General features: G+C 39.5%; 1 protein-coding gene and 1 pseudogene across 2 annotated transcripts; both read right to left on the reverse strand.

The window, feature by feature from the left end:
* Window positions 1-670: 670 nt before the first annotated feature.
* Window positions 671-46,996, reverse strand: C4H1orf100 (chromosome 4 C1orf100 homolog). Of its 2 annotated transcripts, none has more exons than XM_036753182.1 (6): window positions 32,197-32,353; window positions 18,957-19,045; window positions 18,801-18,869; window positions 9,503-9,598; window positions 7,336-7,508; window positions 671-913 (listed from the first exon to the last, which is right to left on the reverse strand). In XM_036753182.1, exons 3-6 carry the CDS (start codon window positions 18,854-18,856, stop codon window positions 843-845), a joined length of 396 nt encoding a protein of 131 aa, XP_036609077.1. In that variant the 5' UTR covers window positions 18,857-18,869; window positions 18,957-19,045; window positions 32,197-32,353; the 3' UTR covers window positions 671-842. The 2 variants fall into 2 exon arrangements, with proteins under 2 accessions (XP_036609077.1, XP_036609078.1); XM_036753183.1 differs by lacking the exon at window positions 32,197-32,353 and adding an exon at window positions 46,845-46,996 and having other exon boundaries at window positions 677-913.
* Window positions 16,016-18,219, reverse strand: LOC118845927 (annotated as a pseudogene).
* Window positions 46,997-72,089: the final 25,093 nt, after the last annotated feature.

Raw genomic sequence — 72,089 nt, forward strand, 5'->3', positions numbered from 1 at the left:
TAGGGGTGCTGGTCAGTGAGCATCAGTTTGGGGGTTTGGGTTTTTTAACATTTGGATTCTGGGTGTCCTGGACCATGGAAAAGCTGAAATTGCTTTATTTTGGTATATAATTTCTGTTTTGTAGAGGTTTGAAAGGTCATGAGGGTCAGAGAAAATCTCTAGTTCACCATCTTGTTGCTTACAAGAAGGTGTAATTTAGTTATAATCCAGAAGGCTCATTTAGTTATAATAGATATTATCACTATTATCAAATCTACTTAAAAAACATAGATTAGAATATTTCGGATCAGTACATTGAGTTTCCTTCCCTAGCAGATAGATATTTCAGTAAACCAGTGGGAGGGTTAGCCCAGAGTCTTCTTTCACCCCTAATACCATCCATTTATAATGTACACCTGTATTTTACTTTAATTCAACCTATTGTTCAAAATGTCTTGCTTTCCAAAATGGCGCATGCTGATCCACTAGCCCACAACCACACAAGTATCCCTTGGATTGCTTCCCATCCATCCATACTCTTCTTCATTTGGCTGCCTTCATAACCAATAGCAGAATGTCTGCCAGCAGTACATTGACCTGACTGTAAGATAGAGGAGAATTAGCTGGTATCCTTGGGATAGAATCCTGATCTCAGCCTAATGGCTTCAGGATAGATTCTAATTAGCCGTTGAAATTTAAATGTTTTAGGATTTATTTTAGTATTTAATGTAAATGTTTTAGAATTCAATTTGCTACTATTGTCTTTAGTCAGAAAATCAATTGAGAATAACAATTATTACTCTGCCTGCCTGGGGAATTATTGTTGGAGTTCAGATCCATTTCTTTCAAAAGCTTTCTTCTCATCAGAAAAGCTTTGGTAGGGAGTTAAGTGGTCTCGGATCAAGTACCGGTGTGGCTAAAATCTGGGCCGACTCTGTAATAAAAAAAAGGAATTAAACTTTATTTTATGAATTGTGGATATAATTAATATGCAAGTGTTAAATATTACTTAAAATGAATATGTTTTAAATAATAGCACTGTTACTTCAAGAACATCTATACAAAGAGAAAGGACCTTTTTGGCTAGTGTGAAGGCCTCTTAAATGCTTGGAGTTAGTTCTTTTGACAACCAAATTTATACTAAAAGGAATATTTAGATTTTTAACATCTGCATTGGTAGATAAGTTTAGGAGACTGGGCAAGGTGATGTAGAGGCAACAGAAAAAGCCTCTAATTTCATTGGTACAGGGAATTTCTGTAAAGAAACTCTTTCTAAAAATGCATTGTAATCTTAGGGCCTCAGGCCCTAGAAGAGTAACTAACTTGCCAGGGTCTTACAGCCAGTTTGTCAGAGGTATTTGAACCCTGGTCTTCTTGACTCTGAAGCTAGTTCTTTTCCCAGTACACTCTGGTGCCGCTCTGACTCTATTTGACCTTTTTACTAACACATTTGAGCCCCCAAAGCAAATTGTTTACAGGTAGGTTCCTTGGACAGCTAGGCAGTACATTGGATAGAGTGCTAGGCCTGGAGTCAGGAAGCCTGAGTTCAAATCTAGCCTTAGACACTTATTTGCTATGTGACCCTGGCAAGTCACTTAACTTCTGTTTCCCTCGGTTTCCTCATCGGTAAAATGGGGATAACAGCTTCTACCTCTCAGGTTTGTTGTGAGGATCAAGTGAGATATTTGTAAAAAGTGCTTAGCAAAAGCACTTCAAGGGGATGCCATCAATTGGGGAGTGGCTGAACAAGCTGTGGTGTATGGTTGTGGTGGAATCTTATTGTGCTATAAGAAATGACAAGCAGGATGATTTCAGAAAACCCTGGAAAGACTTACATGAACTGATGCAAAGTGAAGTGAGCAGAACCAGGAGAATGTTGTACACAGTAACAGCAATATTGTATGATGATGAAGCGTGAATGACTTAGCTATTCTCAGCAATACCAAAAGACTCATGATGAAACATGTTATCCACCTCCAGAGAAAGAACTGATGCTACCCGAATACAGACTAAAGTAGATTATTTTCCACTTTTTTTCTTTCTTTTTTGTTTGCGTCTTCTTGTACAAAATGAATAATATGGAAATGTTTTATATGATTACATATGTATATTCAATAGCTTGCTGTCTCAGGGAATGGGGAGCGAAGGGGAGGGGAAAGAATAGAATTTTAACTCAAAGCTTAAAAAAAAAACCCAAATGTTCAAAGTTGTTTTAATATGTAATTGGGGGAAAATAAAATGTTATTTAAAAAAATAAAGTTAACCCCCAAACCACTCCATTTTTTTCTTTAAGGTTATATTTCATCATTCTGTTTTCATTTGATCTCCATTTTACTATACCCTGTGGTATAGTTCAGTTGAAAAAAAATTCTGATTATGGACTAATGAAAAAAAAAACAGTGCTTAGCACAGTGCCTAGCTCATAGTAGATGCCATATAAACGTTAGCAATTATTATTTTAGTGTGAAGAAGTGGTTTTATATTTATATTTATACTACATGAAGTTACAATTATGTAAAATATGGTAATTGGTTCCAGCCCAATGGAAATATACAGCACAATTCAAATAATGTGATTACTTCATAGGCTTCATTATTTTCACTAATCTGGACTCAGTGTAGTTGTGCTATCTATAAATCAAAGTTGCATGTATTTATTTAGACTGCGACTGCCACGATGGACAGCTGTCACAATTGTGATTAACTTCAACATGAACGTGGCAGCAGCAAGGGCTGAAATAACGAACACTAAATACTAATGATTATTGGGTAGGTTTTGACAGGCTTTAAGTGATCTGAATTGAAGCCAGCCTTATTTTTCTAGAATATGACCTGAGCTCTGGGAAGACAAATATGTGCGAAACTTTATCATAACTATCTCAGTCCAGGCAATGATTTTAAAGGACCATAGACTTCTTAGAAGTCAGTGAATCGATGAACCTTAATTAAGCACCTCCTATGAGCCAACCATTGTGCAAGGCAGGAGGTATACAGATAATACTGAAACAGTAGCAGTGAAGACTTATATGAACTGATGCAAAACAAAGTGGGAAGAACCGAGAGAACATTGTGCACAATAATAGCGATATTGTAGTGATGATCAACTGGGAAAGACAGCTACGTTAATTAATACAGTGATCCAAGATAATTCCAAAGGATTCATGATGAAAAATACTAACCACCTTTAGAGAGAGAACTGATGGACTGAGTTTAGGTTGAAGCATATTTGTTTTACTTTCTCTATTTTTCTTGTTGGTTTTTTTTGGCAACATGGCAAATATGGAAATGTGTTTTACGTGACTTCACATGTATCATTGATATATTGCATACCTTCTCAATGGGTGGGGGAGGGACTGGAAGAAGTGAGAGAAATTGAAACTAAAAAAATTTTTAAAAATTGAAGGTTGAAAATAAATAGTAAATAACTTTTTTTTTTTTTAGAAAAAGAAAGATTCACAGACTCAGAAAGTTTACATTCTATCATTTTCAGGCAAAACCACACTTAAATAATGTTAAATTTATTCAACAAATATTGAGTGCCTACTGTGCACAAAGCACTTATCTGTGGATAATACAAAGCAGAGTACAATATGATTCCTGATTAAAATTAATCCATTCTGCATATTCTTTCCAAACTAAGCTCTCTAAAGCACTTCTTCCACCACATCACTCGCTGGCTTAAGAAATTTGCTCCATTTGTAAGCTGTGGCTTCACTGATAGAGTCCAAAGCTCAAGTACCCCTCCTCCATGACTCCTACCCAAACCATTGGTGACTGCACTGATGTATCCTCTGAATTTATATTGTACTTATCAGCAATACTACACAGTTTAGCACTTGTTATTTTTCGGTGTATGTGAGCTCCTGGAGGATAGATGCCATTTTGTATTTCATTTATATCTTTCACAGGCCTAGTAGAGAGCTGAGCATGTAAGGGGGAGGAGTGCATAGTCTTTTGCTTATTAAGTTACTATGCTTCACCATAGCCCTCTTTAAGTTGAAGAAAAAAATTGAGTGGCAGAGAAAAGGGAATATGAATTGCTTTCTAAAATGAAGATGTTGTTAATTGGGCAGGGGTGGGGGTGGTGCAAGATGAAGTAGAAAAACACTCAGCTGAGCTCTTCCAATGTTCCCCTCCAAACAACTCTAAAATAATGCCTTGAATTGAGTTCTGGAGTGGCAGAGCCAACAAAAGGTCAGAATGAAACACTTTTCCAGACCAAGACAACATAGGAGATTGGAAAGAGGGATTTGGGACATGGGGGAGGAAGCAGACCTGGAGCCCATGTGCATGAAACCTTAGTGGTGGGACTCAGTGGTGATGACAGAGGCAATATTAGCTTCAGGAGCTCTCCAGTTAAGGGGACCTGGCAACTAATCAGAAAGATTACAAGGTACCCTGTGTGAGTGCTGGATGCAGGACCAGACACTATTTGACAGCTCCATTGCCTATACCTGCTTCTGGATCATAGTTCAAGGGTAGAGAGGAGCACTTTCAATCAAGAGGGAGTGGAAACTGAGTGGATATTGAAGGGCAGTATCACTTCCACCCCTGAGGGATCAGGGACCCAAAGGAATAGTATTGTTTTTGCTCCCAAGAGAGGAGGGGTCCTTAAGAACAGTAGTGATTGCAATCCCAAGGATATGGGGAACTTCCTGGATAAGGACCAGAGTGCAGACCAAGAGAGCAGTGAACACACCTCTGCCCAGACCACACCACCTTGGAAGTACCAAAAATTTCCAAAACCCCAGAACTAGCTCTGAAAACAGTGTGAAAAAGCCTGAAACTTGAGACAGCACTTTCCCCTACCCTTTATTCCACTATGGGAACAGGGCCCAACATTAACATAAAGTTCCAAACCCAGAAAGAGGGTGGGAAAATGAGCAAACCACAAAAAAAGAACTGGACCATAAAAGCTACCATAGTGACAGGGAAGATCAGGACACAAACTCAGAAGACGATAAAGTCAAAACAGCTACAAGCAAAGCCTCAAAGAAAAATGTGAATTGGACATAAGCACAACAAGCATTCCTGAAGAAGCTAAAAATGATTTCAAAATTAAATAAGAGTGGTAGAGGAAAAAATAGGTAAAGAAATGAAAGCAAAGGAAGAAAATTATGAAGACAATTAACAGCTTGGCAAAAGAGGTACCAAAAATTACTAAAGAAAATAATGCCTTAAAAATAGAATTGGCCATATGAAAAAAAGGTATAACAGCTCAATGAAGAAAATTGTTCCTTAAAAATTTGAATGGGGCAAATGGAAGCTAATGACTCCACAGGACATCAAGAAATAATAAAACCAAGTCAAAAGAATGCAAAAAAAGAGAAGAAATTAGAAGAAAAATTAGAATGTATGATCAGCGACTCACTTAACCTCAGTCTGCCTCAGTTTCCTCAACTGTAAAATAGGGATAACAATAGCACCTATCTCCCATGACCTCTGTGAGGATCAAATGAGATGACATTTGTAAAGCACTTAGCCCATTGCCTGACACATAGCAGGCACTGTATAAATGCTGATTCTTCTCTTTCTCCTTGCCCCACTCCTGCAGTGTTCTCCTTTCTTGCTTTCTTGCTTGTGCTTTCTAGATTCCCTGGCATCCTTCTAGACTTAGTTCAAATGCTACCTACTGCAGGAATACCCAGAACTACTAGTGTCTTCCCTCCAAGATTAGTTTCTATTTACACCGTAAATAACCAATATCAACACTGTTTGCATGTTCTTTCTCCCATTACAAGGTATGCTTCTTGAGGGCAGGATCTTTGCATTCACCTGTCTATGTATTCCCAGTTCTTACAGTGTCTGGCCTGTAGAAAGTCTTTAATAAATGCATGTTGACTGACTGGCAAATGCATAAATCACCTGACAAAGACACCAATCTTTTTTTTGGGGTGGGGCAGGGTACTTGGGGTTAGGTGACTTGCCCAAGGTCACACAGCTAGTACATGTGTCAAGTGTCTGAGGCCGGATTTGAACTCAGGTCATCCTGACTCCAGAGCTGGTGCTCTACTCACTGCACCACCTAGCTGCCCCCAAAGCTACCAATCTTGATAATGATAATCGACATTTATATTATACTTCAAAGTTTATGAAGAAGTAGCATGCTGGTAGTGAATAGAGTGCCAATATTGGAACTAGGAAAATTTGGGGTCAAAGTCCATCCCTGGTATTTATTAGCTGAGGCAGTCCAGAAGACCTGCCCCAGATTTTTACTAGCTTTATGACTCTAGGAGGGTTACAACCTTCCTCAGCCTCAGTTTTCTCGTCTGTAAAAAGAGAACAATTATCGCGCTTACCTCATAGGGCTGTTGTGAAGATCAAATATGACAGCTATGTAAAATGCCTTGCATTAAAGCACTCAAAATGCTAGTTAATATCATTATTATAACCCTGGACAAGTCACTTAATTCCTGGTTGTAATCTGACTTTTTGAGTGCAATTCCCACATTAAGAATTCCCTACGTGGATGAAATTGCAGATTCTTTGTGCATTCAGATTTGCAAAGTGTTCTAAGGTACATTATTTCATCTTATCTTTCCAATAACTCTTTCAGATAAGTACTACTGATATTTCTGTCTGCATTCTATAGATGAGGAGGGTGAGGGTCAGAAAACATAAATGACTTTCTCATGCTTACATGGCTAATGAGTGTCAGAGATGTGATTTGAACCACTGTGTAAAGTGGGCCCCTCCCTCATTCTCAACTTGGATTAAATGCATTAGTCTGTCCCAGGAGTCTACAAGAACAATTATAGTTGTAGGCTATCAAACGGAGGAATACTGGTAAGTGCCTTTTGGGAAAATGGATTCTAACTCAAAATTTATATTGCCCAAAATATATATTCAAATATTAAATAGCATGCTCTTCTGATGTCCTTTTTCTGTAACAGATTCTTTAATTAGTTTAGTTGGATAAACGGTAATGAAGCTCTCAGCAGAGCAATCAGACACAAGGAACATTCATATGAACCTGGGTAAATTCCTCCCTGAGATATTGGGAGAGAGATGTTAGGTGTTCTTCTCTAGCCATTGGCCATTTTCTTTCTTTCTTTTTTTGGGGGGGGCGGGGAAGGCAGGGCAATTGAGGTTTAAGTGACTTGCCCAAGGTCACAGAACTAGTAAGTGTGTCAAGTGTCTGAGGTTGGATTTGAACTCAGGTCCTCCTGACTCCAGGGCCAGTGTTTTACTCACTGAGCCACCTACCTATTTCAAACAACTGCTTTCTATTCTGAATACTTCACACATTGCAAGGTGCTAATCTATGACCTAGTCTTTAAGTTAAGAAAGGACCAGTTTGCCCAAAGGGAGATTAAGATATATTTCAGAAGAATTCTGAGCACTTGACTTAACTTACCAAATTTGTAAAATGGCAAAGAGAAGGCTCTTTGGTAAGTGGTTTCATTGTACCACCCCTTGAATGGTTGTTGATCCTTCCTTCGATGACAGATGTAGTTGGCAAGGGTTATTTGGTCAAATTCAGCTTGATAACTTTTTGGCTGGTAATAAGGTCTCCAGTCTTCAGGATGCCTTAAAGAAAGTAGGAAGAGCTTGTTGAACACACACCATAAGTAAGCCATTCCATTTGTCTAAGACTGATTCTGACAAGCTTTCATTCTTCCCAGAAGCAGTTGTTGGGTCTATCACTTTTAGTAAGGTATCAAGTCTGTGAAGATTTAATGTTTTCAGTGGCTCAATTAAATTCAGTTCTGTTTCATTCAACAAACTTTATGTGCTCCTACGTACATAGATCTATGCTAGGCATGCCCAATTCTGGCATACATACATATGCACATAAATACATATATTTATATACATGCATATATGAACACAAAACAATGAGTGGTGGTGGTGGTGATGGTAGTAGTAGTAGTGAGGGAACAGTGAGGGGATCAATAAAAGCTATGGAGCTTAGGAAACATCTTTGAGTGAGTTGGGGCTTGATGTGAGTCTCAAAAGGAGCTAGTGATTCTATGAGATGATTGTTGTTGTTGTTTGTTCTTCGTTCTCAAAGAGGTGCATGACATCAGGAAGATGAGGCCATGACTTGCAAGCGAATTGGATTTAAGTGCAGTTATCAGCTTCACTCTCTTCTCTGGAGCCATCTGGGTGCAGTGGCCAGATATAGGTCAGGATGACTGGAGATGGCCACTCTAAGAGATGAAGGTGAGGAGGGTATGCATCCTCAGCATGGGGGGCATCTTGTGCAAAGACATGGAGGTGGGAGATGAAATATCATGTATGGGGAGCAGCCTCTCTGTTAGTTTGGCTGGAACATAGAGGGTATGAAAGGGATTCAATATGAAATTCATCTGGAAAGATAGACTGGATCCAAAATGTGAAGAATTTTAAATGCCAAACACAGGAGTTTGCATTTAATACTAGAGGCAATCAGTAGCCACTGAAGTTTCTTGAGCCAGGGAGAAATGTGATTAGATCAGGGCTTGAGAAATATCAGATTATATCTCGAGTTGAAAGGGACCTTAGAGCCATCTAGTACAAACACTTCATTTTTATAGATGAACAAACTGAGGGCATGAGAAGGAAATTACTTGCCCAAGGTGACATAGGTAGTAAGTGGTAGGATTTGAATTTTGGTCTCACAACTCTCAATTCATTTCTTTTTCCACTGTACCATGTGGCAACTGTGTGGATGAAAGAATGTTGATGGGATAAATTGGAGATAAGAAGGCCAATGAGGAGACTGTTGCAACAAACCAAGTGAGAGATAATGAAAGTCTGAATGAATGTGCTGGCCAAGTGAGTGGAGAAGAGATTGTGGAGGTAAGTCTACAAGACTTGGCAACTGATTCGATGTGGGGGTTGATGGTAGAAGAGAGTAAAACAATTGAGGATCAATCTGAGGTTGTGAAACTGGAAAACTGGAAGGATGGTAGTATCCTGGACAGAAATTTAGAAAAAATTTGGAGGAAGATTGAGTTTAAAGTAAAAAAAAGTAATGAGTTCCACTTTGAACATGCTGAGTTTGAGAAGCTGATGCAGGTAGCTAAAGGCTAGATATATAGATTTGGGGGTCATTTGCAGAGACTGTAATTGAACTTACAGAAGTTACTAAGGTCAGCAAGAAAACATAAAGAAAGAAGAGAGTGCGGGACAGTGTCTGAGGGTACACTCATGAATACGGAGTAGGATATATATATATATATTGTCCATGAAAAGGAGACTAACAGGCGGACAGGAAGAGAACCAGCAGAGAGTTATGTAAGGAAAATGCAGGGACAAGAGAATGTCTAGGAGGAGAGGAAAGTCAGTAATGTCAAATGCTTCAGAAGGGACCTTACATGACAGATAGCCTTTGCTCTTGATACCAAAGATCATTACGGCTAGGAGGGTCTTAGAGTAATGTAGTAATAAACCCACATTGACAGATGAAGATACTCAGACCCAGAGAAGGGAAGTGATTTGCCCAAGACAAAATTAGGCCATTCTAAACCTGCACTAAACTAATTCTTGCATTTCTTTCATGGAATTCTTTGAAATTATAAACTAGGAACTTGTCTCACCCAGGAGGTCTCTGAAGTTCCTTGGCATAATGGATTTTTGCCAATTGCCCAGTATAATATCCATTGATATACTTTCCTTGATGAAGAATACACAATCTAGGGGAGAAAACACAGAATTAGCAGAGAAACAATAGATGGTCATCATTTTGAGGAATGTCATATAAATCGTTTAAGAAATGAGTCCCATTTTTAGCACAAAGAACTTTGGGAAAGAATAAGAATAACTGGCAGTTATATAGAGTGTACCAAAAGTCCTAGTGAGGTTTTAAGCTTTAATAGCTTTAAGTTATTACCTCAGAGCTGTTTGTGAATCAAAACCTAAACCTGGATGAAGACTTTTGGGACACTCTGTATGTCACTTTACACACATCATCTCATTTGATCCTCACCACAGCACTAAGGTAAGTGCTACCATTATTATTATCCCCATTTTACAGATGGGAAAACAGGCTGATAGTGAATAAGTGACTTGCCCAGGGTTGCACAGCAAATAAATGTTATAGACAAGATTTGAGCTCAGGTATTCCTGAACCTAAGGCTAATCTTCTATCCAAATGCTATGCTGTCAAGGGAAAGGATCAACATGAAAAGCTAGTGAGAAAAATGAAAAATTAGAAAGGATTACCTATTCATGCCAAAGATACACTTTTTAAAAGCTTTTTTTTTCAAATATTTTTTGGATTTCTGTTTTATTTAAAATAAAATTTGGAAAGAAGTCATTATAACTATTGAATAAATGTGACTTGAAGTGGTGTGAAAGCTGACTAGTTTCAGATGTAAATTGGTCAGTCAACCACCACTTTTAGATGCAAGTGAATTGATTTAAGTGACGGAGGCCTATGCAAAGTCGCCAGCCTCACTCTCTCCTCTGGAGCCATCTGGGTCCAGTGGCCAGATATAGATCAGGATGACTGGAGATGGCCACTCTAAGAGATGAAGGTGAGTTTTTAGTGACTTCATGGTGTTTACAATTTCATTAGAGAGGCATGAATACAAAAAAAAACCAGGTTGCAAACTCCTTACTAAAGTGTAGATCCCTATTGGATGGTAAAGCTACTTGAAGGCAAGGACTAACCTCTCATAATCAAGTGTCTGATAAACCTGAGAACACAAATTATTTAAAGAAGATTCTCCCTATTTGACAACAACTCCTGGGAAACCAAAAAGTATATTCTTTACAGAAATGAAAAAAACTTGAGTAATTAGAGAGATATTAATTGCTGCTAATAAAAATGCCATTTCTACCTAAATTAGTTTATAAATTCAGTGTCATACCAACCAAACTACCAATGGATTATTCTATAGCACACAACTGTATAAAAATTGTACCTTCTTCTGATCCCCCTGATCACTTCCTTCCTCCCCACCTCTTCTAGTTGGTATAATGAGTTACACATAGTATAAAGTAAAAGCAGTAGAAATTAAGATTGCAGGGGGAACCTAGAAGTCACTAGCAGACTGTCCCATAAATTAAGGGAGTGTAACAAACTGCAAACTGTCTCATAGATTAGGGGAGCATAGGGACCATTGGAAACTCTCATACATTAACTAAGGCTGTTGAGGGTTGGGGAGATGAGGTCCAGGAACCCCAAAACTGGAGTTCCCAGACAGGGTAGTTGAGGGGGAGTACCCATCAAGGACCCGAGTACTGGAGCGGGTTGGGGCCATCTGAAATGAATTCATGGACTCAAGCATTCTTTAAGTCAAGGTGGCAAAGATTTATTACACTTTTTCAGCAGGCAAGAGTTCTTAGGGAATCTGCAATCTAAAAGTGGATACAGGTATATCTTATAGAGGACATTTTGGGGTGAAACATGTGCCAACTATGCCAATTAGTTGTTTTGGGGTGGGATTAGGGAGTGGTTAAGGGGTGGCCAGTTCTTAAAGGAACATGCACTTTTTGTATCTACTGCGCAGGTATCTTACCCAGAGTTCACTGGGAAACAGCCCAAGGTGGGGCTACATGGAGGTGTGTTTTTAGGCCTGCAATGTCACTAAATCAACTAATGGTCAGGGTTGACTGGACATACCCAGGGTGCTTCCATCAATGTCTTGTTAGACAAGATAAATGTAAGAGAGTATACATATGTCTAGGTCTAAGATACATGTGATAGGTCAGTAAGTAGTAAATATCTCTATGACCCAGTACATAGCCAGTTCAGCATGTATACAGGGAGTCCAAACTAATAAATTCTGTAGGTACAGCTGGCTGCAGTATTAGGAGGAGAGATAAGGGCATGCTGTCCTACTTTGCTAGAGAGAAACTGCTAGGGCCAATGTTTTGAAGCTAGAGAGAGATGTGATTTTCAAAGTGGATGTGATTTTGGAACATGGGTCCAAGCACAGGCACCCAAGCACCCCATCAAGGCTACATCCCCTGTGAAATCAGGGGAAACCAGTTAGACTTTACTGTAATGGACCCTCAATCCTGCCAATTGCCTATGGTTAATAAGCTTCAGATAAGCCCTAGTAAGACCAGCAGAACACCAGCAAATATTATGCTAATGAATTAACCCTAAGGTGTTGCAGGTAACTTTGAAATGATGTGTATATGTTAATGAACTAACCTTAAGGTGGCATGGATAGTCGCTTCACCACCAAAATCCTAGAAAAAGAAGACCCCAAACTGCTCCTTTGAGTACTCTTCCATTTGCTACAGGTCCATGCTTCCTAAGTGCTCCCAACTATGATCCATAGTTATTTGACTATCTGTGCCCTTCCTCATTCCCATTCTCTTCTCCATGCTGCCTGACTACCTGTACCATCCCATCCCCATTCCCATGCTGTCTACTTCTGCACCCCTGTGCTGTTTGCCTCTGTACATTACTCCCCAGTTGCTGCCATTACGGTTTTTCCTGGAGCGTATACAAAGAACTTAGCTTGCCTGTTCCCTACTTGACCCAGAGGGATCCCCTTGTAGTTGCATTCCCTCAGTCACAATTATTAATTCCATAAATTAATTGGCAATTTCAGAACCACATTATAACAAAATTCATCTGGAGGAATAAAAGGTCAAGAATTTCATGGAAAATAATGAAAAAAGTGGGTTAAGTAGTGAGACTACAGTATGAAATCTTAAACAATATTACAAAGCAATAATCATAAAAACTATTTGGTACTGGTTTAAAAAATAGAAAAGTTTAGTAGTGGAACAGAGAGGTACACAAGATTCATAAGCAACCAAACAGTAACTTAGTGTTTGATAAATTCAAAGACACCAACTATTGCAGAAAGACTTATCATTTGATAAAAACTGCTGGAAAAAACTGGAAAGTAATCTAGCAAAAATCAAGTTTAAACCAACATCTGACACCACATACCACAATAAGCTCCAAATAGATACACAACTTAAATATAAAAAGTCACATCACAAACAAATTCAAGGGGCAGGAAGGAGATACCTTTCACAACTGTGGGAAGGAGATAGTTTTTGACCAAGCAAGTCAGAGATGATCACAGAAGAAAATGAGCAATTTTGAGTACATAGAATTAAGGCAATTTAGCAAAACAATATGAAAAAATACCACAAGTCATTAATAAGAGAAATGCAGATGAAAATAACCCTGAGGTTCTCAGATCGGCAAATATTTGCAAGGATAAAAAACGGAAAAGGTTCACAAAAATCATAATGACAAGCTGTTTTCTCCCTCAAGGCTAGTAGAATCATTGTACTTGGACTCTACCCTCACAGTCCCTAACGTGCTTATAGAAGATGTGCAACAAAGTTACTTTAGATCAAGTATATGTAGAGGAGATCCATGCTGGAAGCAATACAATTGTAAAGGGATTAAGGGACCAAAATACAAGAAGGAAGGGAAGGAAGGGAAGATGCCAAAGGTGGGGAACAAATCTTGGGCCCTCCAAAAAGGTGACCAAAAGAACATAAGTAACTACTATAATAAGTGAATTTCTGGATCAAGTTTTGCTACTGTGCTAAGAAAAAGTCAGCCCCAGAATCTATCTACAGCTTCCTGATGTTGTTTGCTTGAAGCAGGCAGGTCATTTCTCCTACTGAAGTTTGCAAAAAATCAAGCTTGAGACATAAATAAGAGCTCCAGGTTTTACCAGCTAGTTCCCCCTTCTGTTGTTTGTTTCCTGATGTGTAAACCTCTCCCTTTCCCTTCTACTCTTTGTAAAATTCCATGGGATCCATTCTGCTTAATGTACTCACGTTCTATAGTGTATAACATACTATATATACATAATTCCATAATGTACTCACATTCTATATAAGGTTGCTGAAACTGATATCTAGACTCACAGAATGCTGGGTAAATTTTCTGTGCATCCGATGGCCCTGAGCATAATCAAACTGCACTTCTTTCTCTCCTCCTCTCTTTGCAGTGTTGATTTTCAATTGGCTATAGGATTTGTCAGCAGGCTCTTGGAACAATTTTTTCACACTACCAAACCTATATACCCACTCTCCCATTTTCTTTATGAGAGTCATATCATAAGAATATCCTTAATGAAGCAATTAGTACAGAAAAAGCAGGCTTTTTCAGGAGACATTCAACAATGGATCACGTCAACATCCAACAACTGAAAGATGTAGAGATTATAAATCCCATTATGCTTATTGTTTGTTGATTACGAAAAAGCATTTGATTCAGTAGAACAAAATCCCACCATATGGACTCTTTTACAACAAGATCTTTCCTGTCCATAATCAAGACCATTCAGGATTCCTTGGAATATTTAACAACAGAAATAACCTCTTCAATAACTCTGACAATAAACACTGGGTAAAACATAAAGAAAGAAATGAATATTCACCAAAGTAATTTGCCCCTGAGACAGAGCAGATCTAGAGCAGAGTCCTGGTCAAAGAAGGATTCCCTATGGATGCTGAGTTCCTTAAGATGCTATTGTGAGCGTGTGCTACTGCTGATTTCATAAAGCTCTCAGACATTGCAAAGCCTTTTGGGAGAGAACTTTGATCACTAAAAGGACTTTGGCTTGACCATTCATGGAAGAAAAATTCAGTGGAGAAGATGTCTATTGCCTGAATTTCAATACACATTTGGATGGACACCTTGGAGAACTTGTTGAGTAGTATATAGATTTGGGACAGGCAGTATAGATAAACAATGAATGGGCACAGAATTTTTAAAAAAAGGACTAGTTGATTTTGAAAAACTACACAGTTCTTTTAGAGACCTACCCACCTACCTGACCCATTTTTCAATACTTTTACCATTATGGTCACATGGCAGCAAGAAATGGAACATGAGTATCTGCGAAAAGCTATAGATGAATATCACACAAAGAACAACGAAGAGGCCCATGGTGGATATTAGCAGACTGTGGTACATAAGTGATGAGGAACTCTGAAGAACACATTGGTAGGTTAATGTCCAAACTAGAGTAGAGAGTGCAAGACAGTGCATAAAAAGGGTCTGTCGGTACAAATAGAAGCACAGAGGAGTTCTGGTTTTCCAAACAACCTCAGGAAGTCTGAACCTGCCTGGTAACTGGAATCCTATGGTAGGATCCTAAGAGTATAAGCAGCAGTGAAAGTTAGTCATAGGATGGGAGGCAAAGTGGAATAATGGTAGGGAATAGATGACATTTCCAAATAAGGAAAAGAAGAGGTAACTGACAGCTTCCCTTGAAACCCTTGCCTATGTGAATCATAACCTCAGTAAGGCTAGAGACTTTGAGCAAACAGGCTAGCAGCCTGAGTGGTTGAAGAAGGATCAGAAAGATTCTGATTGTTCACTGTAATTATCTTAAAAATCTATATCACATTGAAATGGCCTTCTCAAGAAAGCTGTTTTTCCAACATCGAAAAACTTTGGAATTCTGATTATTGCACTGACCAGTTATGACTTTGGACTTTCAATCTCTTAATCAGCAGGCGGTGGACCATTAGTCCCGAATGAGGCATACATTTTTAGATATAGTTGGTGTGGTGATTTATTTGACTTGACTGTAGCTATTTACTAGAAGAAGGATGATATTGGTAGTATGTAGTAAGTGACTATTTTTTTTTAAAGAACATAAATAAAGAATTTTTAAAAAAACAACAAATAAAAGAAAGTTGTTTTATTTCCCTTGGTTTCTTATGCTTGTTTCTACAAGAGTATGACAAACCAGAACTGTGTTGAACGCCATGTCTCTTGGTTGGCTAGATGTAATGGGTTGTTTTTTTTCCTCCAGTTATAAGTACTTAGAGATGAGAAGGGTTGTTCTGTTCACAGATGATCAATATTAATAGATGGCTAATTGACTAGACTGGACAGAAATAGAGATGAATAAACAGATATCTTGTACTCTCCCCCCTACCCACCCAGCAGAGCATGTCACAAGGAGCCAGCTCCTCCATCATGTTCTGGGTTCAGTGATACTTGGTCAATGGGTGGGATGGCTGGTGAGGAGCAGGTCGGTCCTCAGTCAGGAGGTGGTGCCAAGTGCCAGTTAATGCCCCCAAAGCAGGAAGAGGGACATCTTGGAATGGGCCCTTGTGACTTGTAGTGTCTGGGAGAGGCCAAACTGGGCATACTGGTCTCCTCAAACACCGCTCAGGGCCTTGCAGGCAAACCTGGGCAGCACTAAAGCCGCATGGTGGATGTTGGAGTTGTAGTATTTGAGGTTAATTTTCTCTACTTGCTAGTGGGTCTGCCGCTGCACTGGGTTCCTGGAAGTTAGTGCTCAGGGTTTTGCCGCAGAGCATGAAGCCACTCTGGCCTCTGCGGGTAGATGGGGATAGTGAAGTAGGCATATTCCACAACGGTAAACCGAGACTTGCAGAAGTAACGTATCTCTTTGATGAGGTCCAGATGCTTGGGATCTGACGAGTCAGTGATGATGACATCAAAGGCGTCCTCGTTCTGCTGCATGAATTCAAATCCATCTCTAACGTGCAAGGTCAACTTCTGGAGTAGCCCATGGCCTTGCTCAGTAATATTTCTTAGCGGCCTGGATCACGTCCTCATTATTCTCACACTGGACCACAGACAGACTCCATGGACTGATGCTTCACCACTTCCCGAAGGACACCCCGGTCCCCACCACCAATGATTAATTAGCAGCTTTCATATGCTGGACTGGCTGCAGAGGGGCAGGTTGGCAATCATTTGGTATGAGAGTTCATCCCTGTCTGTGCACTGGATGACTCCATTCAGCACCAGGTTGTTGCCATAGGTCTTATCGTGGAAGACCAGTAATCTGGAGTGCTGCTGGTGGCACAGCTCTTCCACCTGCAGGGACATAGCCTGGCCAGGCCACAGGCTGCCCGTCTCCCAGAACCAACCTTCGCAGGTGGCGGGGCAGGCTGGTCTCCATGGTGGGGCTGGGGGATTCACAGGACTCGGCTGTCGCAGCACAATGGGGCCAGCAGCTCCGGCCAGTCTGCCCTCCCGCCAGTCCTAGTCGCCTAAATGCCTTGTCAATGCAACTGATTAAACAAGGAATAATGTTGCCCAAGCGCAGCATTACCTAGGCACGGCTCTGGTTATGAATCAAGAATCTATGGAGTAAAATGCTCCATAGAAATAAGGGGTGCCTTTCATGGGACTCCATGAGGCCATTAAGTGAATGTTTATAAATGTAACCCACCTCAACCCCAACCCTCCCCATCACCCATGCAGCCTAATCAAATGATTTCAACTCTTAGAATACTGAGAAGATTGAGCCTCTCTGGAATGTGTTCCCTCAACTCCCATCCTCCATCTCTCTCTTAACACAAGACCTGCAAGCCTAGTAAGTGCTTAATAAATACTTGCTCAAAGATTGATGTATCTGGGATAAGTGCTACAGGTGGACAAGTTGGGCCCAATGTGAAATGAAGAAGCAAAGTGGGCTGTACTGACCTTGAGAAATTGTGCAGTGCTTTTAATGCTGTGAAGCCACCCCTACAGAGAACTTAAAAGTTGTATAAAGAAGAGACAAAGTAATAGCCGATGAATATGGAAAACCCTCTAAGAATAGTATGGGAAGTGCTAAAGCTCAGAATGAGCTGAGTCTGGGGAAAAAACTAAAGGAAATAGCCAGTTTTGTAGCTATTTGGGAGAAAGAAACCTAAGAGAAGGGATGGGACCACAGCTCAGGGTGACAGGCTATGATAAATGGCAAAAGAGGGAAGGCAAAGCTTCCCTATTGCTGTTTTTCTTTTCTTTTCTCTGCCAAAGAGAATGATGACTGGTCTGGAAAGAACAAAACAAAAAATGTCAATAGTGACTGGATTTTCCAAGATTATGGATGTAATTAGAGAAGACTTAATGAGTTGAAGTTACTTGACCCAATGGCCTCATGCAGAGATGGCCTATGCTGTCTTACATGGGACAAAGACATAGAGTCAGGAGCTGGAATGCTCTTAAGTTATGTTCTTATAGAAGCAATCAACTCTGCTAGGTAGGATGTTCCTGTAAAATGTGATTTGGTTTTTGAAAAAGAAATACAACCTGTTCATTGTTCTGTAGTGACACATCTGTTCCGTTAGTTGAAAAGCAGTTGTACTAAATTCAAAGAGAAAAGCTAAGTTTGGAGAGGAGCAAGTAGAGCAGTTTAGCTGAACACAGAGTATAGAAGAGAAATAGTATGTCATACAACTGGAAAGTTAGGCTGGAGCCAGATTGTGAAGAGCTTTTAATGCCATGCTAAGAAATTTGTGTTTGATTCTACTAGCAATAGAAAGATACTGAAGCCTATGTAGTTACTGTGAGACTTGGGATCTGGGCTGAAGCATCCATAAGAATCCAAACTGAAGGTCCCATTATGGCAACTATGGCCTTTCTAACCTAACTATAAAGTGAAGGCTTACCTTGTGGCATATGAAATATCTAGAGAGTGTTACGGGGCTTCTTTAATACCTATCCCTTTTGAGCTCACAGAAGATACCCACTCAATGAATGTGCTCTGTTTATTGAGGGTTTTAATTAATGCTGTGACTCTGGCCTGCCTGGAAAAAAATGCAAGAATCTTCCTTAGTCTTCCTTCAAAATTTCTCTTTAGTAGTGGAAGGATTAGAGACCTATTTATTTTGTGATTAACAAATGGCAAGAGGCGATGTGGGTAGGGTGATCCAAATTTCCAGCTATGGCTCTCCTGAGGCCGGACCAACAGCCATTCAAAGTGGAAGGATTTGGAGAATTCAATGAGCGAACTAATGGCTTGACCATTTGTAGAGCTTCCATGAAATTCTGCCAGCCACCCAAGAAGCCCCACTATTGGCATTTCCAGCAGCAGTTAACACCAACTAATCAGTTGGGAACCATCTATATAATTCCTCTGGTGTGCATCTGCTCATTTCGAATAGTGCATTGGGAAGATGCAACTATACCAATAAATACTTCACCTGGGATGTTGAACAGGCTTTCGATCCTTGAATTCTCGTAGTCTTGTGAAAGACATAGTGGATAGAGGCCTGGGTGGGAAAAATTTGATGTAAAAGGTGAATACTTATGCTTGAATTTTTTTTTAAATTATCTATTGAGAGCTATTAAGACCCAACCTTGACTCTCCCCAGTTGCTTCACAGAAGAAAAATGACACGTGGGATGACTAGCCTCTTCCAGGAAATAACATTCCTCTTCGAGAATACCTAGGGAAGGACATAAACAGTGAGGTAAGTAATAGTAAAACAAATCCTAAGCCAACAATGTGTATTTAAACACATTGTGTTTTATGAAGGCTTATTTTATTTTTAAAAGTCTAGATTTTTGTACAGACAGGAAGTGATTTTTCACTTAATGAAGCATTCATCCTTTCATTTAACCAACAGTTATTAAACACCTATGATGGACAGGGCACTGTCTTAGATGCTGGGAATACAAAGACCAAAGCTGAGTACAGTTATCCCTACAGTTATTGCTGGCTGGCATAAAAAAATTAAATGGGAATTTTTTGGGAGTTTTATGCAACCACAGAGGACATGTAAAGTCTAGCAGATGACACAGAAAAAGTTTAGAAACTCAGAAATGCATAATATATGTATAGAATTATATAACATCAGCATATTTTATCTTTTAATACCATAATAATTCAGATTTCTTCTCTGGTACAAAGGGAGGGCCAAAACACTTTATGCAGATTTTCCAGATCACACTGGTGTTTGGGGGGTGGGTCAAGGGGAAAAGTGGGGAGCACTGTGCTTCTAACCTCTGCTATGTGGAAGGGATAACTGTAGTCTCTACCTTCAAGGAATTTACCGTTAAATAGCTAGGTCTTCTAGTATGTTTATAGGCATACTCAAGGTAAGGGGCTTGCTTCAGGAGAAAATATTTTGCATTCCCTTACCAAATGGTTGGGAATAGCCTTTTCCCACTGGCATGTAGCTGGAACAGTCTTGGGTCTTCAAAACTACCAGACTGGAACAATCTTTCTCTTTCCAGATGCATCCAAGGGAGGTAAAGGTCCTGTTCATCCACAGCATAGGGACCACAAACTGAGCTGGACAAGAAACAGGAATGGATACCTTTCCTTCCTTCCTTTTGGGTCCCATGGCTCTGACAAACAGGCTTGTGGTTGTGTTTGGTTCCATTTGTCCTATGCAATTCCAGCAACGAGGCATGGAATCTCCCTGGACGCAGACTCTAGACTTGGTGACCATTTAGTCAAAATTCCAGGCTGGATGTTGCAGACTGCTCAGCAGGGAAGTAGGCTGTGAGGGACCTTTAGTATTTGTCAGTCAGTCAATAGACATTTATTCAATGCCTACCATGCATCAAACACTGTGCTAAGCACCAAGAAGAAACATTCCTCTTGGACACAGCTGGAAAGAAAGAGAAACTGCCCCAGGCTGGAAGTGGGAGTTTTCAAGATGCAACCTGCTCCTGTTATACGGTCAAAGGAGTGAGGCTGTTCCTGTCTATGTGGTAGGAGAACACAGATTGTCTTCTCCCACAAGCAGATTCCTGGCATTTCCCATGTAGGAGTGTCCATGTTAAGTGATCTACACATGTGTAAAACAAAGCCGCATTACAGCTCCATAAATGTTTATAATTCACATTTGTATGAACATACTAGGGTTTACAAATCACTTCCCTCACAACTTTTTGAGGTGGGTAGTATAGCCTATTCTCATTTAATGGATAAGGCTCAGAGACATTGAGTTCTTCGTGGTTATCAAGCTAGGGAGGTTAGATTTGAAGCTAGCTCTCTCCTGACTCCAAGCCTAACATCCTTTCTGATGATACACTCTGATGCCCTGACCAATGATTCAACAAACATATATTTTCTTTAAATTAAAAAAAAACATTTTTATTTAAAGTTTTGAGCTCCAAATTCTATCCCTCTCTCCTCCTCCTCCTCCCTCTCTGAGATGGTAAGCAGATATAGGTTTTACATGTGCAATTATGTAAAACATTTACACACTAGTCATTTTATATAAGAAGAGTTGAATAAAAGAAAAAAATGAAAAGTGAAAAATAGCAGGCTTCAGTCTGTGTTTAATCAGTATTAGTTCTTTCTCTAGAGGTGGATAGTATGCTTCATCATTAGTCCTTTGGGATTGTCTTAGGTTGTATTGCTGAGAATAGCTAAATCATTCACAGTTCTTCATTCAACAATATTGCAGTTACCGTGTACAATGTTCTGTTTCTGTTCACTTCACTATGAATCAGTTTGTGTAAGTCTTCCCAGGTTTATCTAAAATCATCTTGCTTGTCATTTCTTACAGCACAATAATATCCCATTACAATCATATACCACAGGTTGGTTAGCTATTCCCCAGTTGATGGGCATCCCTTTGAATTCCAGTTCTTAGTCACCACAAAAAGAACTGTTATAAATATTTTTGTACAAATAGATCCTTTTCCTGTTTTTGTGGTGTCTTTGGGATATAGACCTCACAGTGGTATTACTGGATCAAAGAGTATGCACAGTTTTATAGCCCTTTGGGAATAATTCCAGATTACTCTCCAGAATGGTTGGATCAGTTCACAATTCTACCACCAGTGCATTGGTTTCCCAGTTTTCCCATATCCCCTCCAACATCCAACATTTTCCTTTTTTTGTCATATTAGTCACTCTGAGGGGTGTGAGGTGGTACCTTGGAGTTGTTTTAATTTGCATTTCTCTGATCAAGAGTGATTTAGAGCATTATTTCATATGACTATAGATAGCTTTGATTTCTTTGTCTGAAAAATGCCTATTCAAATCCTTTGAGCATTTATCAATTGGGGAACGACTTGTATTTTTATAAATTTGATTCAGTTCCCTGTTTATTTGAGAAGTAAAGCCTTTATCAGAGATACTTGTTGCAAAAATTTCCCCCAGTTTTCTGCTTTCCTTATAATTTTGGTTGCATTGGTTTTGTTTGTGCAAACACTTTTTAATTTAATATAATCAAAATGATCTATTTTACATTTTGTAATGATCTTTATATCTTCTTTGGCCCTAAATTCTTCTCTTATTCATAAATCTGACAGATAAACTATTCCATGCTTTCTTAATTTGCTAATGGTATCACCCTTTATGTGTAAATCATGTACATCATTTTGATTTTATCTTGGTATACTGGTGTGAGATTCAACAGACATATATTAACTGTGCAAGCTAGTATATTAGGTGCTATTAATATATTATAACCAAACACTGACACAATACAAACTCCAAGACCAACCATTTAAGCAGGGTTTTTATGGAAATTATTGTCCATTATACATTTTTTAAGTTTTGTGAACTTATTTACATATACATATATATATATATATCATATGTGGTATATGTACATATTACATTTGTAGGTTATATATAAAGACATATAAAACTACTTTAATAGTTATATAAGATATATGTACATATAAATCACATGTGACATGAATAGAATTGGTTTCCTTTTAAAGCCCATGCATTTTATTCTATGCATTTAAAAACATTATTCTGAAAATAGCTCTATCAGCTTCACCAGATTGCTAGAGGGGTCCATGAAACAGAAAGATTAAGAATGGCTCCTCCAAAATCATGTTTTCATAGAAGCAATGAACTCTGCTAAGCAAGGGTCGTACAATGTGATTCAATTTATGAAAATATATAATCTGTACATTTCTTTTCTGTAGCAATTTGTTGTATGAAGTGAGTCATAGTTGCACTAAATTCAAAGAAAAAGCTAATTTTCCCCCTAGGAACTAAAAGAGGTTCAGCATTAGTAAGCTGGTGATAAATTATTTGGCAGCCAACAGAACAAAGAAAAAGACAGCATGATCCTCTGTCCTGTTCAGCTCCATCTAGCTCTGCAGCCAAGGGGCAGAGGGCCAGAAAAGAGGGCTGAGGATGCTAAGAATCACATCATTTTTGATAGTCTATAACAGGGGTGGGGAACCTTGAACTTGACTATGGATATTCTAAATGTGAGCTCCTTGTCCAATGACCAGTGAGTGGTCATACTGTTGGAGGAGCTGAATGGTAACAACTTTGACATTCATGCTATAATAAAGCCAGAACACAAAAGGAAGTTTCAGGTAATGGAAAGATGCCTCTCAGCTTCTCTTTGGGGAGCCCTCCCCCACAAAAAGTTAATGAAGTTGGTTTGATCAAACTGGCCTAGTTGCTGTTAGACATATACAGCATTCCACCTTTTATCTCTATGCCTTTGCCAGGCTAACCTTTACATCCCAATTACTCTCTCTCTTCTACTCTTTGTCTTAGAATCCCTAGTTCCCTTCAAACTCAGCTCAAGCCATGCCTCCTGCAGAGGACTTCCTTATCCCCACCTCCCAGCTTGCTAGTCTTCCCTTGATTCTCTGTAATTATTTTTTTGTTTACTGGGTATATAGTTTGTGTTTACATACATATATATACACATACATACATAAATACATATACATATATACATACATATGTGTATATATATATATATGTGTATACACACACACACACAGAAAGCCCACTGCCTGGTGCTTAATAAATGCTTGTTGATTTTCCTGTGCACAAATGCACAAGAAACATCTTTCATGTGACATCTCATATTGCATGGCTCAAGATAAATATTTGTAACAAGACTAGGCATTGGTATACTTGTAGCTTGCACGTCGAAAGCTTTTCTGTTAGTACCCCTCACATTTGATGCCTTGTGATTGCATTTAAGGCTTTGTGTGATTACATTAGTTGAAGTGGGGGGGGGGGCAGAGTAGGACTTCTTTCCTGACACTAACATTTATATAGTGTTTAGGTTTTGCATAGTGCGTTACAAATATGCTGTCTGATATCCTCAACAATCCCGTGAAATAGGTGCTATAATTATTAATCTACATTTTACAGTGGAGGAAACAGGCTGAGGGACTTCCCCAAGGTCACATACAGCGATAATAATGTCTGAGACAGGGTTCGAACTCAGGTCTTCCTGATTCAAGGCCTGCTATCTATCCACTGCACCAACTAGCTGCCTCATAGAGCGCTTTCCCCTATGGTTCTTGGAAACACCTGACCTGGGTGGGATCCTGCTCATCCATTAAGCCCTTCCTCCTCCCCAATCCCTCCTCCCCAACCAAGCTACTACCTTTCCCTTCTTTGTCTCCTCCCAGAGGCTGTGACTCCACCAAGTATTTGTCCTTAATACTGCAACGCCTTCAGCTGGGGCCAACTAATACCCCACGTTGTCTGCCTTCTTTCCTAGCCCACGTCTCCCACCCAACCATTCAGTTTGTCCTAGGCACCAGAATTCAAATAATTCCGTGGTTCTCTTGGCTTGACAACTTCTTCCTTCCCTTACTGGGTTCAAAACATTGCTTTCTACCAACTAATTCACTATAAGGAAGCCTGGGCATTAGCTCTGTGTTCTATCTTGAAAAGATGGACTATCTTTTTGTGTAGTGTGTTAACATTGATATAATTCCATCATGACCGAACAACATGGTGGTCCCCTGGAGTTCATTACAGTGGGTTTTTAATGCATCTCGCTGCTCTAAGAGGCCATTTGTTGTATTAGAAGTAGTGCTGCGTTTGGAGTCAGGAGAGACCTGGATTCAGAGCCTGCCTCTGAGGTTTTTTAACTGTATGACCTTGGGCAAGTCATTTAACCTCTGTGAACCCTTGAAAATGGAAATAAAAATATCTTTAGGACTTTCTCCACAAGGTTGCTGAGAGGACATCTTATGAGATAATGCATGTTTGTGCTTTGCAAACTTTAGAGAGATAGAAACGTCAGTTGTTATTGTTGCATGTACACAAGGAAGGGAGAAAAGGGAACAAGCATTTCTACAGCTCTTACTGTGTGCCAGGCACCGTGCTAAGTGTTTTTCACAATTATTAACTCATTTGACCCTCACAACCACCCTGGGAGGTAGGTGCCATTATTATCCCCATTTTACAGTTGAGGAAAATGAGACAGGCAGATATTAGTGACTTGTCCCGAGTCACACAGCTAGTAAATGTCTGAGACTAGATTTGAACTCAGGTCTCTTCCTGACTTCAGACCCAGTGCTCCAGCATCTGTCTCCTAATAAGGAGAAACCAATATAAAATGGATTAGGCTACTGCTTAATTACTTAATTTACTGTGCTTAATTTGATATTGTAAGCCTGAAAAGCAACATAGCTATTAAGGATCATAGAGCTGGAAGGGACCCCAGGAAATGTTTAGACCAGGGGTGTGGAACCTGTGGCCTCGAGGCTGCATGTGGCCCTCTAGGTCCTTAAGACTCAAAGGGCTGTACTTAAGGACCTAGAGGGACACAAGCAGCCTTGAGGCCACAGGTTCCACACCCCTGGTCTAGTCTAAACCTCCCTCATTTTACATGGCCTAATTCCCAGGAGAAGCCATTCACCCAGAATCACAAAGTGATTAAGTGGCAGTCAGTGCCTAGTATCCAATCTGAGTCCTTTGACTCCCAATCCAGTATTGTTTCCACTCTGCCAGGTTCCCAAAGTTTTTTTCATTCCCAAGGAAGAAATGGGGGTGGGGGACATTGACAAATAAGCTCAGTGCACCTGAAAATAATGTCTTCCCTAACATAACTGGAATTGACTCTGCCTTTGAGAAGGACATATTTTGCCAGCATGGAGAAATTCTGAGTCACTACTCTTTGGAATAAAGAAATCATTCATTGGTTACCAAGTTTTGTCAGCCATCACAAGCAGTTCTTGTTTGTTACACCCAAGGAACAGCATCAGTGGCAAATGTTCACTGCAGTCAAAGGGGTTGGGCTTAAGTCCTTGGGGAACAGCAGATAACTTCACCTTCAAAGAACTAATAGATACTGACAGTGCCTACTTTTCAGGGAAATGGGCTAAGAGAGACTGCCTGGTCACCCCCTCAGCTAACTCACTTAGCATCATAGGTTTTAGACCAGGGAGGAGACTCAAGAGCAGCTATGTGGCTCCATAGTGCATAGAGTGACCAGTCTGGAGTCAGGAAAGACTCATCTTCCTGAGTTCAAATCTAGTCTCAGAAACTTACTAGCCAGGTGACCCTGGGCAAGTCACTTACCCCTGTTTGCCTCAGTTTCCTCATCTGTGAAATGAGCTGGAGAAAAAAAATGGCCAACTACTCCTGTATCTTTTCCTAGAAAACCCCAAATGGGGTCATGAAGAGTCAGACACAACTGAAAAACAACTGAACAACGAAGGGAACTCAAAGGTCTTCTAGTCCAACCTCTTACTTTAGGGATAAAGTGACTTACCCAAGGAGACACAGGTAGGAAGCAGCAAAACCAGGATTTAAAGCCAGGTCCTCTAACTTTAATCAAATGCAATGCTTTTTGTTTATTTGTTTATTTACTTATTTACCATACTACTTTCTTCTGTTCACTGTCATTCTGTGCAAATCCCGTCTCAGACATTTATTAGCTGTGTGACCCTGGACAAATCACTAACATCTGCCTGTTTCATTCTGTTCAATAGCTCTTCTGCACATTACCCCTGTATTTCCTAATAATAACTCACATAAAGAAAGAGCAGCAAGGTGTGGGATGTTGGATTTGGGATCAGGAAAATTTGTGTTCATTTTCCACCCTTAGCATTTACTGTGTGACAATGAACAAACCACTTAATCTCTCTGAGCTTTTTCCTCATTCGTAAAATTGGTTAGATAGTCAATAGTCAATAAATATTTATTTAGTGTCTAGTATGTTTCAGGAACTGTGACAAATAATTGCTATTAATACCTGTAGTACCTCCCTCAAACAGTTATTTAAGATAAAATTTTATATATATATACATATATACAATACATATTTATGTATACATACACATGCATATATATGTATATACATATATATATATATAAGATATACTTTTCCAATTCAATAACCACTGATTAAGCATCTACTAAGTTCTAAGAACTGTGCTAATTGCTATTAATACCTGTGGTACCTATCTCAAATGGTTATTTAAGATAAATCTATCTCTATCTCTCTATCTCTAATTTTATCCTGAAAAAGTAGATAGAAGCACATACAGATAGACAGATATGTATCTCTCTCTCATTTTTCAATTCAGTTCAATAAATACATATTAAGTGCCTACTATGTACCAGGCATCGGGCAAGGCAGTCTCAATCATCAAGGAATTAGAATCTAATAGAGAGACAACAAATACATGCAAAGCAAGCTATATATGGGATAAATAGGAAATAATTAACAGAAGGAAGGCACTAGAATTAAGAGGGGTTGGGAAAGCTCCCCGTAGAAGGTGGGATTTTAGTTGGGACTTAAAGAAAACCATATATATGTATATGAATAGGTATACATACACACACACACACACACATAGTATATATATATACACATACACATACACATATCCACACATATATACATATACACTCATACACACACACATATATATGCACATATATACACAGTATATCACTTTGTATACCATAAAGCATTCTAGAAGTCTTAGCTATTGTTATTATAGTGTTTTAAAGTTTAAGAAACACTTCCCTTACAACAACTTCCTTATGCCATATGACAGTAGAGATGATAGGTAACATTTATACAGTACTTAGGTCCATTGTTATTGAGTCACCTCCGACTCTTAGTGACCCCAAGGACCATACTGTCCATGGGGTTTTCTTGGCAAAGATACTGGAGTGGTTTGCCATTTCCTTCTCCAGTGGATCCCTTTGTCAGGCAATCTGACTCCAGGCCCAGCACTCTATCTACTGAGCCACTAGTTGCCTCTTTATGGGGCCACAGGCACAGTCAAATAAGTAAACCTGATCACAGATTTTAAAGTTCAAACTTCTCATTTTGAAAGCCTTTCTGTAAGCAAGCTTCCCCTTAGCAAGTTTCCTTTTAGCAAGCTTCCTCTTAGGCAAGTTCCTCCCCCAATGGGCTCTATGTGACTACTCAGGATGTATCACAGCTGTGAACTGGGTTAAAGCTCAAAGCAGCAAGACATCCATGATTGAAATACCTGTATACCTTTATACCTGGGAACACGGCTGCTGTTCCAAGGGAAAAAGGGAATACATGTGGTCATATAGGCCTATTAATGGATGAGGAAGATCTTATATTCTGTTAACCCTACAATCAAGTAGACATCAGTACTCTCTACCTTTTGAAATTGCTTTATATTCATTTGTATTTACTTCATATTTACTTATCTGTACCTGATATGTACCCAAAAGTACTTGCCCTTGAGGGCAGGAACTATTTTTTTGTCTTGTTTTACCAAATTTATATATAATATGCAAATTTATAAAATATAATGTACACATTTGTAAGATATAATGTGCAAATTTATAAAATACAACATACAAATTTATAATATGAAATATACAAATTTATAAACAATTTCAATTTATAAACAAATAAGTACTTATTATTCACCTACTATGTGCTAGGCATTGTGCTAAGTACCTGAGATTCAGGCAAAAATTCAGCCTTACTCTCATGGAACTTACAGTCTACTGGTGGAAGGAATATGTAAATGACTTTGTACAAAAAATCTAAAAGGAGAGAAAGCATTAGCATTAGCATACTGCCTGATACCTAGTAGGTAGTTAATAAACGACTGTTGTTGAGCTGAATTGAAATGGTTATAGGCTTCTGTGAATGTTTTAGTCAATCTTACAAAATGTAACCACATCCCAAATCTAAATGTGACAACTGAAATATGAACACATGACACTAGCTGTTGGGTTTATATTTACCATAATTTCCATATTCTTGTCAGCCAGTACTGCATAACTGTTTTCTTCACCATCATCAACAACATCTTTCATCTCATTAAAAATATAGATTATTATTCATTGGTTGTAACTTTAGTGGTAGATTTTCCTTCAGATTTTCACACAATAAATTCTTCCAGAACCAAAACAAACTCTAATTCCCCTGCCTCAGAGGAGACAGAGCTCCAAGATTTAATTTCTGCTTGGTCCACACTTGAGAATTTTATCTGGCTCCTGTATTGGTTAGGAAGTCATATTCCCTGTACTCTGAAATTAAAACTCATTAATGGATGTACTTTAAAAAAATCACTGCCATGAAATTAGTCACCTAGAGTAGTGGTGTCAAATAGAATTCTTCTCTGTCTCCCATCTTAACTCAGAAAATCATAAATAATTAACTATGTTGGATTGTACTTTTATTTATTTTGTTAAGCATTTCCCAATTACATTTTAATCTGGTTCAGGCTGCATTTGGGGGTTTGCTGGCCCAAGCTGGACACTTCTGGCCTAGGGGTTGGGAATGAACAACAAGTTTCATTTATATGGCTATTCAACATGCTGGATTTGGGAGCAAGTATTTAGAACTCTTAGCAATTTCTTCAGTGTTTATCTTAATTGTGAATACAATAGAGCCATATGACATTACCTGGTATTACATGAATATGGATAGGATGCATTGAACCATAGAGGCTACCAAATGAAAGAGGAGAGAGAGAGAGAGAAGAGGGTCCGGGATAGAACTTTGGGGTACATGCACTTTTAGGGAGCATGATATAAAAGACGAATCAGTGAAAGAGACTCAGAAGAAGTGGTCAGGCAGGTGGGAGGAGAACCAAGAAAGCTGTTTCATAAAAACCCAGGCAGGAGAAAGTATCCGATACCCGAGGAGTGGTTAATAGCACCAAATGCTGCAGAGAATTCAGGAAAGTTGAAGGTCCAGAAAAGGCCTGGGTTCCTACTTCCTCTGGCAACCAAGAGATCATTGGTAATGTTGGAAGAGAACAATCAAAGTTGAGTGATGAGGTAAGAAGTCAGATTGCCAAGCACCAAGAAGTCAATGAGAAGAGAGAAGAAAGTGGAGGCAAGAGGTGAAAATAGCTTTTTACAGGAGTTCAACTGGAAGGAAAAAGAGCTTGGTAATCTGACACATTGATTGTTTGTTTTATTTTCATATTTTGTTTCCATTTTTATTTTATTTTCATACTTTATTTCCATTATTTATTCATTTCCTTCCTTCCTTCCCTCCCTCCTGTCTTTCTCTTTCTCTCTCTCTCTCTCTCTCTCTCTCTCTCTCTCTCTCTCTCTCTCTCTGTCTCCCTCCCTCCCTCCCTTCCTCCCTCTCTTCCTTCCTTCTTTCCTTCCTTCCTTCCCTCCTCTCTCCCTTCCCTCCTCCCTTCCTTCCCTCCTCCCTCCCTCCCTTCCTTCATTTTAACCAAATAAATACAAGGTAATTTTTTTTTGGAGAGGGTGGGGGGCAAGGAGGCACTGGCAACTGTGGGAATCATGAAAGGCTTCATGTGTAAGATGACACAAGTTGCATTGGAAAGAAATGAAAGGATTTAAAGAGATGGAAGTGAGAAAATACATTACAAGCTGTTACAAAGGCAGTGAGAGGGGTCATGAGTGAGAAACAGCAAGAAGGCCAGTTTGGCTAGACGATAGCAAGCATGAGGAGGAGAAATGTCCAGTCTTATCAGACTGGAAAGGTAGAATGGGACCAGGTAGTGAAGGATTTTAAAGGACACTTTGCAGCGATCCTGTGAGGTAGGTAGTCAGTCAGTCAACAAGCAAAGCATATATCAAATACTTACTATGCATCAGACTCTGTAACTAAGGCAAAAAATCCCACAGTCCTTTCCCTTATGGGTATGTGTGTATGTGTGCATGTGTGTATGTGTGACATTTTAATGAGGGAGGAAATAAGCAAACATCAATGTACATACAAGTATAAGATGTTTTTATACACACATATACAAGTGTAACACATATGACTATGTATATACAATGTATGTAAGTGTAAATGACAGGTAATCTCACAGGGGAAGGGACTAACAAGGGAGGGATATGAAAGGCTTCCTGAAGAAGGTGGGATTTGAGCTGAGTTTTGAAGGAATCCAGGGAAGTCAGTGGATGAAGCAAGGAGATCCTAGATCTAAGGACAGGACAAGGTCTTAGAATCATAATCCCAGGGCCCTAATCTAATCTATTTATTTTAGATAAACTCAGGGCCATTTAGGGAGTGGTGTTTAATTTCTGTGATCCAACTGAAACAATTTTTCTCTAAGTCCAATTTGGTTGCCAACGGGTATTCCCAGAGTTGCCCTTAATTCCTGCATTACTTTTCTTGCTTTGCCTCTGAGGGTGCTGCATCTTTGAGGCACGGAGGTAAAGTTTGAAGAGTGACTGGGGGATGCATTCTAATTAAAATGATAATAGCTGGCCTTTATATAACTCCTACTATGGCAATGAGGCGGTACAGTGGACAGAGTGCTGATCCTGAAGTCAGGAAGACTCATTTTTCCTGAGTTCAAATCTGACTTCGGACACTTACTAGGTCGTGTAACCCTGGGCAATTCAGTTAACCCTGTTTGCCTCAGTTTCCTCATCTGTAAAAATGAGCTGGAGAAGAAAATGGCAAACCACTCTAGTATCTTTGTCAAGAAAACCTCAAATGGGGTCACAGAGTCAGACAGAACTGAAATTGTGCCAGGTGCTTTACAAATATTATCTCACTTGATCCTCACAACAACCCTGGGAAGTAGGTGCTAGTATTATCCTCATTTTGCAGTGAAACTGAGATGGAAGTTAAGTGACTTGCCTAAGGTCACATAGATAGTAAGGGTCTAAGGCTGGATTAGATTCCAAGCCCAATATATTTTGTGCTGCCTCTAACCGCCAGGAGTAACTGATTTGATACAATGTGGTGTATTGAGTGGGAAGTATATTGACCATATTTGACTCCCAGGTCTACCAGTTTCCCTACTTCTTTAGAGAAAGAAAATCAAGTGCAAGCCCAGCTCATATCCTTCAGATAAAGTGTAAAGGAATGGATCCAAGCCCAACTTTTGTCATCTAGCTTTTTAGGTTTCTATGTGCATGTTGTATGTGGGCTTTGTAGCACTATGAGTCACAATGGCAGACTGACCCAGACCCATGAACCACCCACTCACCCCCCAGACGCTCATACATCAAAGGTTCATAGACATGCCTAGAAGAGAGCTTAGAGATCATGGAATCCACTCTTTGAAGCTCAGGCAATAATTATTTACCTTCTAAAATTATTTACTGTAAGATTCCTTTAAATAGCAACCCATCTCCTCTACTTTCTATGCCCAGTTTTTTTTTTGGTTCAGACCCTTGTTCCTATGGGTTTTATATGTATATAACAAGGAGGAAACTCCACCCACCAATGCAGCTCAGCAACAGTTCTGTAGTTTGTGGTTTTAAAGAGCTGCCTGGGGCAGGGAGAGATAGAGTGTGTTCAGGGACACAGTCACTACGTATTGGTTTTGAACCCACATCTTTCGTCCACCAAGTCCTAATCCCCCTTCCCTTACAGTATTTAAAATAGGATTCAGTTTGTACAAATTTGGTGAGTTTTCAGAAATATTTACTTTTATGAGAGATCACTAGAGTTACCTGCTTAGGCTGGTATCGAAGTGAGAGGAAAACCTGCCCTTCTTAGACAATGAAAGGGAAAAAAACAGCATTAGGAGAACAATAGTATCTTAGATCCTGAGTTTTAGAAATCCAACAGTGAAACAGAAAACTTTCCTTATGGCGACTAGACTTAACCATTTACATCATAATTGAGGTATTATGAAGTACCTCAGATAGAGAATGGGGCTTAGAATGTAAGCTCCTTGAGGGCAGGGGCTTCTATAGGTATATCCCCAACACACAGCTCAGTACTGGGTACACAGTTGGGGCTTAATAAATGCTTGTTGATTGATTGAAAAGTTAGTCTACTAGGCCAAGTCTTGGGACAGCATGCTCTTGGTGCCTTCCTGGTTACTCTGAAGAATCCAATTTCATTTGAAACACAAAAGCTGACCTCTCAGGACCAAATTTCTATCCATTACTAAAATCCTATTGTGAAAGAGGAAACATAAATGAGACATAGCCAAGAGAGTTCTAGAGCAGCATTTCCTAAACTTTCTTCTGCAGAATGTTTCATGGGGTGGGAATAAGAGATCTGTGAGAAATTTTGGATGCTTAGTAAGATTTTCCTCTTGAAAATATTAAGTGATAAAATCACGTATATGTTTTGTGCACCAAATTCAGGGGATGGAAATTGGCTTCAAAGGAGGTTTTTAATGATAAGGGATGAGGAAAATATTAAGTGATAAAATCACGTATATGTTTTGTGCACCAAATTCAGGGGATGGAAATTGGCTTCAAAGGAGGCTTTTAATGATAAGGGATGAGGAAAATATTAAGTGATAAAATCACGTATATGTTTTGTGCACCAAATTCAGGGGATGGAAATTGGCTTCAAAGGAGGCTTTTAATGATAAGGGATGAGGAGATGACTGATTCCTCTACTTCCACCCCTGATTCCATCTTCTCTCCTTTAGGACTTTGTACTAGTACACCCCCCTCCTTTATTTTTTAGCATTCAATCTCTTATGTCCCCTCTATCTCCTTCTACACTTACAAATGCATCCTTAAAATCTATCCTTAAGGGGCAGCTGGGTGGTGCAGTGAATAGAGCACTGGCCCTGGAGTCAGGAGGACCTGAGTTCAAATCCGGCCTCAGACACTTGACTCACTTACTAGCTGTGTGACCTTGGGCAAGTCACTTAACCCCAATTGCCCTGCCTTCCCCCCTCAAAAATTAAACAAAAAAATTAAAAAAAATCTATCCTTAAAAATCATACCAAAAAACCCATCCCTTGATTCTTTTTATCCTAACAAGCTACTGTTTCAACTCTCACTTAATTGCTAAACTTCCTGAAAAGTTGTTTAAATTCAATGCTCCTTCCCTCTGCCCCCACTTCTTTGTCAGCTACTCTCTTTCAATTCCTTAAAATCTTTTTGTCCCTCTTTCACACCATGCTCTTAAGGGCCACCTAAAAATCAAACCAAGAGAGGGTTTTTTTCGTCTCTACATCTCTACAGCAAATGATATTACCAACAATCTTTTCTTCCCTCGTCTTCAGCCAAACTACGCCATCTTGGTTCTCTTCCTGCTCAGTATATAGTCTGTTGGCTTCTCTTGTTTCCCAGTGCTCTGTCCATGGTTCTCAATTCTCTCTACACAGGTCTGTACAATGGAGAAAAGTGCTGGCTCTTGACTCAGATGACCTGGGTTCAAACCTTATCTCTAAGGCTTATTACCTGAGTGATCTTAGTCAAATACTTAACCTCTTTAAGCCTTCATTACCTCACCTGCTAAACAAGGAGGTTGGACTAGGTGGCTTCTGAGATCCTTTCCAGATTAGGATCTAGGATCCTGCTCTCTCCTGGGCAATCTTCTTGACTTCCATTATCTTTGTCTTTGCTCTCAAATTATTCCTCCTTATCCACCTTCCACCTCTTTACCTGTTGAATTCTTTCTTACTCATCACTTAAAGGGCAACGTTGACCTCAATTCTTCAATGAAGCCTTCCCCGATTGCTTTGATCAGCAATGATCTTCTCCTTCAGAGCTCAGAGAGGACTTTGTTTTGCAACTCTTTAATGTATTTATAAAATGTTACATATTACAGTTGAATATTTGTGTCTTATAGACTGTTAGCTCCTTGAAGACAGAAACAGTGGCTTATTTCAGTTTTTTAATTCTCCTGGCCTTGGTGCTCTCTGCACATGATAGATGCTTTATAAATGTCTTTTAAATGAATGAATGACTCCCTTATCATTCTCTATTCTACTTACATACATAAACACTGATTTGCAGACTTTAAAAACTTCAATCAGAAAATATTAGGCAATATCACCAGATTAAGTATTGTGAATTATAGGAAAATATAAACACGTGGCTATAATATGCACATATTTTAAACAGAGCTGCTATTCATACCTGTGAAATCTGCTTAGGACCATAATGAATCGTTCCATTTGTGGAATGGAGGCCCCACCCTGCTGTGGATTTAACAGAAGAGGGTGAGGGTGGGGTTGGGAAGGGGGATAGGATTTCTGTTGAAATTTGGATTTAAAAAGGGAAAGGGGATAATGATTTGGCCGAAATACATCTCCCCTCCTTCCTGAAATACTATTGCCCAAAACACTCAAAAGATTAAAGTGATGGTTCCTGGGCCACTTGCAGGAGCAAGAGAATTGGAGTAGATGACCCTCCAAATCTTTCCCAGCTCTACCATCTTACAGGCAGTTGTCTGACATCTCAGAATGACTTTCTGACAATAGAAATATGGCTGGGGCCTGTGATTTTATTGGTGTAGAGAAAAGTGAGGAAAATTCCTTTACCAAAGTAAGTCAGTGCCTTCTCTCCAAGAGCACTTGGAAGTCAGTGGAAGAGTGGGATTAAAATATTTGCTCAGGGTCATCCAGCTAATATGGGTCAGAGGCAGAATGAAAGCCAGGTCTTTCCGACTTTGAAGTTTTCTCTTGCCTACACTCCAAGGCACCCTACCCCCACCCCCAGCCTCCCATTCTGATCCTAGTATAGCTATAAAACTGAATATATTCCATTGTTAAGTAGTCAAATCTATTTATAAGTAGAAGGAGCAAAACAGTATTATCCACACAGGGAATTATTGTGATTTAAAATAGAGAATATTAATAAAAGCTGAAACAATAAAATAATCATTCTGTAATGCAGTATGAGAAAGTAGACACATAGAGAGTATTTCATGACCCAAGCAGCCCAGGATGACTAAAGTGGAAAGTCAGGATCAAGGCTGCTAAAAGCCAGACTCTGGCCAGAAGCTGCCAGCACTACTGAATCTTACTTTTCCTAATTAAACAATTCTTAATGAAACAGTACATATAACCAGTGAGTAGACAGGCTTCTGGAAGTCCCATACTAGACTGTGTTAAAACCAGCAGCTAAACAGATGCTTCAGTTGGAATTATACCAAGGAGATTCAGGCCCAGGGAGAAAAGGTCATGTTTAAACCTGTATGACTTTTAGATGCTTAAAAGCTGTAAACAAGAGACAGATATTAATTCACTTTAGTCTATCTTTGAAGTTCCAGGAAAGGATGGCTTTGATCAATCCCCTGATGAACTATTCAAACGTACCCCAGAGAGACCAACTTAAGGTAAAGTTGTGAGCAATTCATTCATGACCTATTGCCATCTCCAGTCATCCCGATCTTTATTTGGCCACTGCACCCAGATAGCTCTGGAGGAGAAAGTGAGGCTGTTGATTTTGCCCAGCCCTCCCTCACTTAAATCCAGTTCACTTGCAAGTCATGGCATCACCTCCCTGTTGTCATCTCCTCTTTGAGAACAAAGGATAAACAACAGTTGACCTAGCACAGTGATTGTGTGACTTCGAGCAAGTCATTTAAACTCTTTGAGCCTGTTTCCTTATCTGTAAAATGGGGACAATCATATTTGTATTACCTACTTCACAGGGTTGTTGTGAGGATTAAATCAGCTAATGTATACAAAGGGCTTTGTAAATTTTAAAAAAAAACCAGTACCTAAATGTCAGTTATTATTGTCTGGACCTGTGATGCCATCTGGGTAAGGAATTCCTAGCATGGAAACTCCCTTCACTGATTGAGATTGGAGATTCATCTACAACTTATATTCAGGGTTCAGTGAAAAAGTTATTGAATGAATGGATAAATTAATAACCTTGTTGCTTTGGGAGTCCAAGAACATTTTATTAAGCATCTGCTTATAGGCAGAGTATTGTCCAGAGCACCAGGGGAGACAAAAATAAATAAGACACACTTATCATGCTCAGCGAAGTTAGAATCTAGTAATGGACAGGAGACATGTACCCAGATGAGTATAATATAAACTAGAACATGATAAGTGATATTTGAAGTCCAAGGAAAGAAATAGAATTTCTGACAGGGTGGACCAGGAAAGGGTTAACAGAGGCTTGGAGTTTGCTTTTTGAAATGGGTAGGATTACTGCAGACAGAGATAGGGAGAAGGACTTGCTAAGTACAGGGAATGCTATAAAGGTAGGGAAAGCACAGAACATATGATGGACTGAGGAGGATCAGGTAGGTACTGAAATTCTCTTCAAGAATACAGATAACAACCATTCATTCTTGCCCATACTCTATGACCCTCTCCATGTCATCCCTTAAGTTTCCCACAGAGGAAACTTTTCTTGTTTACTCTGGACATTGTGATGATACCAGCGGAGTGCTAGGACAACCCCTCATCATCTGAGTAGGCCATTTTCTCTTTTAATAGTGTATTTCCCTGATAATAGCCTTTACTCCTGTTTTTCTTCTTTATTTTTTATTTATTTATATTTCTCATTTATTTTCTTTATTTGTTATTAATTGCAATGGGCTCATAATCATAATACACATCTCTCTTAACCACTTTATGATATCCATTTTTAGTTCTTTAACGACTATGTCTTGCAGTCATCCAACAACAAAGGATGCTGGTTTTAAAAAGATGAGCCTTTGTTTCCAGGAGAAATTTCAGGTTATTAAAGGAGCTTTGCAATTTTCTAAAGACAATCCAGCCCATACTCTTCCTCATGCTTAATTCTGGGTCCAAATTTGTCTACTTGTGTCATCCCAGATATACATGCTAATGGACAAATGCTATAGATTGTCCATCCAACTGCATGTAATAATCTAAGCCATAGGAATTCTTTATCCACTTGGTTTTTACTGTATGGATGGTAAAGCCAAATTCTTTTGACTGATTACGGATCTCTTTTAGGAGATCACAAAGTTCCAGGGCTTTATGCAATACGCCATCTGCAAATGGAAGCATCTAGAAGACCTCACCCTTCGTAGGAAAGCTCTCTTCAACGTGGATTCTGAGCTTGATCTCTTCCATCATAGTGCTGAAACCTTTGATGGGCATCTGTCTCCTTGTTTTGTGATCCAGAGGGTTGTTGACTCAGGTTATTTCTGTCATATATTTCAAGAATTCTTGAATTAATTTTGATGACACCTGATTGGAAGAGACCCCCTTAAAGTCTTGCTCACACTACCAAATTAATTTTTTCCCTATCAATAAACCACAATCCCTGTGTGTTCTTTGCATCATTCTTTCAATTGAGTGATATTAAAGACATAGCCTATTGTGCAAATTAAAGATAATGAAAGGAGGACAAGAAGAAAAGTGGGAAATATCTGCAGAGATTTTTATAATGAACTTTTATTATTGTCAGGCACTGTAGAACCAGCTCATTTGGATTGTAACAAAACAAATGTGATTACAGGGGAGGCTGAAACAGCACTAAAGGGAACATAGATGGGAAAAGCAGCCAGATTACAAGTACACATAGAGAATCTCTGTTCGGCAGGTGACTTAGTGGTGAAGGGGGTTCAAGGACTGGTTCTTGAATTATCTGAAAGAGAAGGTACCAAAGATGTGGAAAAATATCTGTAAACTTATTAGTACCAAAGTAAAGTAACAGAAAGAACATTAATAACTACAGACCTATATGCCTACTTTTTCATCTACATGCAATTTTTATGAGACAGATGTCTATGTATGCATTGAGGGCCATTCTTAATGAGGACATTAGTGGGAAACAGGCAGAAATTCATGAGCTATAAATATATAAATATTCATTATGTATGTATGTTTATATGTTTATGTTTACACATCACCCATATAGACACATGTTTATATATGCGATGCACATACCTACATGTGCATATATATAAGTATGCATACACATGCATATACACATACTCATGTATGCATACACATGTGCCATATGTGTGTATAAATATATATGTGTATATTTATGTGTGTATATGTATGTATGTGTGTGTGTGTGTGTGTACACATACAGAAACATGCCTGATAGTGATAGGCGCTTGAAACAACTATAATGTCATAGGACGTGTCTGTTCGCTGGTTCTTCCATCTGATGACTCCTTTGTCATAGAATTCTGGTTACTCAGCATTTAAGACCAGACTGAAGCTTAGTTTGCCAGAGAAAACCAAACAATTCTTATTTACCAAACTGTCAAAATCCTATCATTGCAATTAAGGGGATAGGCAATTAACTGTGTCTTAATTACAGCAGCTGCCACTTCATCTGAATGCTGTAATTTGCAGAGAAAATGGGGGAAAACTTTAAATTAATGTGTGTCTTTAAACAACAGAAAACATTGCTAGAGCCTAAAGAAAATTGTCCGTGGTGGACTGTGAGACACCTCCAGAAAAGTGTCATTGTTGCGAGATGTACTCATAGGACAAAGATGATTTCCATTCCTTTTGTCAACTGCAGCATTCTTAAGAAGTACTAGACTGGCAGTATTCTCTCTTATTTTGTATTGTCCAATTCATTGATTTCTGAGTCAATATCATCTGTGAAACTCCTCACACCTAAGCTCCTCACACCTGCCATTAGCTGTGTGTTTTTTTTAAAAAGATTTAAAACATTCTTGCATGGGGACAAACTTCTGAAATGTAGGATTTTAATGGAAATGTAGTAAGGCACGTTAGCGCTTCTTACATGAATCTCTAGTTTCATCATGTCTATGACTTATTCGGGTAGCACCTGTCTTATTTATACAATAAACAAATTTATTTAATGATGCAGTGCATAGAGTGCTGAACTTTAAATTAGAGACATGAGTTTAAATCATACCTCGGATAGTTACCAGCTGTGTGACTTTGGTTGAGTCACTTAATTTTTCTGAGCCTCAGTTTCTCCTTTTGTAAAATGGAGATAATAATAGAGCCTACCTCAGAGGTTTATTGTAAGGATCAAATAAAATAACATAAGTAAAGTACTTTGTAAACCTTAAAGTACTATATAGTTAGCTATATATGTATGTATATATACACAATAACTATATATATATATATATATATATATATATATATAACTATTCTTCCTCTCCTTGTCCTTGTCCTCATCCTCGTCTTTCTCCTCCTTTTTCTTATGTTAACAAACATTTATTTATTAGGCACCTACTATGTGCCAGCCACTATATTAAACACTGAAGATATAGAGAAAAGCAAAAGACAGTCCTTGCTTTTAGGTTTAATGGGAGAGACAACATGAAAACAACTTGGTTATTGTCCTTTGTTCTCAGAGAGAGGACCAAAATGACATGACCATGTTGGAGTTGAGGTGCAATTTGTCTGACTGTGTGTGGCTGATTAGATCAATACAAACTCAGAAGGCTCTACCACATATTGGGTACAAGTAGTCCATATGAACATCTAAAGTGGAGATGTCTCTAAATTTGTGCATCAAATTTTTTTTTCACTTTTTTTAGCTACTACAATTCTGCATAGAGCACAGCACCTTCTTTAATGCAGGCGTACCATGCTCGGTGATCCTTTGCCAGTGTCTCCCATGTCATTCAATCAATTAAAAAGTTCTTCAGAGAGACCTTGTGAGTGTCCTTGTATCACTTCTTCTGACCACCATGTGAGCACCTGCCTTGAATGAGTTCTCTGTAAAATAGACATTTAGGCAAATGTATGTTTGGCATCCAAACAATACGGCCAGCCCATCAGAATTGTGCTCTCTGCAGAAGACTTGGAATGCTTGGCAGTTTAGCTTGAACAAGACATTCAGTGTCTGGTACCTTATCTTTCCAGGTGATTTTTGGAATCTTCCTAAGACAATCAAATGGAAATGATTCCATTTCCTGGAGTGGCACTGGTAGATTGCCCAGGTTTCAAAGGCATACAACAATGAAGTTAGCAAAATGACTCTGTAGATCTTCAGTTTGGTAGACAGTCTAATACCTTTTTCCTCCCATACTTCCCTTCAGAGCTTCCCAAACACTGAGCTAGCTCTGGCAATATGTGTGTCAACCTCATCATCTATGTGTACATCCCTGGAAATTATACTGCCAAGGTAAGTAAACTCATCCACAGCATTCAGAATTTCTCTGTTTGCTGTAATTTATGGTTCTATGTATGAATGGTGTGGTGCTGGCTGGTAGACAACCTTTCTTTTCTTGGTGTTAATTGTTAGGCCAAAATTAGCACAAGCAGCGGAGAATTGGTCCAAACTCTGTTGCATCTCAGCCTCAGAGGTGACATTGAGGGCACAATCATCTGCAAACAAAAAATCATGTACCAACTTTCCCTCCCCTTTAGTCTTGGCTTGTAGCCTTTTCAAGTTAAGTAATTTACCATTAGTACAGTATCTGACCTTGACATTGTTTTTATCTTGGTTAAAGGCATCTGATGACATTGCCAAAAACATCATGTTCAAATGCATGGGAGCAAGCACATGGCCTTGCTTCAATCCATTGGTGATTGGGAAAGTGTGAGAGAGTCATCCACTATCCAGAACCTGTGCAAGCATTCCCTAGTGGAACTGGTGTACAATCCTGATGAACCTCTCCAGAAAACTAAACTTTGCCATTATTTTCCACAAGCCCTCACGGCTGACAGTATCAAAGGCCTTTGTCAAATCAACAAATGTTGTGTACTGACCTCTGTTCTGCTCCTGAAATTTCTCCTGGAGTTGTTGGGCAGCATATCAACCATTCATCAGCCTTTTCTGAAGGCACACTGGCTCTCAGGTAGATGACCATCTTCCAGGTGAAGGATCACCCTATTAAGGAGGATTCTGGCAAAAATCTTGCCCGCAATAACTAAGAGAGATCCCTCCACGATTGTTACAAGACGATCTATTTCCTTTACCTTTATAGACATGGACAATGGAGGTATTCTTGAAGTCCTGAGGGATAACCTTCTTTTGTCATATAACTTGGAAAATTTCAGTCAGCTTTTGTATGAGCATAAACCTCATAAATCTCAGTTGGAATAGAATCAGCACCAGGCACTTTGCCACATGAGAACAACCTAATGGTATTCAAAACCTCTTCTTCAATTAGAAATTTGGGTGGAGAGGGATTGACTTCAACCTGAGGTGCACAGTCAATGGCTTTAGCATTGATTATGACAGTTTGTTGAGAACACTATGGAAGTGTTCAGCCCATATCTCCAGGATCATTTCCTTGTCATTAATCGATGTGGCTACATCAGCACCAAGTAATTGAGATGCACCATAGGTCTTTGACCCAAATATAGCCTTCAGCACATCATAAAAATGCTTTGGATTGTAACTATCAGCATAAAATTGAATTTTCATCTGCCTTCTTACTAAGCCAAGAATCCTGCATCTCTCTAAGCTTCTCTTGCACTTTACTTTTGATGGAGTTAAATGCTGCCTTCTTATAGAGGGTTGAAGCGTCCTGCTGGTAAACCCTGTGAAGTTCACGTTTTTCATTTAGCAGCTTCTGAATTTCCCACTACTTTTATCAACCCAATCTTGTTTGCAAGTGTTCTGAACCAGATGAGTAAATACAGTGCTGTACACCAAATCTCTGAAAACTGCCCACTCCTTTCTTCTCCACTGTTGCCAACTGTTTGTTGGCCCAGCTTTCCCTCCAAGTTAGTAATGAACTGTTCCTGCTTGGAGAAACGCTCTAATCTGTTGACATTAAGTCTTCTGGTAATTATCTTGCTTTGGGGCTGCTGTTTTTGTTGAATGTGAATATTTAGTTTGGAAAGAATAAGTCTATGATCAGTCCAGCACTCTGCACCACACATCACCTTCATCACTCTCACACCCTGTCTATCTCTCATGACATAGTCTACTAAATGCCAGTGTTTGCCGTAAGGGGGCATCCATGAAGTTTTATTACATTTAGCTAACGAGAAGACAATGGTGGTGATGAGATCATGAAATATACAAATCTTCAGGAGCAAGTGACTGTTTCTATTTCCAACTCCATTCCTCCCAAGAACCCTTTGGTAATCTGTGCCTACTCTTGCATTAAGGTCACCCAGAATTGTCCTCTTTTGGTGATGAGTGTCTCTAGGCCTTCATAAAATTTTTTTTGACCTCATCAGGGTTTGTCATGATGAGAGCATATACATTGATGATGGTGGCATGGCGCTTTCTTACAAGTGGCAATAGCATTGTCACAAGCCTCTCATTCACTCTTGTTGGTAGACTTGTATATTTCTTGACTAGATTAGTTTTCATTATGAAGCCTAAGCCAGCCTATAGGCAGCCTTTTCAAGTTTAGCCACAAAAGAGAGGAGAGTTATGGGATGGATGGATTCAAGTGGGGCCTTTTTGAGGATGGAAGAGACATAGCTTATTCGTGGGCAGTAGGAAAGCAGCTAATAGATAAGGAGAGATTGAAGATAAATGAGAGTGTGGAGATGATAGAGGGGCAATGTACTAGAGAAGACAGGATGGAATGGGATTGTTTGTGCAGGTATATAGGTACTGCAGCAGGGAGGACCATCCCTTCATATAAGGCAGGGTAGAAGAGGAGGTAGTAAGGGAAGGTGACTGAGTGATATGAGATGTGGATAAGAGAAGAGGGAACTGTCAGAGAATGGCCTCAATTTCTTGACTAAAATCAGAGGGGGAACTATGGGAGGTTTGAAGATAGCAGGAAAGGCTTGGAAAAGCCACTGTGGTGAGTGGAATGGTGAACCAATATAAAAGGATTGCCTTGTTACTGTGAGAACTCAATTGATATTGTGTCACATAAATTTGTAGTGGATCCAAGCAGCCTGCTTTCATAATTTTCTCCAGCTTCATTCAACAGCATGTGATTAAGAGTGAAGAGAATGAATGGTGGGAGTAATCCAAAGGTAAGGCTTGGCAGAGCAAGACTGGGAAGAGGATAAGGGGGCAAGGGATTCAGGAGAAGAGGACAATACAGAATGGAAATGGTTCACCAAAGGGTCAAGATGGTGAAGGGATGTGAGTGTAGCTGGTGCAGGGATGATGACTTGGGAAAGAACTGAGGGGTCAAGGTATTGGACATCACAGTGAGGTTAAAAGAGTTTGGGGTTGCAAGGTAAAGGGAGAAGTAGAATAACAGCAGATTGTGATTAGATAAGGGAATTTCAGAGTTTGTGAATGAAGACATGGCACATTTGTGGTTGATGGCAAGATTAAGACCATTTCTATGTGCAGCTGAGATAGGAAGGTGGAATAGGTCATGAGTAATGAGCAAGTTAGGGTTTTTGAGGGAATATCAATGCATCTCTTGAAGCTCCCTTATTTGAGGGCAGGAGTTGGGGAAGAAAGATTGTGAACCAGGAACTGAACTCATTGAGGAAAGAAGGGGTACAGATACCAGCTACCAGAATTTTGATTGGGTAGTATATAGGGTTTGAATGAAGCTCTGGTTACTGAGTAATGGTGATAAAAGGAGAATCTGGAAGTGGCAATAAGGAGCAAGGAATGTTCTAACTCCCTGACCTTGACCAGTAAGCTGGAGGTAAGGGTGATAGGGAAAAGTAAGTGAAAGTGTAGCTAGTATGGAATTGGTAGCCAGCAAGGCTGTGACATCAGGAGGGAGTCAGGTTTCACTGAGAGTCAGAAGATGGAAGGAGTTCTAAGGGAAAAGATTTAAGGTGAAAGCAAGTTTGTTAGCAATGGAGTAGGCATTCCAGAGAGCACAATGGAAAGACAGAGTAGTTTTGGAGGAGGATATTGGGGCAGGCAGTTGGGCTAAGGGGGATAGGAATAAGAGATTAAGCAGTGGGGAATGGAGAACAGTGTTTAAATGATGGCAGCCAGGGGTTCAGAATCACTGAGATGGGATGGTATGACCAGTGAAAACTTTGTTAATCATTAAGGAATTATTTTTATCCCTTCATCCTAAAGCTTACTCCAACTCTGGAATTCACACATTAGAAATACCTTCCAACCCTCTGGCCTCTCCCTCTTATTGGATGGCTTATCTACTTAGAACTTCCATTTAAGAAGGGTGCCCAAGCCAGCTACATCTTATTCCTTTCCAGGCTGCACTCTGGACTTTCTCTATTATCCCTCTGTTTGGAGTATATTGTCCCTCCTTCCCCCTTTGGCTCTTTTTTTTTGTGTGTGTGTATGTTGTCTTCCACCATTAGAATGTAAGCTCCTCGAGGGCAGGGACTGTCTTTCTTTCTGCTTCTATTTGTATCCCTAGGATTAACACATTGGCCTGCATATAGTAGGCACTTAATAAATTCTTGAAGATTGACTGGTTGAATGATTATTACACACATTACCTCACTTGATCCTTTCAATGACCCTGTATATACTCCGATACATACTCCAATAATCCAATACCTAATGGGTCTGTGATCTCTTTGATGTAATTTGTCCTTCTCCTATACACAAGTGCTGTAAATCTGCTGGGGGACAGGAGGCATACCCAATTGGAGGGGGGCCTTTTTTGGGTTCTCTTAGCATTGGGTGGATGCCAGTGAGGCATATAGGCTATCCACTGATTATTCTTTACTTCTGTCCATCTTTTTATGGCAACATATTTCTCCAGTTACATCCTTTATACCATATACAGTATATAAGACAGATATTGTTACTCCACTTTTATGGATGATTTAGAGTCACCTTGCCAGTGACTTGCCTAGTATCACACAAAACTGTAGCCCAGGAAGGAGACCGAAACCCACTTAATCAGTGGAGGTCAGCTTAGAGAAGGTCCAGCAGTTTCCAAATCTTTTTCTAAAGTTTTCTAAAAATGATCCAGTTCTAAAAATGACTCCTCAAGAAAATCAAACAGGATCTGTTCAGAAAGGAATAAAAAGTGAGAAGATTTGGTAAAAAATTATTTTTTTACCTGATGGAATTCAAAACAAAATAGAGAATACTATAGATTTGGAGGTGGAAGAGACCTTCAAGGTGAGTTCATTCAAACTGCTCATTTTATAGTTGAGGAAAGTGAGGCCCAAGGTCATGTGAGGGACTAAGTAAAGATTTGAAATACTTTCCACAAGACAAAATCCTTTTCCAGGTTTTTATCAGAGCTTTATTTACATCTGCTTCCATTGAGTGATTAAACTACTTAGGAATGTCCTCAACAAGCTCTTCCTGTTTTCTGTCCCTTCCTTCCTTCCATCCTTTCCATCCTTCCATTCTTTCTTTCTTCCCACTTATTCCTTCTATTCCATTCTCCATTCCTTCCTTTCCTTCCCTTCCCTCTCTCCCTTCCTTCTTTCCTTCCTTCCTTCTTTCTTTCCTTCCTTCTTTCCATCCTTCTTTCCTTCCCTCCTGTACAAGAATTATTCTCATTGGCAGAAAAAAACAAGTAAAAATGAGATGAGAAGTTTTGCCTTCTCTCCATTGTCAGTTACCATTAGGATCCTATCTAACCCAAGTACTAGTCCTATTTCTTTTTAAAATTCAGCTCTTTTCTGCAATATTCCTTAACAAAACAAAAAAAATCATACCAACTAACTCATAAGTAGTCTTTTTTTGTTATTGTTAATCCTTCCTTACAAACTGCTCATTGAAAGATTTAGCACTCTTAATTTTTTTAAACAGGCCAGGCTTTTACAAACATTCCCATTACCTAGCCTTGTTTCCATCCTCTATACGTGTGCTTTTTCAGTTGCTTAATGAGTTCCCTGTGCATCTATCATTGGTTTCTTAGATAACTCTTTTTTTTCCTTCTGATCAGAACACTTTCTCTTTGAGTCTCCAGGATTTCATTCTTGAGAATTTCTCATTCCTCCTAGGCTGACTTTCTTTTTGAATTTTAATGTGTTGGACACTACCTATTTTTTTTTCTATGAACACTTTGAAATCTGCTTTCCAAAAATGTAGGGTGCATGCCAATCTATTCTTGGCTTTCCTCTCCTCTTCCACAAATTCTAAGATGGATTGGTTGGAATGTTCCCCAAAGTTCCAGGTCTTTCTACCATAGCAACCAGGTGCTTCTTGTTGAAGGTCAGATATAGAATAATTTCCCCTTTTTGGTTCCTTTACTCTTTGAAAAAAATGAAATTATCATTAAAGCAAATCAAGGAATTATTTAGTTGCTCTGCTTTTGGCAGAGAGAGAGAGCTCCAGCAGATGTCTGGATAATCGATCCCCCATCATTACTATATTATGCCTCTGTGACAGGCTTGTACGCTATTTCCTGAGTTCCTTTTTCCTCTTTCTGTTCATGTAGTCTATGGTATGTTCTTTTTATAAAAATAGGAATTTTTAGTCTTTCATTTTCATATCTTCTAGATTTTCCCCTGTACCTATCACTGTCTCCTAGAGAGCCATCCCTTATGACAAAGAATATTTAAAAAAATAAAGAAGGAAAAAATTCAGTAAAACCTATTAATACTTTAAAAAATCCATTATTATATCTATGCTCATGGACACCTTCCATCTCTCACCCCCAACCTTTGCAAAGGAATAGAGGGACATACCTTATATCTCTTCTTCGGGCCAAGGATGTTCTTTATAATTTCAGGACGTTCTTTTTTTTGTTAATTTTTTTGCGGTGGTTGTTCTTTCCATTTACATTGCTGTAATCATTGTGTGTACAGTTTTCCTGGCTCTGCTTACTTCATTTTGCTTCAGTCCATGTAAGTCTTTCCATGCTTTTGAGCAGTCATCATGTTATGGCATAATAATATTCTATGACACTCATGTCCCACAATTTGTTAAGTCATTCCCTATGTGGTATGTCCTAATGGCAATATTACTTCTGTTTCTGCCTTGGTTGATTTTAACCTAAATGTTCTTATTCATTCCATTTCTGCTTCCTGTATTTCCTTATATGAGCTCTGAGAGCTAGTAGGTCTGTTCATTTGTATAACTTCCCAGTGTTCCCTGGTACCCGGAGAGGATTGGGGTTGGGGTGTCTTTTATTTTTGCTATGATAGCCCCTACTATCTGAATTCTCCTACTTTTAGGAGCCATTAAGTAGTAACTCTAGTTATATGTAACTATTTCGTTTTTACCTCAGATTTGCTTCTATAAAGAAATATTTTCTTCAAAGGCATAGCAAGAACATACAGAGATTTCCTCTAACACTTTGGGAGCACAATCTTCTCCAATCATATGGTAGGTCAACCCAGAATATTCACATTTGAGCTGGTTCTTATGTCTGCCAGAAACAGGTCTCTGTAGTCTGTCATGCGGGTACCTCCATATTAAGTGATCTGGGCACATGTCAAGCCCTGTTGCATGAGTGTATCTTTTTAATGATACCATTCCTAACTCTCCACCCCCTCCATGCTCCCTTTACTTATCCTATTTCTTCTAAAATAGACATAACCTTCCATTGGCATATTCCAGACATGGATTTCATCCTAATATGTCTTAGTGATAGCAATGAAGTCAAAGTTACCTCCCTGCATTGGTATTTCTACTTGTTTGTTCCCCATGCTTATGGATTTTGTGTAAATAATAAAATATAAGGGACTTGGTTTTTATTTTGTTTTTCTATTCCTAGCACTCAGCATGGTACCTTTAAGTAGACACTTAAAAATATTTGTTGGATAGGATTCAACTGGACATCTGACACCATAAGTGTTGTTTCTGGTTTCCTTCTTGGATTTTGTCTCCTGTGACCTAGCTGCTATCTCAATTGTTCTCAATTCCTACACTGTAGCCAACATCTGTGATGTATACTTTGGTGATTATACTTGGGTAGTTTTCTCCCACCTTCCTTTACAGTTTAAAACTTTTTAAACTAAATTTGCAAGATCTTTGTTAGAGGTACTCCAACCTGACCAGAAGTCTCTAATTTCTACATTTTAAGTTGGAGTTTAGAAACCCAAACTATTTTTTGGTTGCTATTTTCTTAACCAGTTACTCTCTTACCAAGTGTCCTTTCCCCTTCTGAAGTCTTTTGCTGATGGACAGTGGGCAACAGTGGTAAAATTACCTCTTGGGACTCTAAGGTCTTTAGTTTCTCTCTAATTAATTTATAATCTTAATTCCTTCAGGCAGCATTGTTTGTGGTCATATGAATCTCTGGGAATGAGCAGTAGTCTTCTGGTTTAACCAGTTGGGCTTGGTTATGTAGCTTGCTGGTGGAGTAGGCAGGGCTCAGAGTGTTTACCTGGGTTACAGTAGCTGAATTAATGGAATTTATACTCCTTTGAAATACTTGGGGAGGTAGGTGATCTTTGCTTCTAGGCATATATTTCTAGGAGGTGGAAACAACCTCTAATTCAAACTAGGAAAGTTAAGAAATTGTCACCTCACTTTCTGTTTTTAAGTATGGAATTGTCAGTGGAGGAATACAGTGTTGGAAAGGCCATGGGATAGCTGAAGACAGTGCACTCTGCTTATTCCAATTAAAGGGAAAAGGAAAGGGAGAATAGGGGTGATAAGGGGGAGGGAGCTTTAGTAGTTCCTCCTTATAAGGACATATGGAATATGTTTGAGGATGGAGATGATTTATTCTCTTTAAATGATTCTTTGAACAGTGATTGATACATCTCCCAAATAAAAGAAAGAGAGAGAAAGAGAGACAGACAGAGAGAGAGAGAATGAGAGAGAGAGGGGGGGGGTGGGGGGGTGTTGCTGATGACTGTGCAACTCTGCCTCACTTAAATCCAATTCATGAATGAGTCAAGGTATCACCCCCAATGTCATTGGTCTTCTTTGAAAATGAAGGATAAATAACAACAAAATATGAATGTACATGTATACACACATATACAATATACATACATTATATATAATATACAAATGCATATACACGTACATATATGTAAGCAACCAGCTTTTAGGAGTAAAAGCATGTAGCCACCAAATGAAGGGGATTTACCTCCTGTCTCCTGCTGCTCTAGCCAAAGCCTAAGACATAGTTCTCAATTGTACCATCTTCCAAAAGATTTCCTGCTCAAAGGAAATAACATTACCTGTCATACATATGTTGAGTTTATGATTCCTGGACCTATTTTCCCAATCAGGGGTGTGCTTGAGCTGCTGAAACTAGTTTGCAAAAGCTGATTGTTAAATTTTCATTGTGAAATCTCAGAAATGAGATATTTTATACATATATTTCAATAAAAATATATATATATATTTCAATAAATATATAAATAAAACATATATATGCATACATATATGTGTACATATTCAGGGGCTAAGCAACTTAACTTTTAAATGATAGCTTATATATAGGAGAAAATTAATTTCATTGCTTAAGTCTTTGCTTTATAATTGTAGCAATAGTCTTCTCATTTCTAGTTTTGTTTTGTTTTTACAAGAATACCTCAAATACCATTCTTTTGTTGAGAGGTCATTTGTTTCCAATGATGATAAGACTCAGCTTTGTAGAATAAGTCCTTTGGACTGTGGCTTGAACTTAAAAAACTTTATTCTGTTCTTTTTTGTCCATTTCTCATGGTTAAGGAGTAACCCCATCATTCAAGCTGGCATTCCTTCATAGCTGAACACCTTTTCCCTGGTTGCTTGAAACATTTTGTAGTTGGTTTTGAAATTGTGAAATTCAAGGACTACATGCTTTGGAGTAGTTTTAAGTATGGATATTTAAGTATTGTTCTAGGTATGGCATAAGAGATGGACGAATTGCTCTCTTGCAGGACTCAGAGTCTTGGCTTCTGGATTGATCTGTTACTGGGTTGGGCCAAGCAGGTCACTAAGCAGGGCTGAATCCACTGGACTTCTGGTGGCTCTTCTGACCTTTTAAAGTTCGAAAGATCACAGCCTGATCCATTCCATCTCTAAAACTCATTTACTTAAAATTAAGAAAGAAGAAACACAAGGATAGAAGAAATAGAAGCACCATGACTTCAAGACCACATTTTAGTTCAAGTAGGGAGAGTAGGTTGCTGGCTCTACATCTCTCACCACCTGGTGGCTTATAGCAGTTTATGCCTTACTTAATACAAAGGAAGAGAGAGGTCGAGTTTCTTTATTAGAGCTTATTATATGCACACTCATTTCCAGCTCAGCAGTCAGTTAAAAACTTTCCTTCACCACACAATAAGGAGACAGGAAACAGTCACAGAGCACATGGGTATGCTCTGCTTTGGAGACATTTCTAGAAGTTACACATTTCTAGATACTGGCTTACTGAACCTCCAATGTGGGTTGATGTGATCAGAGCTCCCTGCACGCAATCTGAGGACTGAGTTCCCATTGGCTAGTTCTCTCCTATACTGTTGCCCCCCCCCCACCCCTTTTAAAATTTGCTGTCCTTGACAAACTGGCAGGAGGGTTGGGGCATTTTTGAACACATTGTTCATATCTCCAATTATATGCACAAGAGATGACTTATAGTGTATTTTAGTTATATTGGGGGAACAAAGAAGGGACAAGACTCAGCTGATCTAGGCAGATCATATGATGGAAACGGATGTCAGAGAGAAAGCAAAAATACTAAGCTCTTACTTTGCTTCCATTGTCTCTTCTGGGAAGAATGATCTTCAACATAGAAATGACAAAAAAAATCGCTAGATAGGGAAGGAGATGGAAGCAACATATGGAAATTGTAAAGAGGCAGATTTAGACTTGATATAAGGAAAAACTTAGAAGTTAGCTGGGAGATAGTGGGTTCACCCTCACTGGATTTCTTCAAGAAAAAGCTAGATGACATCTTGTTGCTTATGCTATAGGCCAAGTCTGATCATGATGGTCTAATCTTTCAAGTTTGGAATTGGAATGAAAAGAGACATCTGACATCCATCAGGAGGCTTACTTAACCACATCATGGAAAGGAAGTTCGGTAAGGATACGTTGATTGAGTTTCATGCTTCTTTGCCTCTGTGTGGGCCATGTTAGTGGGTGGGACAAATCTGAGCAAGGTCAATTCCTGACTCCTTGGGGGCTGACTTTGGTAAATATGTCACCAAGAAGCCAAGTCAATAGCTTGAAACTTCTGACTGTGAGCCAGTTAACTTAGGAGGATGGTTTTACTACTTTTTAGAGGAATAACTAGCTTAGCCTAGGTAGTAGATACTATTCCTAACAAAGCTGTAGAAGGGATTTTCATTCAGATATAGAGCAGATTGCACAGTGAGAGAAAGGGGTTGCTTTTCAACCCTGAGATCCAGCAATTTTGTGTTTCTGTGACTCAGTTCCTCCTCTTTCCAAGTTGGGCTACTCTGGACTCGCAGGATCAATGCAGCCTCTCAGGTGCTTTTTCCCATAGTGTACATTTATGGTGAATAACTTGGCTCACATGGTGTCTGGCATATAGTAGCCGCTTAACAAATGTTTATTGATTGACCAATTAATTATTGATATGTGAAAGCAGCCTTCAGGTTAAAATGGCTATTGAGAAAGGAGAATCTGGGAAGGGAAGATAAAGGAGAAAGTGAAGAAGGTTCAAGGACTTTACAAAATGAAAATTCTTATTAACAAATCTATTCAGAAGCACTTGGAAAAAATAGTGCATTTAGCTCTCCTATTGTTTACTCTTAATTCTTTTCCCTCCTGAAATAATACCTTTCCCCCAAAGGGGCTAAAATAAACATGGATCTTTTTAGAAATCTATTTAGTTGAAATGGAAAGTCAAGGTGTTGGTCTCTATAAGTAAAGGTTGGCATTAGCAAGCTCATAGTGATGAAAAACAGGGGCCCCAGAGCACATGAGGGTTGACTTTAGGGATTTCAGAACTGGAAATGTCCTTATAGAGCAAGTAATTCAAGCCTCTTATTTTATGATAAGGAAACTGAGTCACCAGGAAGGTTAAATGCCTAGTGAAATTTGAACTTAGGTCCTCTGATGCCCCAAGCCATTGATTTTTCCCTTCTAGTACACTACCTCCAAAACCCAGCTAAATCACACCCTCCTGGGACTTTTACTAAGGTGAACATGCTTGCCCGCCCCTTCTTTTTCCCCTCAAGTTTCTGTAGTGCTTATTACCATAGAGATACAAAAGACTTTTGCCAAGAATCACTTAAGGACAGAATTCTTCCAGATCCACAGATAAAAGAAGCTTAGCTGATTCATAGAACCCTGCTTGTTCAGACAGAATAGGCAGGAGGCCCACACTGCTTCTGCTGATCACCATGGCTCCTGCATTGTTTATCGCGGAGAGCCCAGAGCTCTGGGATGGTATCCCATCAGTCAGTGATTCTCTCATCTCTGAGGGTCAAACTACTGATGGTCAGCGTTAGGATGGGCCTAGACGTGAGGAGTAATTAGTGTGGTCACAGCCATTAAGCTAAATGGAGGAATTAGGCTAGCCCCAAAGTTTGAGGATATTTTTTTATAGTCTTCAGGGATTTTTCTCCCAGCCCATGTTTTCTTGTCAAGTTGAAAATTTCGTTTCGTTTCGTTTCGTTTTAAATGCCTACAGTTTCTGAGGAGAAACTCAGAAATATAGACAGCACTGTGAAAGTTAGCCTTGCCCAGGACAAGGTATAGATAAAGAATCTTGGAATACTAGAGCTGGATGGGAACCTCATTTAGTTTAACACCTTTATTTTACAGATGAGGAAACAGAGGCACAGGGAGGTAAAGTCCCTCAAAGTTGACAGAGCTAGAGTTAGAAGCCCAGTCTTCTGTTTCCTAGTCCAGTGTTCTTTCTACTCTGTGACAAGTAGTGAGTGGGCACAAGTACTGGTTGCTCAGAATGGCCACTCAGTTTTAAGTGGAATGAAGCTTCTATGCCTTATTGGAAGAAACTATGGGAAAGTTGGTATGCACAAAGACCCCTGCCCACCTTCTCCAGGCTCCTGACTGTTCCTGATACTGCATATGTAAGCATGTATCTGTGTCTGCTCAATCTCGTTTGGTGCAGGTGTCTCATAGGCTAGAGTGTGACTGGATTGATGCCTTCAAATCTATTCTTCATTTCTTGAGATGCCAGTTTTAGTTCAACTGAAACATTAGTTTTATCCTAAGTAATTCAGGCAACTTGTGGTAGGATTGCAACATTTCCTGGTCATAGTCAAGTGCAGAGAGGGTAAAGAGTGACAGAATGTTCACCCACCACTATCCCATTTTTCCGGACAGCAGGGGAAGGGACTCAGGATTGGCTGGCTTTTTCCTGCCAGTTTCTGGATTTGGAGGTTACAAGAAGCTGGGTAGGGGGTGAGAGAGAGAGGAGAATCTTCAACATGTGGGCTAAAAGTGTGTATAGGGGTTGTTTCTTATGATTAGGTATGTTTGTGAATATAAGAGATTTATAGAACTCTACCCATCATAGATCATAGATTTATGGATAGAAGGAGCCTCTGTGAGGGAACTGAGGCCAACTAAGCAGAGTCCTCTGTTGGGCACTGCTGCAGAACAAGGTTTCAAGAGTCCCAAGTACAGAGCTAGGATGCCTAGGAACGCTGACAAAATTCCACAGACAGTTGGATGACACCAGGGCCATCTGATGGAGGCTGAACTGGCAGAGCAACATTGTACAGCCAGGCAAGGAAGGGAAGGAGTTCTAGAGCTGTGAAGGACTCTAACAGAAGGCTACATCCTGAGGAGCCGCTGTAAATGCAATATGTCAATATCTGCCATGTTGGCTATGATTGTAGGTGCTAGATGCTATCCAGACCCCTGAAGTTGTTTATTATAGTTGATTAATGTTAATTTTCAGGTTCTATTTGCTTTCCTTGGCTTGTAAATAATCCTGTTCATTCTTTAAGCCTTGTGAGCTTGTGTGCTTGTAAGAGGAGTTGGTGACTATCAGATTTTTAATTAGCGTTGGTCTTGCCTAGAACTTGGGCTTTGCTCCAGGGCACCAAAATTTAGAGGATGCAAAAATTTAATACATATATATTCAAGCAAGCGCTCACCTTGAGCAGTGTAGAAATAATTAGTTACTAACTAGGGTCTTAGTACCTAGTTAGCAAGAGTAATCAATTAAAATGGAAAACTATCAGATCTTGCATATTGTAAATAACATCCATCTATGAAAGGGGGAGGGGAGAGAAGGGAATAAGCATTTATATCATGTATACTATGTTCCAGGTACTGTGCTAAGTGCTTTATAAATAATATCTCATTTGATTCTCACAACAACCCTTTGAGCTGGTGATATTTTTATCCCCATCTTACAATTGAGGAAACTGAGGCAAACAGAGGTTAAATGCCTTGACTGGGGTTATACAGCTAGTAAGTATCTGAGGTTACATTTGAACTTAGATCTATGAATTATCAGAATAACTAATTCTTCTTTTAGGTAAATTGGAATTTCTCTTAATTCATTCCTTTGTTTTTACATCATAAATTACAAAGTGTATTTAAAGACCTATTTAGCAATGAACATTAAATAACACAACAAAGAATGAAATAGACTACATTTTAAGAGACAGAAAAAATGATTTTATGGGTACGGATGATGGTTGCACCAGGTATCTGCACAGATAGAACATGAAAATTTCAGCAATTAAATTAAATTAAATAAGCTATTAAAAATTTTAAATGGGAAGTGAATGATGAAAATAATATTGGCATAGACTACAATAATTTCACCCAGAGTTAAACTTATATAGATTAATGGCTACAGCAAGATCACCAAAAAAGGCAGTGTCAGCAAAGATTTGACTTACTTGCCAAATAGAAAGAGAAGGCTGCCAAAGGGGATGCTGGGTTAGAATATAAGATTGCTGTAAAACCTTACAAAGAAAGATGTTGAACGATTATGAGTAGTATCATTTAATAAAGCAGAGGGAAGTTGAGGAAGGTAAGACATGTCTAAAAAAGCTGGGCAAGTTATTCAGGTAAACAAAGCCATCTCAAAGGTATACAATGGTGAAAATGGAGAGATTATAAATAGATTGCAACATGTATCTGAATAATCTATAGATCTTGTCCTTTTGTATGTATATGTGGGATAGACAACACTTGAAGTCAACTTCCCTCTTGGGTTTTCTTGGTCATAATGTGCCCCAATATCAGTTTGTATAGTGGGATGCAGGGGAGAATGTAGTTAGTGGTAGATCAATGTCTACCTGACATTGGGTGAAGCTAAATTTTCCCTAAAAGCTGACAAAATCAGGACTTGACTGGGTCAGGGGTGGAGCAAGGCTTAAGCTGTGCTCCTCTTATTATTAAATTCCATAAAACTTCCAGGTGTGACCTGGGTGTATTCATGTGGTTTCTTGGTCAACAAGAGGAATAAAAGGTCTCACCTAGTCATGGTTGTTGCCCTTCAGACTTGAAGGGTTCTGGAATACCACATGAATCGTGCCTTGCTGAACAGATATGTTTCCATTTGGAGATGAGGAAGGCCATGTCTATAGAAGTTGTGCTACTATATTCTTGTTGCTATGTTAGGGTTAAATAAACTGCCTCTTATTAATGGTGATGACCAGAGGGAGGAAGAGAATTTGTAATTCAAAATTGTAAAAAATGAATGTTAAAAATTGTTTTTACATGTAATTGGAAGCAAATAAAATATAAAAATTTTAAAATGAAAACAAATTTAATGACCTACCTGCATGTAACTCATTTTGTCCCCAAATTGAACCTGAGCTAAGGTGCTGGCACCACTAGCCAACTGTGATGGTCAAAAGTAGTGACTACCTGCCCATCTACACTCTGCACTATAAGAGTAATCAGGGAGATTCCCTCACCAGTAATTATTGTCCTTAATATAGCCTGCTCCCCAGTTTGCTAGGCTCTTCCAGTGTAGAAATATTGAGACTCAGATTGCCTTTTGCAGAATGGTTTTTCTGTGGTGTTCCTTTAGCCAACTGATTTCCTCTTTGCAATTACTAGGTATTCTGTTCTCCACCAAAAAGCATTTATTAAATGCCTGACACTTTGCTAGGTGCTGGGGCCATAAAGACAAAAGGAGACAGTTCTGACCTCAAGGAATTGACTTTCTACTCCTCTTTTCCATTACATCAGTACGTGTGTCCTACCCACGGCTTGGGACTTCAATCACTGCCCAGAAGAGGGCTCATTTACTAATGTCTTTGAGAGAGCAGGGCTAACATAGTCAGTCTTCTATAAAGCTTGGCTCCCAAGAAGGTGTCCTACTCATTTAGGCTAAGATGCCATTTTATTAGAAAACTGGAAACTGATAATAAGTAGTGACTACCTGCCTGATGGATTATATTTCTGAACTCCTTTTCAGGCATGAGATGCATTGGTAAACCATGTTATTATAATAAATATATGTATCATTTTAATCTATCTTAAATTTGAAAGGGACTTTTGATAAAATTGTTAGAAACAGTGCAGAAAATAGACAGATGCATTGGATGCATTCTATTTAGTATTCCCAACATTAATGAAAAATTTAAGGATATTGGGGGGTCTAAATGGAATCTCACAGTTGTTTTCTGACAGAATGTAGCTTAGGAGATGCTGGAGAAGAAAACAGAAAAGGTCGAATATTCATACATGGTGATGTTTCTATGACACAGAAAATGTTGTATCTTTTCTTTGTGTGGAAAATGATTTTACTAACCACCTTGATTTGCTTGAGCTTCCTTACTATGCAGAGGAGGCCAGAGTGACCTGGGAATCAGAATCAGCCAATCAGGAGGCAGACTAAGCATCCCTTAAGCTTGACAGAGCTGAGATCCTTTGCAGTGTTTGCTTGCTGAACCCAGAACTCTCTCTGCTGTGCCAATGACCACAGAACTGACTTAAGCTGGTTCATGCCAGCTCTAATGGACAGAATTAGAACAAGCACCCTAGTTCTGGGACCTTGGAGACTTTTCAGCCTGACCCTCTTCCTTGTTCTGTGTAGGTGTCTCATGATCTCGGTGAAATGGCCCCTCCCTGGGAAACAGAAACTGAACCCAAGGGATTGTGGCAGTACCTGATTGGGTCATGACACGGCCATTCTCTCCTAGCTTTACAGTTTCTCTTTGTCTTTATAATTTGTGCAGTACTCCCAAAGGGAGCTCAGTTCCGACTTCAGCTCTGCATGCATGCAGGCCAGACGTTTGAGAGGAATAAACACGCATGAGACCTAATTCTGTTTGTCAAGGTTTCTTAGACTGAACTCAGGAGGTGGACACCTGCAACCTCCAACTCTGCCTATTAATTTGTGTGCTAGCTCCCACACACAGGTGCATGTCATTTACTTGTGACAAAAATTTTAATATGGATTCATTTTGTGACAGCAATGGTCACGTGTAAATTTCTACTGACATTAGGCTGACTTGGAATGCCTGACCATGAAGGTAAAACTGGACGAAGCTGGCTTCCCTACCTTTAACTAGTTTTCTCTCATTTGATTGCTGAACTTAGTGCAATACACGTTTCATTGATCTCTTTTGTTGTGTTTTTAATTCTGTGATTTTAAAAGAATGAATTTTACTCTAAAGAAAGGTGCAAAAGTTATATTTCCTAAAGTGCATATTTCAATGACTGTTAGAGATATTGCAGTGGTTGTTAGTGTTGGTAAGTTAAGCATTTCAGGGATCATTCAGATCCACAAGCATCAGGATCAGTCATAACAAAGCTCAAAGAAAAATGAAAAACAACTCCAAGAACTGACAAATAATTTCGGAAAACAGGTTAACTAATCCTTAAAAAAATAAGTGAAGACCTTCAAAGGGATTTGGCAGCTAAAGGGATTGTTATTAATCCCTCTAAAGTATGATATAGACTTTTTGAAGTTGGAAGAAAAGTGAGAAGACCAATAAAAAATAAACCACTTGTTGCTATTGCTGTGAAGAAAAATCACTCGTCGTAGACAGGACAATAAAAAGATTGTAGATTGGGAAAAGGCCATTTTTACTTAGAAAATGCACTATTTCATTCAAAGTGATGCCAGAACTGTTGTCAGAGGAAGTCTAGGTGAACCCACAAGATCTGGGCATCTTTATCAAACTGTAAAACACACCTGTAAATGTTAAGGGATTTTAAAAGATTTACAATGGACTTGAAAGACTTGTCCTTTTTAGTAAATGATGAACATCTATGTCTATATCTACATATATATGTGTATACACATACACACACATATATGTTCTGAGAAGCAAGTTTGGTTTTTTTTAATTGCAGACTCCTGAATAGTGATGAAACACTGAAAACATAGTCATGTCACATGTAAAAAAAATGTTAAGAAATATATCCAAGAGATGGAAATAAATGTAGGAACTCACCTGATTTAAACCCCTTTGAAAAAGCTGTGGGCTATAATCAAAAGTAGTCTTAGAAAAATAGACTTCATCAAAGATCTACTTAATATCCAATGTGGTAAGTATGGTTTCATGGTAAAGAATATGTCAAAATCTAATAAGTTCAATGTTAAATCATGTAAACAAGTAATTATAGCCCAAGAAGGAAATGTTGCACATTAAAAATATTTTTAAAGATGTCAGAAGTCATAAGATTTATTCATAAGGCTCATTTATTTGACTTTGTCCTGATTAATTTGCACATCACTTTAATGACTTGCCAGTTCCCACCTCCTTGCCTTTGCACATGCTGTTCCCCATAATTGGAATATACTTTGTACCTCTCCTCCACCACTCTGTATTCCTTATTTTGCATAAACACAAAATTTATCACCTTTCCTACTCACTTCCAGGGAGCTTCCCATGACCCACTCTGCTTAGCTATGATCATATCACACACACCACACACCCCCAGTCCTTTTTTAATGTATCAACACTTAGGTAGTTTTAGTACTGTTTTGTACTTGTTTATTCATTGCTTTGTAAATATTCTCATGTCATTTCATACTTTGTCTCCCTAAACAGACTGTAAGTTTCTTTACAGTAGGAACCATATTTAAAAATTCTTACATATCAACCTCCATAGCATGTGGAACAGCAAGTAATAGGCACTGGAAAATATCTGTGGACTGACCGACTGATAATGGCATGTTCCCTCTCTTAAGTTTTCTAGGTTTTCTCACTAATTTTTCTAGTTGAACAGAAAACATATTACGGAGGCATTCGGGATGCTTCCTGTCATGGTAATAATACCATTATATATTTGTATAGTACTTTATACTTTTCTTTTAAAAAAACCTTTTCATTGTCACATTTTGTTTTTAGGTTAACTAAGTTTCCTCCTATATTCACCTATTCCCAATCCCAGAAAGCTATCACATATAACAAAGAATACTTTTTCAAGAAAAAAAGAAAAAGAGGAAGAAGAAAAAAGAAATCGGCAAAACTCATCAATATATTAAAAATCTGAAGACATATGCAAGGTTCTAGTCATCAACCTTTCACCTCTGTAATGGAGTAGGGGGAAATATCTTCTCATATCTCTTCTTTGGAGTCATGCCTATTCTTTGTATTGTCGCAATATTCACTTTTGATTTTTTTGTGTCTGTTTGTTCTGTCCATTAATGTTGTTGTAGTCATTGTCAATCTTGTTTTCTTGGCTTTGTGCTTTATGCTTTTCAATGTGCTTTAATTGTTGTTCAATTTTTTCAGTTGTGTCTGACGGTTTGCGACCCCATTTGGGGTTTTCTTGACAAAGATATTGGAGTGGTTCTCCATTTCCTTCTGCAGCTCATTTTGCAGATCAGGAAATTGAGGCAAACAGGGTTAAGTGACTTGCCCAAGGTCACAAAGCTAGAAAATGTCTGAGGCCAGATTTGAATTCAGGAAGATTAGTTTTCCTGACTCCAGGCCTAGTACTTTATCCACTGCACCATCTAGCTGCCCATAGTGTGATTTAATATCCCTAAGAAAATTCACATTTCCCAAAAAATTATCTAGATCAAATTCCAGAGCACTAGCCTCTAACGGGACTTTTCACTGGATTTTAGGAGAGCTGTAATATATTTGCACGTTCATTGGGATAGATGATCTACTTTCGAGAAGATTCTTGGGTTTATTTTTTATTATTTTTTCTCTTTAGGGTTGTCATTTCTTGTTTTTTTTTCCCCTTCCCTCTTTCTTATCATCCATCAGCAGCGTTGAGTCAGGCTGTCATGACCTTTGCCTACAAGGGTCCTAAGATCTCTGACATAGTTATGCCGCAAGAGATAGGGAAAGGATCAGAAGGTGCTGTCAAGTAGGTACAACTGAGTCACAATCACCCAAACTGTCTCTTTACTCAGTACCTCTGATAGCACAGCACAAGGTACAAGGTTAACCCAGGGACACATACAGATGCAAGTTGCTTCAATATCCATACTCCTCAATATTCATTCATGCTCTTCTGCCGTGAAGAAGTCTCACCTAGCTCTTTTTCTCTCCTACCTATCAAGATGATTGCCTCTGCAGCCTAGGTATGAGCTGTTTAGGAACATCAGCTCAAAGGTTTGGGGTTTCTCAGTTTTTAAAAGGCAAATCAGCCTAGCATTAAGCATTTATTAGGTGACTACCATCAGCTAAGCACTGTGCTATCCTCTGGGGATACAGAGAAAGGCAAAAGACAGTTCCTGCCTTTGGGTTATTAATTGCCTAATGTCTTTATCAGTGGTTTTGGCAGTATTCACTGCCTTGCTGTATTTACGATTCAACTGTTGCCCTGACTTCACCATCATATATGTGCTTCAGTATCACCTTGGAACCTCCCTCAGCACCTAGGGCCTCCTCATGCTGAAACAACCCCTCTGGCCAGACTTCCTGTCCTTTCTGGCCATATTTCTGACTTTCTGAATTTCAACACCATGGCTCCCAACTGGGTATCTTCATGTGACCCACTTCTCCCCTGCATCTGTTTTGCAGCTGCTTTTGTGCATTGTCTTCCCCTTATTAGAATGTAAGATCCTTGAAGACATGGACTGTCTTTTGTTTTTGCATGTATTTGTATCTCCAATACTTACCACAGTGCCTAGAACATAGTGAGATGTTCATGAACGCTTCTTTGCTTTCCTTGTGTAAGGAGAGGGCCCCATAGGTAACAAAGCCCACGTGTGGTGAGGAGCTAGTCCTCACCCACCTTGTTTGTGGCTCAAAGGAACACAGAATAGATACATCTAGCCTCTTCTCCCCCGACCCTTTTCCAAAGGATATTTTAATTACTTCCAGGAGGGGAAATTGGGAGTTGGGGCTAGAGGTCACCCTGCTTTCTTTAGAGGTGCTATCAGGCAAGTATGTAATCTGTTTCCTTAAATATTGTTAGTCTAGGGGATATGATCAGGTTCAATTTAACCTCTGATCATTGTCATTATTATGAGGGGATGCAAGTCTTGACCTCTTTCCCACCAAATACCAGTTCCATAATGAACACATAGAGTAAACAGTAAATAAAAAGTAAAATAAAATTAATAAAAAAATAAATAGTAAATAAAAAGAAACCCATTTATCCAAATCAAAGCAAATTAGAAATTAGAGAAGATATCCATAAGAAAATATATACCAGACAATATAGAGTGAAGGGCTGTCCCACTGGGAGTGAGGTAACTCAGCTCAACCAAGAGACAGAGTTCTGTATCTTACCAAGAGAAAACTCCCCACTGAAGTCTCTTGTGTAGCAAGTTAGGATAGGGACATGGTGGAGATTACCGGCTCCCCTCACATTTCCCCAGAGTCTTTTCCTTAAGCAACCTGAAGTGGAGTTGCCTTGTCCATATTCTTTCTTGAAGCTCAAAGCCGTAAGTGCCAGAAGTGACTTGACACTTGAAGAATCCCAAAGCAGACTTGAATCTTGAAAAGTCCCAAAGGGGACTAGTGAAGGCTGGAGCTCACCAGCTCTTACTTCAGGGCAGGGCATTCATCTCCACCAAGGAGGAGAGAGTCCCATACATACCGATGGACTTTGGGATGGAGGTCATACTTGCCTTCCTGATTTTATAGGGCTTGAAGGTTTCTAAAGCACTTCCTGGATCACAACCCTGTGAGATAGGCAGTGTAAGTACTATTACCCCCATTTAACAGACGAGAAATCTGAAGTTCAAGGAGATAAAGTGAGTGGCACACAGGTATTACGTATCAAGCAGAAATTCAAACTGAGATCTTCTGATCCAAATCCACTGCTCTCTTCATCACTATTCCACTGCTATCTCCATTTTTAGGCTAAGAACCAGAAACTTGGAAGAGAAGGGAAGAGGAGAGTTGAAATTCCACGTCAGACCCTCACTAGCTGTGTGATCTTGGGCAAGTCACTTCACTTCTGTCTGTCTCAGTTTCTTATCCCTAAAATGGGGTTAATAATAGCACCTAGTTCAAAGGATTGTTGTAAGGACAAAACAAGACAACATTTGAAAAGTGCTTAGCACAGTGCCTGGCAAATAGTTGATGCTTCATAAATGCTAATGATGATGACGATGATGACGATGATGGAAGAAGATGAAGAAAGTGAGGACCATCAGAAATATTTGTCCAATCACTTCTGGAAATTGGCTGGCAGTTTGAAGCTCGTGTGTGTGTGTGTGTGTGTGTGTGTGTGTGTCTGTATGATAATGCCACTGAAAGAACCGAGGTAGATATTTTGATATCCTAAAGCTATAATGAAATGAGTCCTGGATTGGGAATCATATGACCCAAGTTTGAACTCCAGCTTTGCCACTTAGTAGATATATAATTTTGGGGAAGCGATGTAACCTCTTTGGACTTGAGTTATCTGTAAAAGGATGGGGTTGGATCAAATGACCTCTAAGGTCCCTTCCATCTTGAAACCTACCATCTCTACAAAACAGTCCAGTGTGTCTACATTGGAGTGGAAAGGAGATTGATTGTGTATTTGTGTATGTCTTTCCAAATGGAAAAGGTATGTTGAAATACAATTGTCATTTGAGAACGCGAGAATCCCCATGCTTCCTGGAGTACTCAAAGGGCTTTGAACCTACCATAGATGTGTGTAAACAAATTCTTTCAGTCTTGGTAATCCAAATGACCCCCCTGCTAATCTCATATGCCACTGGCTATGGCTGAACTTGAGCCAGTTTCATTGTTAGACACATGCCTGACTTTGCCTGATTAGGAGAAACCAAACAAGAATGCCAGGGTGACCAATAGCAAACAAAGAATGTGCTGCTCGGGCTTCACACTGGCATAAACCCTGTAGGAAAAAACCAATGCCTCACCCAGTGACCATTGTATATCGAACAATACTGGAGAGAAATGCTCCTTAGAAGCAGCAAAATAAATTTGCAAAAGCGATTGCTCTGAATGGAAAAGTGAATATCCTCCAATATTCTCTTCTTTCTTAAGAAACCTAACCAGAATAAAAAAGCAATACTATCTGATCTCTTCAAATATCATCAAATAGGAATTTGCTTAACTGGTGATTTGAAGTTGCAAAGTGTACCCCTAAAGGCAAAGGTTTGAATTTAATTCACTGTGTGACCTGGTTTGGCAGCCTCCATAGCGGAGTTCGGACTCACAAAAGCCATAACATCTAGTACTTGTATACTGTCTAGTGCTTATCTTTATATCCATATGTCTTTAGGGGTGTGGGGGGGTGTTCAGGGAGGACTAACATCTCTGGTTCGAGGGCTGCTGAGACTTTCAGGGCTTCTCATCCATCTTTGGTATCCACCTATCACCCGACTCTCACCTGCGGCTCCAAGAAGCTGTAGTATGCACAGTAGCCACACCCTGGCAAAACCATCTGCTTCAGACAGGCTAAAACCAGGTGGAGGGTGACTGACGGGCCTCAAACCTGTCGGTGGGTTAGAGCGATGTTGACCCCAAGTATGTGAAGACTTCACCTGGTGGAATGAGGAGATGAGAACATTCTGTTCCAATGGCCAAGAAGGTTGCTGAAGCAGGCTATTCGGAGTGCTTAGAGCATGGTCAGGCGTGGATCCACTGCAGCCCAAGCCGATCATCTTGACTTTTGTCTGGCTGATGGGAAGGGACAGTGAGGCTGATGACTTTGTGTGACTTTGTGCCTCACTTAAATCTTATTCATATGCTAGTCAAGGCATTACCCCTTAATGTCTCTGGTCCTCTTCAAAGGACAACCAACAACAAAAAATCTATCTTGAAGGTTTGCAAACTGCTTTACATATATTATCTCACTTAGCACTCACAGGGGCTATTATTATTCTCATTTTACAGATGAGGAAACTGAGGCTAAAAGAAATTAAATGACTTCCCCCAGGGTCACGTAGCTCGTAAGTGTCTGAGACAGGATTTGAACTGTCTTCCTAATTCCAAATTAACTCTGCGTCTACTAAGCCACCTAGCTAGAATCTATGCATTTAGGTTTCAGACCTGAGAACCTTGGTAAATTCACTTAGCTTGTCCAAATCTCAGTTTCCTCGTCTGCAAAATGGGAATAACACATTCTGTCTATTTCCCACTGGCACTAAGAGGACCAAATGATATTGCATATGTGAAAGACCTTTGGGACTTGTGAAGGACTATACATGTATCAGCTCTTGTTAGTTAGCAATGACCAGTCTGCAATCTTTTCCCTAAATTGTTATTATTCCCTTTCTTGTATTTATTACTTTCCTTTTGTTAATTCCTGGTCATCTCCACATCCAAGCTGCCTACACTGCAGCTGTCATTCTTATCTCTTTCCTACTGGAGTCTTAGGGACACTGGGTATTGCTAAGTGAGTTTTTGGCCCCTAGGTGGTACAATGGTTAGAGTACTGGGCTTGGAGTCAAGAGGACTCATTTTCATGAGTTCAAATCTGGCCTCAGACACATACTAGCTGTGTGACTCTGGACAAGTTATTTAACTTTGTTTGCCTCAGTTTCCTCATCTGTAAAATGAACCAGAGAAGGAAATATCAAACTACTCCAATATCTTTTGCCAAGAAAACCCCAAAAGGGGTTACAAAGAGTTGAACATAACTGAACAACACATGAGTTTTCTCCTTGTCTTGCCTGGAACCAACTCTATATAACTTCTTGGCATCGCCACATTATGCATATGCATTCCATACCCTCAACCCACCTTCCCCCTTTCTAGCTCACCTTTATTTATTGTCCTCCCCTATTACAATATAAATTCTCTGAGGGCAGTGTCTATATTGTTTGCTTGTATTTGTATCACCAGTGCTTCATGCTTAGCACAATGACAGTCACATAGTAAGCACAGAAATGTTTCTCTCTCTCTCTCTCTCTCTGAATATGGATGATGGTAATGGTTTCTAAAAGGAAACTTTTGGGAGAGTAAGCACAGATATTGAAAGTCCATCACTCTAAGCCTGTGAGTAAGCTACTTCTTTGCCTTACAAATGACCACATTGCCACAGTATTGTTGACTTTTCATTTTCTTTGGAGCTGAGTTTAAATAAAGAAGGCCTGTCTACTGTGGATAACATCCAAAGAGGGTTGGTTCCAAAGTGAACTTTTTACAAGGGGGGTTTTAACCCATTGGATTATTTCATGACACGGCATACAGAGTTTTATAATGGAGCTCCAGTGAACTTTTTTATGTTGTAAATGTTTAGTCACACTCTCATAGTTGGACAAGACCTCCAAGGTCATCTAATCTAACCTGTACCAACCGGAATCTGCTCCATAACATTCCTGACAAGCCATCACCACTCATCTCCTGGAGTACTTCTAGAGTTAAAGAATGAAAGATTTATAGAATAGAACTATAGATGAAAGGAATTACAAGGACCACTTAGTCCAACCCCTTCATTTTGCAGAATGGGAAATAAAGGTTCAGAGAGGTCCTGTGATTTGCCTCATCTTACAGATTCAGCCTCTGAGGAAATTTCTTTATCTTTCACATGATTGCTGGGCTCTGTGGACATACACAGAGAAATAACACACAACCTTTGATCCATCTGAGCTTATATCCTAGTAGAGAAGTACACAAAGGTACACAAAATAATTATTTTATATAAGTAATTGTTATTCTATTATGTAATTATATATAATTACATGTATATAAATAATCATAAAAGTAATAGTTATTTTATTATAAGTATTTCAAATACTATGCGAATGAAGCAGCATGCTAGAAGGAATAGAGGTCTGTCCTTGGAACCAGGAGGACCTGGCTTCAAGTTATGCCTCTGATACGCAGGGCTGTGTGACCCTGGCTGAATCTGCTAAATCAATTAACTTCTCAGTGCTCTGAACAACTTTCTAAGACTATGGATTGCAGAGAAGATATTGACCTGTCTTGGTAGAAGGAGTTTCCTAACCCAGGGAATTCCTTCCAGGAGTGGGGAACCTGTGACTTTGGGGGCACTTGCGGCCCTCCAGGTCCTCAAGTGCAGCCCTTTGACTGAATCCAAACTTCACAGAACAAGTTCTCTCAATAAAAGGATTTGTTCTGTAAAACTTGGACTCAGTCAAAAGGCCGCACCCAAGGACCTAGAAGGCCACATGTGGCCTCGAGGCTGCAGCTTCCTCACCCCTGCAAATGCTATTACATATCCAGCTCCTGTTACACTTCCTATTTCAAAGACAGAAATTAAGTGTAGTCAATTCTTCACCTCAACCTAACCCTGTGAGGAAACATGCCAAATATTACTCAACTTTGAAAGGAGTATGTCCACTTAACCAATCATACAGGCATATTTTTACAATCTTTTTTTTCTCTTTTTAGAAGACTTGAATCACACATTCCCCATTCATCTGTTCTTTTAGGCTGTTGGGTGTAGCTTAATCTTCAGATTATTAGTTTTTGGTTACTCAGTTGACATTGCCCCCTAACAATGGCATGAGATATGAGTTCTTTTGATCAGTTTGGATCACATTAGAATGTTTCTTTATGACATTCTAAATCTTAGCTGGATTCAAGTTTCCTACAAGAGCCAAAGAAAATAGCATTCACTTATTTGGAATGGTAGATTAAATTAGCTCCATGACAACTTACCATCAGACTTCTGAGTAGTATTACACCCCTGAAGTGGACAGGCCCCCCTCAATAAACTATGTGCCCCTTTTCTGTCTAGCAGAAGGGCCATAATATATATGTTTCATGTTGCTCCTTGTTTATATAAATTCATAATGGGTAACGAGTCAAATGAAAGGAAATGAAATAATAGGAGAGAAGATGAGCTGGCGATCAAGCTGGCTAGGGGGAGATGAAGTGTTCAGATAGAAAGAAATAACTAGAAAAAAAGCTTAGAAGGCAAGCTGAGGATGATTAGTTAAAAAACGGGAGAGGACTGAATGGGCAAGAGCTAGAAGAAGGAAGGTTGAAAACTTAGGAAGGTGATTAATTCAGGAACTTTTGGACCTTTTGAATATGGGGAAGAACTTACTGGATGTGGGGAATCAGGGGTTGCCTGTTGAATTTTGACGTGGTGTGTGTATGTGTGTGTGTGTGTGTGTGTGTGTACGTGTGCAGGTGTGCATGAGTATTGGGCATCGGAGTGAAATTATCTCCAATTTACCCTGTATATATCTTGTATGCACATAGTTTTGGTATGATGTCTCTCCCATTAGAGGGATTAGGATGTCAGCTCCTTGAGGGCAGGGGTCAGTCCCAGAGACTAGGAATGACCCTAAGCTCTAGGAATTTACTAGGAACAAACTCCAGTGACTTCCTTTGTCTTAATAAAGGACAGATGAAATTGTGAGAGCCTCTGATACACTCCAGCCTAAGCAACATTATCCAGATTTCATTTTGTAGTGCCTTTGTTTGGTCCTTTTGGCCCATTATCCATACAGCAGAAGACCCCAACTGGGCTTATACCAATTAGACAAGTTGGTCTCAGCCCAATGAAGCTGATGTTCACCTGGTAAGTAAGCAAAGATGGCTGCACCTGTTTTCATGCCATTCAGAATCTTTATAGCACCCAGGGGTGTTAGAGCACCTGTTCAGACAATTATTCCTTAATGGGAAGTGGGTTAATACTACTGTCCCTGTTTTACCTGTGGAGAATCTGAGAGATTGGCCTCCAGTCACAAAGAGATAGAGGTGGGCAAAGAGCTCACAATTGTAGTCACCAAGATAAGTGCATTACTCTCTTTGGGATGCTGGGAAGCCTGAGGCCTGTAGGGGAATCATACTGGGGCCATGATGGCAGTGGAGCAGATAGGACAGGAGCTGGGCCAGGAGAGAGAGGGCAAAGCTAAGAATAAAATTGCTTTAAGAGGTTGTAAGCGGGACGATGTCACTGATCTGAAAGTCAGAAGCCGGGTGAGCAGTCAAAGAACACAGAGATTAGGGGAAAGCAGAGAGGCAGAGATCAGGTAAATGGTTAGGACATCAGATTCAAGGCATTGGCAATGAGAAAACACTAGAAAAGCACGAGTTTCTACCATAGACAGGAAGTTTTAGAATATATTTTCTGTGGGTAAAGGGACCATTTTAATCTGTAACCAGCATATTATGGAGGTGGTAAATTGGTTGATTGGTTGAGATAAGGAGAAGACAGAGCTCCTGACAAGGGGATTGTGACCAGTGGAGCATGGCCCTAGGATCCAATGGCACAGTGATATGGTTGCTTTTGAAGTTATTTTTTCCATACCCCCATTTGAATTATATAATGATAATCCCTTAGAGTTGAAAGAGACCTTAAGTGTAGCCTAATGGCAGGAGTGACTATCCTTCTTGGCTTAGCTGACATGAACTTTTAACTACCTCCACTCTCTCAAGGATTCGGGCATTCCTCCTAGAAAGGGCGAGATGTTATTCAGGTTAGATTATTTGCCTAATACCCCATGGATTATGCTATGTATTAAGATTGGAAACATTGCCCAATTTTTCACAAGTTCTTGGTTTAGAATTTTTAAAAATCCCACAGATTTTAGGTCTGGAATTTCTTGCTATGTTGCTAAGTTATGGTACGACATTGGGTCAGCCACTTAACTTCTCTGGACCCCTCTTCTTTTTCCTGAGCTAATTTGTATGATCTAGCCTAGCTGCCCAAGAGCAATATAAAGAAATAGGTAGCCAAGTGGGAAGGAGTGGAAGAGGCCCTCTAAAACCCAACACTAAGAGGGAGAGGCTGAATGAGTGGGAAGCACTTTGCCAATGAGTAGGGAGAGAAGGAATCTACAAAATGGATTTACTCTAACTCAACCAAGAGTGGTGAATGAAGAGGAGGGGAGGTAGAAGACAATTCCTTCAGTATCTAAAGCAGTCCTTTGTTTATAGGCTAGGGCTGTCAGACCTAGTGTAAAAGAACAGAAAGAATAAATTAGTCTAAAAACATTCTGACCTTGGACATGAAGGGACTGTAACAGTAAAATCTCTCCCTAGATTCAGCATCTCAAGAGCTGGCATCATCTCTTGGAGAGAAGTTGCAACCTTATTCAGAAGGAGAGCTGGTCAGTGGCATAAGTCTTATGATGTAAATAATTAAAAGTACAATAATATGTATATATAATTTATAAATAAGTACATATATATATAAACACACACACACACACATGCACACATATTGGGGCACTTGCTCAAAATTTTTTTACTGGTAGGGATTCATGGTCCAAAAACCTTGGGGACTGGCAGATCTCATTCAAAACATTCCAAATTGCTTCTGGGATACTTTTGGAAGGAGGGGAGGGGTATAGGTCTATTATTTCATCCACATAGGTGGCTTTCACTGTGGAATTTCTCTGTGAATGCAGATCAGTATGTTCTCTGAAACTCATAGTCTTAAAGAGTTGTCAGGAGGGTAATGAGAGGTTTCCCCCTTTGGAAAGTGAGACCAGGTTAAAGATATAGGAAAACCTATACCTCTGAAAGCCCTGTGGTTGGAATCTCTGTTTCCTAGAGAGGCGGTCTTCCTTATCCCCCACCCCCACTCCCCAAGGTGTATGTATATGTAGAAGGCAAACTGAGACTGAGAGATGGTGAAAGATAAACCTGAGGTTGTCCCTGGGACTGCTGGAAAGAGATCTCAGTACTCTGGGTACGGAGTACCAGGGCTCATGAATCAGGAATCTGTGAATCATGAAAGCTTCCTGGAATATAGGAAGATGTGCTGTCCTGCCCATGTTGTCAAGAGGATTTTGTTTTTGGTTGTTTTTCCACTGGTGGTAATGGAGTTGGGCTGATTCATTCATTCATTTGACAAGTATTTATGTAGTATTTACCAGGAATAAGGAAGGCTGCTCCAGCCCTGCCCACCCGAACCCCTTAAGACCTGTGATACTCATCTGGGAGATAATTGCCCTGACATACCCATGCAGTCTATGGCTAAAGGGTAGGAATAAAGATTCGACTATGCCAAGGCTCAGAGAGGAAATCAGAAGAGGCAATCTTTTCTATAGGCCTTGTCACAGCATGCACACTCCTAACCCAATCCCTCCTTCCCTTATGGCTTCTGAAGATCCAGAAGTTGAGGGGTGGGGAGGCATAACTGATGTCTCTTTGGGCTTCCAGAATTCCTGTCTCAGGAGTTCTGGAAATGTAGGAGCACTGCCTTCTCAGATTTTATTGAAATTGGGTCAGACAACAAAGAGGCCTCAACATCCAGACTACGCTGCTATGTTGCTAATTGAATAGCTTACAGATTGAATAGCCTTACAGCTACGTCTTTTCTACAGAGATAATGTACAATGATATAGTAGGGGAATTTTTGGGAAGGAGGGAGAAATAGACAATGAATGAAGCTATTATGATTAGAAAGTGGTAGAAGGTTTTGATGATTTCATAGTAGAAGAATGGGATTTAGGAGACAGGTTGTCAGTACTATCTATGTAGCATATAATACTAGGTACTGTGTATGCATGTGTGTGTTGTGTGTGTGCGTGTGTGTGCGTGTTTGTGTGTGTGTGTGTGTGTAGGGTGAAGGCAGATGTGCTATATGAACTCAATCAAGTAATTTTACCTCTCTACCTTATTTTTCTCACCTGTCAAATGAGATCAATCATACCTGAGCTGAAAGGGTCCAATGAGATGAAAGATGTGAAGGTGCGCTTGGAATTTAAAAGCACACGAATACAAGGTGTTATTAGTAGACAGAACTGTGCCTAGGTTAGGGAGTAGGTATGGTATGAATATGTATAGCATGGTATGAGTAGCACTAAGGTGTCATTATGGAGGACAGGGAAGACCGACGCTACTATCCTCTCTCTTTTTTAAAGCTTTAAATAATTTTTATTGACATATTTTTTTGCATCATCTTCAATTTTGAATACATCCTACCTCTCTTTACTGAATCATCCCTATAGTATACATATAACAAAATAACTGATTCCTCCCACAAAGAGATAATCATTGATAACTAGCTGTTAATGTGTTAACAAGGTGTTAGCACCCTGTCATCCGTTTGTGAAGGGTGAAAACCTTTCTCTGATCCCATTCAAAAAGCTGAAAACTGGCCACATCCCTGACGGCCCTTTAAAGGCTGAAATGATCAGCTCTGGATTCAGTCTAGGCTGGGACCAGCTTTGTGGAAGAGACCCCTGAATTTATACCAGAAGGGAGTAGGCTGGAGAAGGTTCTCGTTCTCTCTCTATTTCTCTTCTTGTCTCCCAGCAACATTCAAGAAGTAGGACCTTTGGCGCGAAAACTCAGAACTGCCTACTGAGAGGAGAGAGAGAGAGAGAGAGAGAGAGAGAAACAGAGAGAGAGAGAGAGAGAAACAGAGAGACAGAGAGAGACAGAGACAGAGAGACAGAGAGAGAGAGAGAGACAGAGAGAGAGAGAGACAGAGAGAGAGACAGAGAGACAGAGAGAGAGAGAGAGAGAGGAAGAGAGACAGAGACAGAGAGACAGAGAGAGTCAGAGAGAGAGATTGGGGGGAAAAAGAGACAGAGAGAGACAGAGAGACAGAGAAACAGATGGAGAGACAGACAGAGATAGAGAGACAGAGACAAGAGAGAGACACACAGAAACAGAGAGGCAGAGAGACACAGAGAGAGTAGGAGAGACAGAGAGATACAGAGAGAGTCACAGAGAGGCAGAGACACAGAGACACAAAGAGAGACAGAGAGAGAGAGAGAGTGGGGGTAGAGAGAGAGACAGAGAGAGACAGAGAGAGAAACAGAGAATGACCCAGATAGAGACAGAGATAGAGACAGAGAGGGAAAGAGAGAGACACAC

The sequence above is a fragment of the Trichosurus vulpecula genome, chromosome 4, assembly GCF_011100635.1.
Source record: "Trichosurus vulpecula isolate mTriVul1 chromosome 4, mTriVul1.pri, whole genome shotgun sequence".
NCBI lineage: Eukaryota > Metazoa > Chordata > Mammalia > Diprotodontia > Phalangeridae > Trichosurus > Trichosurus vulpecula.

Excerpts from the sequence above, each read along its gene's own strand:
- C4H1orf100 (XM_036753182.1), bottom strand. The coding sequence starts at position 18,856 with ATGTCTTTCACAAGACTACGAGAATTCAAGGATCGAAAGCCTGTTCAA. Across the intron at positions 9,599-18,800 it reads AAGCCTGTTCAACATCCCAG|ATTGTGTATTCTTCATCAAG; the intron begins GTGAAGTATTTA and ends TTTCTCCCCTAG. Across the intron at positions 914-7,335 it reads TTTGCCATTTTACAAATTTG|AGTCGGCCCAGATTTTAGCC; the intron begins GTAAGTTAAGTC and ends TTTTTATTACAG.